Source organism: Elephas maximus, chromosome 23 (assembly GCF_024166365.1).
Source record: "Elephas maximus indicus isolate mEleMax1 chromosome 23, mEleMax1 primary haplotype, whole genome shotgun sequence".
Classification (NCBI taxonomy): domain Eukaryota; kingdom Metazoa; phylum Chordata; class Mammalia; order Proboscidea; family Elephantidae; genus Elephas; species Elephas maximus.
In genome coordinates this window covers 59478209-59549818 of record NC_064841.1, presented here as the reverse complement: position 1 = coordinate 59549818, position 71610 = coordinate 59478209, and the positions used below count along the sequence as shown (strand labels likewise).

Genomic DNA, 71610 nt, shown 5'->3' with positions numbered 1-71610 from the left:
TGGCTTAAGACACTATCTAATCTTATAGACCCCATCAGTATAACCATCCTATTACATCATAGTGATAGGATCTACACATAGGGAAATCACATCAGATGATAAAATGGTAGACAGTCATACAATACTGGGAATCATGACCTAGCCAAGTTGACAGATAGTTTGGGGGACACAATTTAATCCATTACAACTTGTATCTTTAGTTTTCTTTGTTCTCCCTTGCTCTTGAAGGGGTGAGACCTGTGGAGTATCTTAGATGGCTGCTTGCAGGGTTTTAAGACCCCAGACACTACTCATCAAAGTAGAATGTAGAACATTTTCTTTATAAAAGATGCTATTCCAGTTGAGTTAGGTGTTCCCTACAGCCCTCAGCCTAGCAATTTGGTCCCTCAATAAGTTTGGATGTGTCTATGGAGCTTCCATTACCTTGCCTTGTACAAGTTGTGCTGGCTTCCCCGATGTTATGTACTGTCTTACTCAGGGAATATTTTTGGTTTAAGTTTTAAAGATTACTCAGGGCAATAATTTCAGAGATTCATCCAGCCTCCCTGGAGCCCATGAGAGTTTGAAATTCTGTCCTGCGTTTTCCATCTTTTGATCAGAATTCTTCTATAGAATCTTTCACTAAAATGTTCAGTAATGTTAGCTGGGCACCATCCAGTCTCATAGCAAAGAAGGCAGTTGATCATGAGGCAATTAGCCACAAATTCCATTTCCTCCTCCTGTTCCTGATGCTCCATCTTCCTCTGTTGGTCCACGCAAATAAAGACAAATTATTGTGATTTGGATGGCCACTTTCAAGTTTTTAAGACCCCAGGAACTATGCAACAAACTAGGAGGGAGAACAAAAGCACCAAAGATGTTATTAGGCCAATTAACTGGGATATTCCACGAAACCATGAAACTAAACCTCCAAACCAAGGAATTGAATCCCATGAGGTGTGTGGTTGTACATAAGTAGCCTCAGTAGCTACTCTTTTTTTTTTTTGTAAATATATGCATGACAAAACTTTTGTCAACTCAACTTTTTACAGGTATACACGCTTGCAATAATTGACTGTGCAACCCTACCCTTAATCAATGTGATTTTTCTATCACTGTAAATTATTTGCCTACCTTTTGATGTAGAGCTTGAGCCTCCTCCCCTTTTTTTTCTGGTCTGTCTGCTGCCATGAGCTCCACATTGTCTCCTACATAACCACACCCATACTACGTTGTGGTGTGAGAAATTAAAGACATTTGGGAAGCAATATAAATCAATCACTTAGCGTCGCCCCCAAGGCTTTTATAGTTATCTCCCTGTGTCTATTTCAATAGCTTTTATTTTTAGTGACCCCTTCTTAGGGATTGAATTGTGTCCCCCAAAATATGTGTTGTAAATTCTAACCCCTGTACTTGTGGTTAAGGAACTCTGGTGGTGCAGTGGTTAAGATGCTTGGCTGCTAACCGAAAGGTTGGTGGTTCGAACCCACTAGCCACTCTGTGGGAGAAAGATGTGACAGTCTGTTTCAGTATAGATTACAGCCTTGAAAACCCTATGGGGCAGTTCTACTCTGTCCTATAGGGTCACTGTGAGTCGGAATCGACTCGACAGCAGTGGGTTTGGTTTGGGTTTATGCACGTTCCACGTTCCCTCCCTGTACCATCACAGTCCTGGGAATGAGCTTCAGGTGTTTTGCCATTGACCTTGTATTTAGAAGTCTTCACTCTGCTGTAGCCCATACCCTCAGTCCCTGCCCTAGAAGCATTATGTTTTAATATTAAGCAAAGAAATACAATATGACATGTATGTGATGGCAAAACTGAGTAAAAAATGCGATGGACAAAGACTGTGATGGTGTATCACAACACATCAATTCCAGAAAGTGACAAAATAAGAACCGTTGTGGATCCCAATGCAAATAAATGCTAAAACCTAAAATGTATTGGAGTCCTTGGGCAGTGCAAACAGTTAACGTGGTCAGCTGCTAACCCAAAAGCTGGAGATTTGAGTCCACCCAGAGGCACCTTGGAAGAAAGGCCTGGCAATCTACTTCTGAGAAATCAACCATGGAAAACCTTATGGAGCGCAGTTCTACTCTGACACACAAGGGATCCTCATGAGTCAGAGTCGACTCAAAAACAACTGGATTAAAGTGTATTACTCCTCTATGTTAAATTTAGTCCACGGTTAAGGACATCAAAGACTTCAGGGCGGAGTTAAAGAACTTTGTTCTCCAAGCCTGATAGAACAAATGTCGTGAAGGTCATGAAAATTATTTCCTTGTAGAATCTTTATTTTGTGAAGCATTAATGCTGCAGGATTTATTTATGTTACTGTCTGTATTCTAAGAGATGAGCTAAGTGGTTTTTGTTTGTTTCTCAATTGTCTGCATTTGTAAAATCGTATTGGTTCAGCATCCTTACACAAACCTTTACTGGACTGTGGGAGAATAAATTTCTCTTTGTTAAAGCCATCCACTTGTGGTATTTCTGTTACAGCAGTACTAGATGACTAAGACACAAAGGAAAGATTAGTCCAAAGAACTAATGGACCACAACTACCATGGCCTCCACCAGACTGAGTTCAGTACAACTAAATGGTACCTGTCTACCACCATTGGCGGCTCTGTCAGGGATCACAATAGACGGTCTCAGACAGAGCTGAAGATAAATGTAGACCAAAATTCTAACTCACAAAAAAAGACCAGACTTACTGGCCTGACAGAGACTGGAAAAACCCTGATAGTACGGCCCCAGACACCCTTTTAGCTCAGTAATGTAGTCGTTCCTGAGGCTCACGCTTCATTCAAAGATTATACAGACCCATAAAACAAAACAAGACTAAAGGGGCACACCAGCCCAGGGGCAAGGACTAGGGGACAGGAAAACTGGTAATAGGGAACACAAGGTCAAGAGCAGAGATTGTTAACATGTCGTGGGATTGTTAACTAATGACGTAACAGTATGTGTACTGTTTATAATGAGAAGTTAGTTTGTTCTGTAAAACTTCATCTAAAGTACAATAAAAAATAAAAATTCCCTGAAATCTTAAAACTAAAAAATAGTTCGCCTTAACTAGTAAAGAATGTCTGCCATGAGCACAATGCTCTTTTAAGGACTATGTATATGGGATCAAAGTGACAACAGCAACTTGAAAGATTATATAGGAACTTTAGGGGGCAGTGATTTCATGTTAATGGGGGGGAACAACTCAGAGAAGGAGAGCGAGAATGGTTGGTTGCACAACTCGAAGAATATAATCAATGTCACTGATTATACATGTAGAAACTGTTGAATTGGTGTACGTTTTTGCTGTGTATATTCTCAACAAGGAGCCCTGGTGGTGCAGTGGTTAAGCATTTGGCTGCTAACCAAAACGGCAGTTCGAATCCACCAGCTGCAACTTGGAAACCATATGAGGCAGTTCTATTCTGTCCTATGGGGTCACTATGAGTTTGAATCAACTTGACAGCAACGGGTTTGGTTTTATCTCAACAACAACAACAAAATAAATAAAATTTTTAAAAAGGTAAACAAATAAAAGTGAATGTATATGCTTTAAGTAAAAACATATATTTTAAATGTGTGCGTGTGAATATATGTATGTATATATATATATTTATATTTATCACCAGTCCCAATTGAGTTTCACAGGGGGATTATATTATATGGTCTTAAAAAACAAATTAACATTCCAATGTGTTGATGTCTCATAATTTAATAAATTTGTCATGAATTTTTGCTCTATTACATTATTTGTAGGTTTTTCTTAAAAAAGTAATGCTACACAGGATTAGTTTTCTTTGTTCGAAGGCTTAGGATCATGACTTTGTGGGTCTATCCTGTCAATTGGCCTAATGCTGTTTTTAGAGCTTTTGTTGCACCTCCTAGTTTGGTGAGTAGCACTGAGGATCTCAAAAACTTGTGAGTAGCCACCCAAGATGCAATAATTGGTCTCTATTTTTATTTGCCCAGAACAGCAGAAGCAGGAGACCCAGGAATTGGAGAAGGAACTGGACTGCAAGTCTAATTGCCTCTGTGAATTACTGCCTCTTTTTCCATGAGACCAAGAGAAATGGATGGTGCCCAGCTACCATTACTGAACCTTTGAACAATGACCCAGCAAATGGAGCCTGATCAAAAGGAGGAAAAGCAAGGAATGGAATTTAAAATTCATATGGAAACTAGACTTACTGGATCAATTGAGACTGGGGGAACTCTCAAATCTATTGCCTGGAAATAATCTTTGAACTGTGAACTGAAATTATCCTATGAAGCCATTGTTAAACAACAATTTCACCCAATTAAGAAAGAATGTTTGCCTTGAGCATTGCTGTCTTATAAAGAATTACCTATGTTAGTTTAAACTGACAACAGTTAATCTAAAGCACAAATGAGAACTTTAAGGGGCAGAGAAGTTAATGACGATGAAACAGTACGGGTAGAGATAGTGGGAATGGTAACACAATGTGAAGTACGTAACCAAGGTCATTGAACTTTTCAAGTAGAAATTGTGAATGGATGTATGTTTGATTATGTATATTGCCACCAAAAATAAATAAAATATTTTTAAAAACAATGCTTGCAATGAACACTTTCATACATATGGTTTTTGGCTTGTTAAAGCATTTTTTTTAGGAAAACATTCAAAGAGTAGGATTTCTTCTTCGAACAATGTAAATACCTTTGTAGATTTTGCTAAGTATTACCTTTTTGCTTTCCAAAAGAGTAATATTTCCATTTCCTTACCAGCCTAATGGCCTATGTTTTAGTTATCTATTGCTCCATAACAAATCACTCCACAACTTAAGTGGCTGAAAACAACCACCATTTCACTATTTCTTGTAGTTCTGAGGGCTGGGCTGGGCTCAGCTGGTAGGCTCTTCTGTTCCTTTCACTTGAAGTCTCTCAATCAGCTGCAGTCAGAGAGCAGCTGGGCACGTTCTGAGGATTTGGTATAAAATATCCAGACTTCTGGCACTGCACTGGGCAAATAGACTGCCGAGCCAGGAATGGGAAAAAGGCAGAGAGTTCAGGAGTGCGAGAAGGAAAGATTGCTTTTCCCATGCAGCATTTCAATCTACATCTTCTCCCTCCCTGACCACCCTAGTTATGAGTGAAGAATAATGGAGAAGAGCCTCACAATGTGAAAGTCAGACCATGGCCCTGGAAACTGAGGATGTGGATGGATTTCAAGGGCATGAAAACCCTTATTTTTTTCTAAAAAGATATTGTTTTAGCTAGAAATGAAGATGATTCCAAATTCCCTCTGAAGTAGTGGGAGTCGAGTGCTCATGAGCAAGCTTTTGTTCTGAATTAATCCTGACCCCCACTTCTGGGTGTGCTGTTAATAATTACTGCTTTCTTTTTTAAACACGACTTCAGCAAAGCTGGAGTGTCACCAGTATAGGACGCAACTCTGAAATGAAAACCAAAGTGTATAAATAGCCCCTCCGAAGGCACAGCCAAAGGCTGGGCTGTGGATTCTACAGGGAAATCAATATTTCAAATAAGCCTCAGTGCTTCAGGGAACATCATTCTGTCTAATTGCCCAGCCCCATCTCTGTCCTCCTCCTCACTCCTTCCTCCTTCCTGGCGTAGTTGTTAAGTGCTATGGCTGCTAACCTAAAGGTCGGCGGTTCAAATCTGCCAGGCGCTCCTTGGAAACTCTATGGGGCAGTTCTACTCTGTCCTATAGGGTCACTATGAGTCAGAATTGACCCGACAGCAATGGGTTTGGTTTTGGTTTGGGCTATGCAGTCTGCTTAAATACAATTTTATACAATAAACTACAATGATGGGAGTTTTTGGTATTCACTTTCATTTCTCTTCTCAGGGAGCTTTTGTTGAAACCCTTAGCTACGTGGACTCAGAGAACCACCCTTCTTTGGCTTGTTCTCCTTTTCCTTTGCCATCCAAGTGCTGCTGGCCCTCTTCTGGGCTTCCGCTCTCTTTGGCCCTGAAGGTCATTGCGCTCTGTTTCTTTGGGGTTTTACAACACCAGTTGTAGTAAGTTCATGTCTTTCTCTCTGCTAGATTAGGAATTGATTGAGGACAAGGAGGGAATCTTGTCACCATGGATTCTGACTCCACTGTAGAACTGTGCTCCATAGCGTTTTCAAGGGCTGATTTTTTTGGTATTAGATAGCCAGGACTTTCTTCCAAGGTGGACCTGAACCACCAACTTTTTGGTCAGCAGCCGAGTACGTTAGACATTTTCACCACCCAGGACTCCATATATATTTATATTTATATTTATATATATATATATATATAAACAGTGAAAAAAGACAAATAAACCAATTAAAAAATGGGCAAAAGATATGAATAGACACTTCACTAAAGAAGACTTTCAGGTAGCTAACAGATACATGAAGAAATGTTCATAATCATTAGCCATTAGAGAAATGCAGATCAAAACTACAATGAGATTTCATCTCACTCCAACAAAGCTGGCATTAATCCAAAAAAACACAAAATAATAAATGTTGAAGAAGCTGTGGAGAGATTGAAACACTTCTACACTGCCGGTGGGAATGTGAAATGTTACAACCACTTTGGAAATCGATTTGGTGCTTCCTTTAAAAGCTAGAAATAGAACTACCGTACGATCCAGCAATCCCACTGCTTGGAATATATCCTAGAGAAATAAGAGCCTTTACATGAACAGATATATGCACACCCATGTTTATTGCAGCAGTGTTTACAATAGCAAAAAGATGGAAGCAACCAAGGTGTCCATCAACGGATGAATGGATAAATAAATTATGGTATATTCACACAATGGAATACTACACATCAATAAAGAACAGTGAGGAATCTGTGAAACATTTCATAACATGGAGGAATCTGGAAGGCATTATGCTGAGGGAAATTAGACAGTTGCAAAAGGACAAATATTGTATAAGACCACTATTATAAGAACTTGAGAAATAGTTTAAACTGAGAAGAAAACATTCTTTTGTGGTTACAAAACGGGGGAGGGAGGGAGAGTGGGAGAGCAGTATTCACTAATTAGATAATAGTTAGGAACTACTTTAGGTGAAGGGAAAGACAGCACACAAGACGGGAGGTCAGCGCAACTGGACTAAACCAAAAGCAAAGAAGTTTCCTGAATAAACTGAATGCTTCAAAAGCCAGCGTAGCAGGTGCAGGGGTCTGGGGACCACGGTTTCAGGGGACATCTAAGTCAATTGGCATAATAAAATCCATTAAGAAAACATTCTGCATCCCACTTTGAAGAGTGGCGACTGGGGTCTTAAACACTAGCAAGCAGCCATCTAAGATACATCAATTAGTCACACCTGGATCAAAGGAGAATGAAGAATACCAAGGACACATGGTAATTACGAGCCCAAGAGACAGAAAGGGCCACATGAACCAGAGACTACATCATCCTGAGACCAGAAGAACTAGATGGTGCCTGGCTACAACTGATGACTGCCCTGACAGGGAACACAACAGAGAACCCCTGAGGGAGTGGGAGAGCAGTGGGATGCAGACCCCAAATTCTCATAAGACCAGACTTAATGGTCTGACTGAGACTAGAAGGACCCCTGTGGTCATGGCCCCTAGGCCTTCTGTTGGCCCAGGACAGGAACCATTCCTGAAGCCAACTCTTCAGACATAGATTGGACTGGACAATGGGTTGGAGAAGGATGCTGGTGAGGAGTGAGCTTCTTGGATCAGGTGGACACTTGAGACTATGTTGGCATCTCCTGCCTGGAGGGGAGATGAGAGGGTGGAGAGGGTTAGAAGCTGGCATAAAGGACACGAAAAGAGAGAGTGGAGGGAGAGAGTGGGGTGACTCATTAGGGGGAGAGTAATTGGGAGTGTGTAGCAAGGTGTATATGGGTTTTTGTGTGAGAAACTGACTTGATTTGTAAACTTTCAAAAACTGACTTGATTTGTAAACTTTCTTAAAGCACAAGAAAAATTATTAAAAAGTATCTCTCAATAGGTGAATATAGATGATGCCTCACAACGAAAAAAGGGCAAATGTTGGCATACCATAACTTTTTTTTTTTTTTACAAACACAAATTTTATTTCAGATGAATTAAGTTGTTCCATAGAAAGGCAAATTACTACAAAAGATTTTAGGAGAAATTAGAGAAAACATCTCAATGGTAAAGGCAAGAGAATGAATCTTTAGACCCAAGAAATCCAAACAGTACAGAAAAAGGTTGAGAAATTTAAATGCATTTGTGTTAAGAACTTGTCAAAGCCTTTGCAAAGAGAGTGAAACACCATAACATTTTATGAGACACATGCCTTCCACCAAAGGTATAGAAATACAAAACATAAGCCTCTAGTTTAGGAGGAAAATCAGACATCAAACATTTTACTGTACAACCAAGAGGTGCATAATAGAGGCACACACAGAGTGCTGAGGAAACCGGTAAGAAGTCACTTAGCAGATGGAGAGGAGGGGGAAGGCTCACAGGAAGAAAAACCAGTGGGCACAAAAGCATGAAGGCCAGAAAGAATGCAGAACGTTTGGGAAGAGCGATTTTGTGGGGCTGGATTATAAGTGCGAAGAACAGTTTGGGAGTACAGCTGGAAGTATCGGTTGGCACCAGGGTCGAGCTATTAGAAGCTTGGCCTGCATTCTGTAGGCAGTTGGGGGCGGGGAGGTAGAGGAGGCGTTTGAACAGCATCTTGAAGAATGAAAAGGAAGTTTTCATTCTTCCCTTTCTAAAGAATGAATGTTCATTGCAGCTATTTCCACAGTGGCCAAAAAAGGCAAACAACCTAATGCCCATTAGCAGATGAATGGATAAAACAAAATACAGTATATACATATGATGGAATATTACTCAGCCATGAAGAGAAATCCTGGGTGGCACAAAGAGCTAAGTGCTCAGGTACTAGCAGTTCCAATCTACCCAGAGGAGCCTCAGAAGACAGGCCTGGTGATCTGCTTCTGAAAGGCCCCAGCCTTGAAAACCCTATGGAGCAGATCTACTCCGCACATGTGGGGTCACCATGAGTCGGCATCGACTCGACAGCAGCTAACAACAACAATATATAGAGAAACGAAGTCCTGATACATGCGACAACGTGGACGAGCCTTGAAAACATTATGCTGAGTGAGCTAAGTCAGTCACAAACGGACAAATATTGTATGATCCCACTTATATGAAATAAGCAAACATATAGAAAACAAAGGTTATTCATGGTTACCTGGGGTGGGAGGAAGGGGGAAAGGAGAAGTTTTTGCTTGGAGAAATTGAGTTTATGTTAATGGTGGTGGAACTATTAGGAACAAAATAGTAGTAGGGGTGCCACCACATGAAGAGTGTAAGCAATGTCATTGAATTATACATGTAGAAACTGGTGAACTGGCGAATGTTTTGTTATGTACGCTTTCACCACAATTTAAAAAAAAAAAAGGAGTTCATATTAAGAAGCATATACTGTCCTTGAGGAGCCCTGGTGGCACAGTAGTTAAACGCTCAGCTGCTAACCAAAAGGTCCGGGGTTCAAACCACTGCAGGAGAAAAGACCTGGTGATCCTCTCCTATGAAGATGACTGCCTCAGAAACCCCATAAAAACCAAACCTGTTGCCGTTGAGCTGATTCCAACTCATAGCAACACTGTAGGACAGATTAGAACTGCCCCATAGAGTTCCCAAGGAGCGCCTGGTGGATTTGAACTGCCAACCTTTGGGTTAGCAGCCGGAACTCTTAACCATTGTTCCACCAGAGTTTCCAGGAAACCCTACAGGGCAGTTCTACTCTGTGCTACGGGGTCACTATGAGTCGGAATCGACTCAAGGGCGCACAGCAACATACTCACCTTGAGGATAGCAACTGTGTCTTGTCTTCCTGACACAGTGACAGGGCTTTTTTAGAGATATTCCCTAAATATGTATTAAATAAATAAATCAACAATCCACATCAGGGCACCTCACACTTTGTTGTTGTGTGCCACCAAGATGATTTCAACCCATAGCAGCCCCACATGACAGAATAGAGCTGCCTCATAGTGTTTCCTAGGCTGTCATCTTTATGGGAGCAGATTGCCATGTCTTTACTCCCATGGAGCAGTTGGTGGGTTCAAACCACCAAACTTTCAGTTAGCAGCTGAGCACTTAACTACTGCACCACCAGGGACCTGTAAAACCCATTGCTGTTGAGTCATTTCCAAGAGTGACCCTATAGGACAGAGTAACTCAGCCCAGGATGCCTGGGTGTTGAGGCTCCATTTTCTGACCCAGAATTCCCTTTCTAAAAAGCAGGATGGAATTCCACCATCAGAAACAGCAGAGCAGAAACGTCCTTGAAAAGGCATGTCAGGGAAGAATACCTGCAGCGTCCCTGGCCCAGCCCTTGTTTTGGAGACAGGAAAAGCCCCAGGCCACTTTGGGGAAACAGGTACAGGACAGACCAGACCCATGATGGGAAATGCCAGGCAGCTCTTGCTGGCCGAGTGCCACAGTTTGCTGCCACTTCTGGCCTCCCAACTTGTACCCATCACTAGGTCATCAGAGATTTGTGGCTGATTTACAGCATCGTTTCCAAGAGTGCACTGAAGCTGAAAACTAGCCAGCCTGCCAACTGGACAGAGTCCAATGCTACCACCTAGAGCCTGCAGGATTCAGGCTGAGCTGGACGGGGCACCAGCCAGAGGCAGCTCAGCCACAGTACATTCCGCCCCGAATTTATTTAACCCTGTTTAGAAAAAAAAATTTTTTTTTTTTTTTTTTTTTAGTCCCCAGGTGGTGCAAACTGTTAAGTGTCCACCTTGGAAACCCTGGTGGCGTAGTGGTTAAGAACTACGCCTGCTAACCAAAGGGTCAGCAGTTTGAATCTGCCAGGTGCTCTGTGGGAACTCTATGAGGCAGTTCTACTCTGTCTTATAGGGTGGCTACGAGTCGGAATCAATTCGACAGCACTGGGTTTGGTTTTTTGGTTTTCTGGTACCTCAAAGGTTAGAGCTTCAAGTCCACTGGAGGTATCTTGGAAGAAAGGCCTGGCAATCTAATTCCAAAAAAACAGCCATTGAAAATCCCATGGAGTGCTGTTCTGCTCGGACACACATCAGGTCATCAAGGGTTGGAATGAACTTCACAGCAATTGGTCTGGTTTTTTTGGTTTGGTACTCATTTTGTTCTGGAGACAAGACTTTTTTTTTTTCCTAGCTGTTTGGTCCCTGGCTGACAAGCAGGGATGGATTACCCCAATAAGCAAGGTACGCACAGGCTTAATTGTACTTACTTACTAATCTGTAGTGCATAATTTCAAAGGTGTGATGAAAACCATGCGAAATTGTGCACTACAGATTAGTAAACATAAGTAAGCCCGTGTGTACCTTGCTTACTGTAAGCCTGCGTATACTGTGCTGACTGGTTAATCCGCCCCTGCTGACAGAGCCTCAGCTGTCAACCCTGTCCTGGTACCAGCTTTCTTGTTTGTACCTTTTCTTATGGCTGTCTGTGCTGCCCCCCTCAGGAAACCCATGGGCCATTTGTCAGAACTGGGATCAAAATTCACCAAGCCATTTAGGTCTTTTCCTCAGAAGTCTCACTCCCGTTTAGTACAGTATTTTCAGGGCCTGTGAAAATGACTCAATAGTAACACTGCTGTGCAAACTCTCAAACTAATGAGACAAGGCTTTCACTAAGGAGCCTAATGAAGGAATAGAAATTACAGTGAAATCTGTAGGACTAATTTCGACATGAGTCAGAATCGACTCCACGGCAATGGGTTTGGGCTTTGTTTGTTTTTATTTTTTTTAATTTCCAGATCTAGCTTCTACAGAGCACTTTAAATTCACAAAGACTTTGTTCCGGAGGAACATGAACATCAAGTATCAGCTTTAGTCCCTGTCACGAGGATATTTTAGGCAATTGTGGTTAAACAAGAAATCTATGTTCTCTCAAAATAATATGCTGTAACTGTTTGTATGGGTTAATTTATAAAAGATATTCATGTACATACAGACTGAATTTCTAAACTATCTCTCACTGAGACTATTCATACAGAAGCCACTCCAGAATATAGCTGTTTTAATTTTGATCTTATATCATAGTCTATTAGCACTAACCAAAACGATACTTAAGCTTCTTATTTAGGACCACATAAATTGAAAGGAACACAAACTGCTTTTTTTTTTTTTGGAATGGCTGAGTTTTTTGGAAGTAAATTGCCAGGCTTTCTTCCAAGGTACCTCTGGTTGGACTCGAACCTCCACCCTTTTGGTTAGCAGCTGAGCACATTAACCATTTGTACTACCCAGGGAATCTCACAAATTGCATTTTGATAATAATAATAATTTTAGGAAAATAAAAGTGTTGCTCATATTTAACACCCTTGTGTGTACTTTTCTGTTCATTGAGATAAAATTGATACAATACTAAGAATAAAAAAATATCAAACTATAGGTCCTTATTACAGTAAAACATGAGAAAGCAGGAACCTGTGTAAGGCAGCAACCTGTCAGAGAAAACTCAAATATTTCCCACTAAAACGAGCAATAGGAAAGTGGTAAGACTGCACCCTGTCAAAGGCGGAAAACTTGTAAGACCCGAGAAAACAAGGCAGTCCCGTCAAGTTCCGGCTCTCACACATTTCACTGTGTATAACAAGATTTTTCTAGGTGTGCTTCTACTACTTTGCTATTAAAATAATGGTTCCTTTTTTTTTTTAAATACCTTTATATATAATTAAAAAAAAATTTACATACTATAAAATCAACCCACTTTAATTGTACAAGTCAATGATTTTTAGTAAATTTACCAAGTCGTGCAGCTGTGACTGTGAAGTCATTTTAGAACGTTTCATTCACCCTAAAAAGGAACCTCTTTTCTTTTTACAATCACTTCCTTTTCTGCCCCCAGACATAAGCAACCGCTAATCTACCTTCTGTCTCTGTAGACTGACCTTTTTTTGAACATTTCATACAAATGGAATCACAGTAAGTTTTCTTCTGTGTCTGACTTCTTTGACTGACCATAATGTTTTCGAGATTCATCTATGTTGCAGTGTGTGTTGGTACATCTTTTTTTTAATCGTTGAATAATATCCCATTGTTTCGGTATACTACACCTTGTTCATCCATTCGTTAGTTGATAGATATTTGGGTTATTTCCACTTTTGGTCATTATAAATAATACTGCTATAAACATCATGTGCAAATTTTTATGTGGACATGTGTTTTCATTTCTCTTGATTAGATACCTAGGGATGGAATTTCTTGGTCATATGGTAAGTCAATGTTAAACTTTTTAAGAAACTGTTAAAATATTTTCTGAAGTGGCTGCACTATTTTACATTCCCACCACCAGTATAGAAGGGTACCAATTTCTCCAAACAGCCTCGCCAACTCTTGCTATTATTTGTATTTTTGATTATAGCTATCCTAGCGGGTGTGATGGAATCCCTGAGTAATCCAAATGGTTTGTAGTTGGCTACTAACCTAAAGGCTGGTGGTTTCAATCCATCCAGAGGTGCCTCGGAAGAAAAGCCTGGTAATCAACTTCCATAAAGATTACAGCCATTGAAAACCCTATGGAGCATTGTTCTATTCTGACACGCCTGTGGTCACCATGAGTCAGAATCAACTCCATGGTTTTTAGTGGGTGTGACGTGGTATCTCACTGTGGTTTTGATTTGTATTTCCCTTTTAGTTTGTAAAACCCTTAAATTCATCCACTGTCAACATTTAAAATTTTTTATGAATGCTTTTTAAAATCAGCTTTTATGTGTTTAGTGCTTCTGTTCTACCTCCCAGTTCCTTGTGTAGTGCCTGGGGTCTTAAAAGCTTGTAAAGAACCATCCAAGACACAACAATTGGTCTCTATTTGCCTGAAATTGCTTGTATTTGCAATAGAGGAAGGAGAGTCAGAAATAGGAGGAGAAAAATGGAATGTGTGGCTAACTGCCTCCATGAACAACTGCCTCCTTTGCCATGAGACCAGAAAAACTGAATGGTGCCCAGCTACCATTAATGAACTTTTTGAGCGAAGATTCTATAGAAGAATCCTGATCAAAAGAAGGGAAATGCAGAGCAGAATTTCAAATTCTCATGGACTCCAGACTTTCTGGAGCCACAGAGGGCGAATGAACCCCTGAAACTATTATCCTGAGGTAATCTTTAAAATTCAAACCAAAAATATCCCCTTAAGTCTTCTTAAAACCAAATAATACTTTAACCTAACTAGTAAAAAATGTCTGCCTTGAGCATTATGCTTTCTTAAGAACTATTTATACAGGATCAAAGTGACAATAGCAACTCGAAAGATTAGGTAGGAACCTTAGGGGGCAGTGAGTTTATGTTAATGGGGGAAGAACAACTCAGAAAAGGAGAATGAGAATGGTTGCATGACTCAAAGAATGTAATCAATGTCACTGAATTGCACATGTAGAAACTGTTGAATTGGTATATATTTTGCTGTGTATATTCTCAATAGCAAAATAAAATTATTTTAAAAAATTTAAATCAGCTTTTAAATTTAGTTTTGGGATCACACATCCATTTTAAATATAACTACTCTGTTTTCTTGAAAAAATAGTAAGTAAATGTACACAAATTCATAAAAAAAAAAGCTGTGTATATTCTCAATAGCAAAATAAAATTATTTAAAAAAATTTAAATCAGCTTTTAAATTTAGTTTTGGGATCACACATCCATTTTAAATATAACTACTCTGTTTTCTTGAAAAAATAGTAAGTAAATGTACACAAATTCATAGGCTACTTGTAATTACAATGCTTACTTGACCAAAGAATCCTATAAAAATGAAGTCATGTTAAAAATATTAAGCAAAGTATTAAGAAAAAATAAATTAAAATGAAAGAATTAAATAAAAACGAAAATGAAAAAACATGAGAAAGATTATTTTTATAACCCAGTTTTAGATGGCTTCAGAAATAAAATAAAAAAAGAAAAGGTGATAGAAAAAGACTGGCCTGGGATCAGGGAAAACCTTGCCAAAAAAATAAAACCTATTTGTTGTTCCTAAGAGGTTTGTCCTAGTCTTTCTGTGAATGACACACTTTTACTTTTCATAGTCATGTTTTCCATCAATTTCTTTCTTTTGCTTGTTTACTTTATCTTTTTTTTTTTTTTTGTACTTTAGATGAAGGTTTACAGAGCAAATTAGTTTCTCATTAACAATTAATATACATATTATTTTGTGACATTGGTTGCCAATCCTTTGACATGTCAACACTCTCCCCTTCCCAACCTTGGGTTCCCTGTTACCAGCTTTCCTGTCCTCTCCTGTCTTCTTGTCCTTGACACAGGGTTGGTGTGCCCATTTAGTCTTTTTGTTTCATTGGGGCTGTCTAATCTTTGGCTGAAGAGTGAACCTCAGGAGTGACATCAGTACTGAGTTAAAAGGGATTCTGGAGGCCGTACTCTCAGGGTTTCTCCAGTCTCTGTCAGACCAGCAAGTCTGATCTTTTTTTGTTAGAACTTTGTTCTACATTTTTCCCCAGCTCTGTTGTTGATTTCTTTAATAGCTAACATTTGTTGAGCATTTCTGTATGCCAGGAACACTATGTGTGTTGGGTATGTGTGTATTTTTAAAAAATGTTCACAACACATCTATGTAAAAATACTTTTGCTATGGTGCTAACCAAAAAGGCTGGCAATTTGAACCTACCCAGTGGCTATCCAGGAGAATGACCTGGTGATCTGTTCCCGTAAAGATTACAGCCTAGAAAACCCTATATGGCAGTTCTGCTCTGTCATATGGGGTTGCTATGAGTTGGAATCGACTTGATGGCACCCAACAACAACAATCCTCGTGTAACAAATGAGAAAACAGAGGTTTACAGAGATTAAATAACTTCCCAAAGACGCACAGAGGGCAGACCAGCTGAAGCCTGAATCTAAGTCACTCGGGTTGTCTGTACTCCAGGTCATGGGCTGTATTGGCAATCAGCAGGCTACCATGTGACTCTTCACACCTCTGTACATGACATAGAATTCGTTGTCCTGTGTTTTCTTCTTTGAATTCGTTACATGAACAGTATTAGTGTGTTTCTCAGTCTTCATTTTGTCCTTTCATCTACACCATTCTCTTTGCCAGGAAAAGCAGTTCTTGCCTTTTAGGGACAGCACCACACACATGTGACAAAGCACACACGCAAGCTCTCCTTCCAAACGCTGGGTGTCCAGGAAGTAGGCTATGGCCTAGACTGAACGAGTTTAGGTAAGATGCAGCTCCTGTTACGCCAAATGTAACTGCTCAGCCTCCTCTTCCACTCAAGAAAGACTTGTGCCTGATCCAAACCATGGTCTTTTCAATCACTTCATATGCATGTAAAAACCAGACAATGAAAAAGGAAGACAGATGAAGAATTGATGCATTTGAACTGTGGTGTTGGTGAAGAATGTTGAATATACCATGAACTGCCAAAAGAATCAACAAACTAGTCTTAGAAGAAACACAACCAGAATGCTCCTTAGAAGCAAGGATGGCGAGACTTCGACCCACTTACTTTGGACACATCACCAGGTGTAAAAATGGCAGGGCGTCGGACCTCACCCAACTTCAGGAGTGGGGAGGAGAATCAAGATCAGCATCAGCCCAAAGCTGATTCCCATGAGGTGGAGGTCAAACATACCTCCATTCTTCAACCTTTTTCAATTGTGACATCAGCCATCCTCCCCACGGCACTCTCTACTTATCTGCCAGGTTCGATACATCATTGCAGTGGCTATACGGAACTCGCAGACAATACTCACAATTACGGGGTTTATTAGGGAAGTAACAGGTTACAACTCGGGATCAGGATTAACTTGGAAATAATGGGACCAACCCAGGATACAGTTCCTTAATCAGGGCAGCTTCTTCTTGGCTATGCCCGCAGGCAGGCCTCTTTCTCAGCTCAGCCTCTGCCCTGCTCAGATAAATGTTACAAAGCTCTTTAGCTCCACCAATAAGTGCCTGGAAGCACCCTACCCTGCCAGCAAGCCTCCTGTCCAAAGGCTCTCAGCTCTCTCACTCCGGTCAGCCCGCTGCAACGTCTTACACCAGTCTTCTGGTTCTGCTGCTGTCATTTCTCTGCTGCTGAACTCTGCCGTGCCTGCCTCCACTTCTCACTGTCTCCAGTGTTACAGTTCTTTCTCCTGGATCTTTGGAGGTTCTCAGTGCAGAGACCCTGGATAAAAGGACGTCCTGCACTCCTGGCTCTTCTTGATGATATAGTCCCATCCAATCATTTTTGTGAGAGTTAAAAGACCGTGCCGGAGGGGCCATATAATAACAATTCACTGCACTGCACCAGGAAAGACCAATTGCTAGAAAAGGACATTATGTGTCATGGATTGAATTATGCACCCCTCCCCACCCCTCAAATCTGTGTATCAACTTGGTTAGGCCATGTGTGGTTGTCCTCCATTTTGGGTGGAGGATTAGGGTGGAATTGTAACACCACCCTTACTCAGGCCACCTCCCTGAACCAATGTTAAGGAGAGTTTCCCTAGGGTGTGGTCTGCACCACCTTTTATCTCTCAAGAGATAAAAGGAAAGAGAAGCAAGCAGAGAGTTGGGGACCTCATACCACCAAGAAAGCAGCGCAAGGAGTACAGTGCATCCTTTGAACCCGGGTGCCTGTGCCTGAGAAGCTCCTCGAGCAGGGGAAGATTGAGGACAAGGACCTCCCTCTAGAGCCGACAGAGAGAGAAAGTCTTCCCCCTGCAGCTGAAGCCCTGTGAGAAAATTAATTTCTCTTTGTTAAAGCCACCCACTTGTGGTATTTCTGTTATGGCAGCACTAGATGACTAAGAGATTATGTTTGGTAAAGTAGAGGCTCAGCAAAAACAAAGGAAATGCTCAATGAGTTGAACTAACACCATAGCCAAAACATGGGCTCAAACGTACCAAATACCATGAAAATGTGGCACAGGACTGGGCAACGTTTCATTCTGTTACACATGAGGTCACCAGGAGTCAAAACCGACTCAACAACAACTACTTACAACCACATGAATAAGCAAGTGAGCTAGAGGACAGTTGAAAAAGGGGTAACTTCAAATCCATCCTAATTCATAAAAAAGAAAAAAAAAAAAAAACTAAATAACTAAAATCAGTTGCAACGTTTACAACTTAAACTATTACGAATTCAAATGACTTATGCACCCACCACCGTGGCAGACACTCTCGCTGGATGTGGAAAGGGGTACTATGAATTACAAACGGCTATCAGTTGTTGTCTATGTTGTTGTTAGGTGCAGTCGAGTCGATTCCAACTCATAGTGACCCTATGTACAACAGAACGAAACACGGCCAGGTCCTGCGCCATCCTCACAATCTTTGCTGTGTTTGAGCCCATTGTTGCAGTCACTGTGTCAGTCCATCTCATTAAAGGTCTTCCTCTTTTTCACTGACCCACTATTTTACCAAGCATGATGTCCTTCTTCAGGGACTGGTCCCTCCTGATAACATGTCCAAAGTATGGGAGACGAAGTCTTGCCATCCTTGCTTCTAATGAGCATTCTGGCTGCACTTTCCAAGACAGATTTGTTCGTTCTTCTGGCAGTCCATGGTGTATTCAATATTCTTCACCAACACCACAATTCAAAGGCATCAATTCTTCTTCAGTCTGCCTTATTCATTGTCCAGCTTTCATATATGCATACGAGGTGATTGAATATACCATGACTTGAGTGTATCTTAGTCCTCAAAGACACATCTTTGCTTTTCAACACTTCAAAAAGGTCTTTTGCAGCAGACTTGCCCAATATAATATGTCATTTGATTTCTTGACCGATGGTTCCATGGATGTTGATTGTGGATCCAAGCAAAATGAAATCCTTGACAACTTCAATCTTTTCTTCGGTTATCATGATGTTTCTTATTGGTCCAGTTGCGAGAATCAGTTGACAGCCAATGAATTGCCAATGGCTATCAATCATTGCTAGCCTATAAGTCACTCAAAATAAATGTGAGGGGAACATAATTTCTTTTTTATTAACCCACATTATTCTGGTGCATTCTCTCATAGTGACATCTTAAAGTTATTTTTAATGCCGTTATACTTACACATGACTGCAGTTTATGATGTCTAGTTTTGCCTGCCAGTGTTAACACCAAAACACTGGGCTAAGTCAGTCATAAAAATCCATCAACCATGTACAGAAAATTAAAGAAGTGGTTAGGATGGATTTTTCTACTGCATTGTGGACCAGTCCTTATCTTTTGGTCTTGAGTGTAGCAAGGACAAGCTAGTATCACACGTATGTGAGCATTTAAAAATCCTTTTGACAGCTATGATGATGATTGTTCTGAATGTGGGTTGCGGGTTATAGAGATGATAATGTAGTAATTAGTTCGGGGAAATCCAAGGTCCTAGTTTTTACTCCCCTATGAGCTACAGACCTTCTCTGTCTGTGCTTCTGAAGCAGTGATTGTAAATTCCTACACAAGTAAACATGATACTTAGTATAGAGATTCATTCTCACAGAAAATGCCTAGCTCATCAGAAGTTCCCAAGCTGATATAGAAAGTTTCCTCCTAAAACTGTAATAAAATATGTATTGTTGTTGTGGTGGTAGTGGTGGTTGTGTGCTGCCGAGTTGATTCTGACTCATAACGACCTGCTAGGACAGTGTAGAACTGCCCCATAGGGCTTTGTAGGCTGTTAATCTTTATGGGAGCAGATCACCAGGTCTTTCTCCCACGGAGCTGCCAGATGGGCTCAAACTGCTGACCTTTCGGTCAGTAGTGAAGAGCTTAACCATTGCAGCACGAGGGCTCCTGGTGGTCTCTTATTAAATACCCTATGCTATTTGGAACACAACTCAAAGTCAGAAGAAGAAGGGGATGACTGACGTTAGAAAACGCAAAGTACTGCACCAAACTAATATATTTTACTCAAAAGTGAATCCATTTGAAAAGGCTTAGTTGTGTATTTTACAACCCACAACTGTCTAAAAAATACTTGTTAGTTGCTGTGGAGTCAATTCCAACTCATGGCAACCCCATGTGCACGGATTAGAACTGCTCCGTAGGGTTTTCAAAGCTGTGACCTTTAGGAAGCGGATCACCAGGATTTTCTTCCAAGGCAACTCTGGGTAAGTCCAAACCGCCAACCTTTCGGTTAGTAGTTGAGTGCTTAACTGTTTGCACCACTCCAGGACTCCCTGATGAATATTTAACACACACTAATGAGATGCAGGTCAGTAGCAAGCTGCTCTAGGCAGCATGAAACCAGTGAGGGTGCAGTCTCTGCCTCTAAGGAGCTGACAGTGGAGAGGGGGGGATACACTAAGCATTCAAGTAACTATATTAAAAGTCAGGAAACACAAAACAAAGAAAACAAATGCCACAGAATAGGTATAAGTAAAATGGCAGAAGGTGTGGCATGAACACAGGCTCAGGGGTAGAGCAGTACAGGACATGGTTAGGGAACAGCACATCGTCCAGTTCAGCTGCTGGGCAGTGTTGGGTGAAAAAGAAGAGAGTTAAATATGTCTGGTTGCAATGAACAGAAAGCTACCCTAAAAAACATCCACCTAAGTGTCCCTGGGTGGTGCAAATGGTTAATATGCTCAGCTGCTAACTGAAAGGTTAGAGATTCAAGTCCAGTCAGAGGCACCTCAGAAGAAAGGCCTGGAGATCTACTTCCGAAAAACCAGCCATTGAAAACCCTATGGAGCACAGTTCTATTCTGGAACACATGGGGTTGCCATGAGTCGGAATCAACTCTGCAGCAACCGGTTTGGTATTTTGGTTCAAGAGTGATCTAAAGACAAGGAATGAAGACCAGCGGACCCCATGGAGACTGGAATTAGAAAGTCAGAAACGAGGCTACTTCCTCCATCTCTCAGAGGCTCTTGGGTGCTTGTCTTTCTTCATGGCTCCTTCTGCATGTCTACGTCAATCTCCTACTTCTCTCTGGAGATCCAATTTCATCGGCTCGAATAAATCCAGCATGCACGTGCCATTGGCTTGTATTGTGGAAGCAACAATTTTATAAGACTTTTTAGTTCAAGAACTGTGTTGGCTAGGCGTAGATTCTGCTCTAAGAGCTTATTTCTCTTGCACGTTCAAGACACCCAGGTGTGATGAGATTAGTGCTGGTATGGCACACCATGGCGTAAGGAACGAGTCTCCTCCATCTCATTCCATCACCCCTCATGTCCAGGACGCCATCGAGGCTTCAGCCGTCAGGGCAGCAGAAGGGGAGGGGGGGAGAGCACACCCTCCTTTAAAGAGAACTTTCCAGAATTTGCACGTACCTTACTTGCTTGTTTAGGGTGTCATCAAAACCGAAACACTTTTTTTTTTTTATTAACTTTTATTGAGCTTCAAGTAAACGTTTACAAATCAAGTCAGTCTGTCACATATAAGTTTACATACATCTTACTCCATACTCCCACTTGCTCTCCGCCTAATGAGTCAGCCCTTCCAGTCTCTCCTTTCGTGACAATTTTGCCAGCTTCCCACTCTCTCTATCCTCCCATCCCCCCTCCAGACAGGAGATGCCAACACAATCTCAAGTGTCCACCTGATATAATTAGCTCACTCTTCATCAGCATCTCTCTCCCACCCACTGTCCAGTCCCTTTCATGTCTGATGAGTTGTCTTCGGGGATGGTTCCTGTCCTGTGCCAACAGAAGGTCTGGGGACCATGGCCACCGGGATTCCTCTAGTCTCAGTCAGACCATTAAGTGTGGTCTTTTTATGAGAATTTGGGGTCTGTATCCCACTGATCTCCTGCTCCCTCAGGGGTTCTCTGCTGTGCTCCCTGTCAGGGGAGTCATCGATTGTGGCTGGGCACCAACTAGTTCTTCTGGTCTCAGGGTGATGTAGGTCTCTGGTTCATGTGGCCCTTTCTGTCTCTTGGGCTCTTAGTTGTCGTGTGACCTTGGTGTTCTTCATTGTCCTTTGCTCCAGGTGGGTTGAGACCAATTGATGCATCTTGGATGGCCGCTTGTTAGCATTTAAGATCCCAGACGCCACATTTCAAAGTGGGATGCAGAATGTTTTCATAATAGAATTATTTTGCCAATTGACTTAGAAGTCCCCTTAAACCATGGTCCCCAAACCCCCCCCCCCCTTGCTCCGCTGACCTTTGAAGCATTCATTTTATCCCGGAAACTTCTTTGCTTTTGGTCCAGTCCAGTTGAGCTGACCTTCTATGTATTGAGTGTTGTCCTTCCCTTCACCTAAAGCAGTTCTTATCTACTAATTAATCGATAAAAAACCCTCTCCCTCCCTCCCTCCCTCCCCCCCTCATAACCACAAAAGTATGTGTTCTTCTCAGTTTATACTACCGAAACACTTTTAAAAGAGGATGTTACTAATAATTATACCAGGCTACCAGGCATAAAGAGCCCTGGATGGCACAATGGTTAAGAGCTTGGCTGCTAACCCAAAGGTCGGCAGTTTGATTCTACCAGCCGCTTTTTGGAAACCCTACAGGGCAGTTGTACTCTGTCTTATAGGGTCGTAATGAGTCAGAATCCACAGCAATGGGTTTCATTCTGTTTGTTTTTTAACAGGCATATACTAGGACTCTCCAAACTTATGGTTATCTGGCTTCATGTATTCCACTGGCCAGAGCTTGGTCCTGTGTAAGGGAGGCTGAACTCACTGTCTTTATTCTGAGCCACCATGTGCCCAGCTACAACTCGGGAAAGAACAGAAAGGTGATCATTCAATCAGCATCTCTGCCACAAGTACCCACTGTCACCCAACTAGTCTCCCAGTTCAAATTCTGAAGTTGTCACAGACTATGGATCGGTTCCTTGTAGGCCAGGCTTCCACGCTGCTCCAGTCAGTTACAAACAAGAAAGGGGAGGGGACAGGACACTCAGACTGCTGTTGTTTGCCATTGTGTCAATTCTGACTCACAGCGACCCTATATGACAAAAGTAGAGCTGCCCCGTTAAGTGCTACGGCTGCTAACCAAGAGGTTGGCAGTTCAAACCCGCCAGGCGCTCCTTGGAAACTCTATGGGGCAGTTCTACTCTGTCCTATAGGGTCGCTATGAGTCGGAATCGAGTCGACAGCACGGGGTTTTTTGGGTTTAATCTCTATGGCAGCAGATCTCCAGAGCTTTTCTCCTGCGGAGCCACTAGTGGGTTCGAACTGCCAACCTTTCAGCTAGCACCCAAGCACTAAAGCATTGTGCCACCAGGGCTCCATGCTTGGACTGTAGGGCTGTCTTTTTAGGGGCTGTGTACAGGAGCGGCGACTATGAGAAAGCAGCCTGGGCACAGCAGGCAAACTAACTGTCTGCTTGACTACGGTAGGCACAGGTATGCTACAGAAGACCATAAACACTAGGGTGGAAACTCACAATCGCCAAAACTTTTCTGGCAAGGATATGGTGAGAATGAAACCTTCCTGCAACAAGGCTATCCTGGCAGTGAGGTTTGAGCTCATTTGGAGTAGGGGGAGACAGAGAGCTAGAAGACCCCTTAGGCAGCCCCTGCATTAGGCCTTCAGAAGCGGGAGGACCCTTACGGGCAGGCAGGCGTTCACAGAAGCAAGGAGTGGCTTACAGTGTACTGGCACAGGAGGACCCAGAAAACCTATGAAAGGAGAATTACAAATTCAAAAACCATGGCAGTGTAGTGGCATTTAATACAGGCGCCACTGTATTATACACCTCTATATAATAACGTATAGTCATGCACCCAGCGTTCCTAAAAAACAATCCGCTATGCCACGCTTCAGAAAGCAATGAAGTCTGTAATAAACTCCACTGCCTTGGAGTCAGTTCTGATTTCTAGTGAACCTGCAGGACAGAGCGGAATTACCCCATGAGGTTTCCTAGACTATAATCTGTATAGGAGCAGATTGCCACGTCTTTCTCTTAAGGAACTACTGGGTGAGTTTGAACAGCCAAACTCTCAGCCGCCAGGGCTCCTTATATTGTCTTTTTGTTGTTGCTGTTGTGTGCCCTTGAGTCAATTCTAACTCGTTATAATATAGATCCTAATTAACCTTATTTGTGCTGTTGGCTACTTGATCTTGATTGCAATGCTGTTGTTCGGTGCTGCTGAGTTGATTCTGACTCGTAGTGACTCCATGTGACAGGGGAGAACTGAAGAACTGCCTCACAGGATTTTCTTGGCTGTATGTAATCTTTATGGAAGCAGATCACCAGGTCTTTTCCCTCAGAGCCGTTGGGTGGGTTTGAACCACCAACCTTTCAGTTAGCAGCCGAGCGCTTTAACCACTGTGCAAGCAGGGCGCCTAAAGTCTGTGATACATTATAGAAAACATCTTCATTCAAAATGGTATGAATAAAGAAGTTTTATGTTTATTAGAGAGATAAGCCTATGGAGCACAGTGGTCGGATCTCATCGTACGTGGGGTTGCCATGCGTCGAGGCCGCTAGCAACAAGCTCAGGTATCTGGAAAATTCACTTACACAAAACATGGTATTTTCCAGATGATAATTAAATGAGTCATCACCATCCTAAGAGAAACCTCTTTTCTAATGCATAGAGAGCACAGCTCTTCGAAGTGTTGATGGAGTTTACCTCGCTGATCACAGAAAACATGGCATCCTATAACCTCAGCTAAAAGAACGGATTGTTGCTGTCGTAGTGTGCTGTGGAGTCGATTCTGATCCCTAGCGATCCCCTGTGACAAAGCAGAACTGCCAAAGTGGGTTTCCTAGGCTGTAAATTCTCCGGGAGCAGATCACCAGGTCTTCTCCTGTGGAGCCACTGAGTTTGAACTGCCAACCTTCCAGTGAGCAGGCAAGTGCTTAATGGGTAGTCACCAGGGCTCCTAAAAGAATGGATACAGCTCGTTTAAGAAAAAAAAAAAAAAAAGTCAAGCCTCTTCATAAGATATGACACCTTGGTAAGATGCTAGGCACTCCACATAGGTCCTCCACAGTCACACATTGCCAACCAAAGGGTTAGAGTCCACGTGAGTCTTCTGAAAGGTCAATTTCCATACAGCTCGGTCCTTGAACAGAAACCACGGAGCCACCGAACATTAAGAGCATAAAGGACATAAGCAGAAGTCTGTGGCCATCTTTTTTGCTTGCATAGAAATACAATAAGCACCCAGTTCTGCCTTGTATTATCCTTTAACTCAAAGAAACGTACCTATGGGTATTTAAGAGACAGCCTTCTGGGTCATTCTGAATGGCTGCTGGAAAAATTCTACTAGAATGGCTTAATGTAAAAACACACAAAGAGGCTTCTAGAAGTCAGAGCCTCTGCATCTTCCTGCTGACTGCTCCCCCTCCTTTCTAATGTGGATTTTTTTAAACATCCCTCGCTGATTATTTTTGACTTGGCCAAGCAGGGAGCCTATTTTAAGCTACCAATTTGAAAATCATGGACGCTTTATAAAGTCTTCCACCTGCATCTCTTTTTAGGACCACAGTTCTTTATTCTCTAAAGGATGAAAACCTCTAGCATATAAAAACTTTGTTAGGCTGTCACTATCAATAGAGAAAAAAAAAAAAAGAAAAAAATAATGGTCGACAAAGAAGAAACAAATCCCATCTTCAAATAAGTTTTCTTGAAGCTCTTGTTAAAAGCTACAACCTCTGATGTTAACTAAATTTAACCCATTCTGACCCTCGTGGTGGCCCTTAACCTCTTCTTTCTTCTGCTTCCTGTGGCTGCCAGAGAAAACTGGCCCGGGCATTGGCAAAGCCTCCTCTGTAACACACAAAGGCGCTGGCCCGTCAGGAGGCCCAGAAGAGACCGTGGGGTCAGCACCTGTGCCGAGAAGCAGGTGACAGTGGACGGCCCGCATCCTTCCAGAGCGCGCCTTCAGGGTGCCTACCCTTCAACTACCACGCTGCAGTTTCAGGCATTCAAGCCACTGACGTTCAGGTCTTCTTTGTGAATGCAGACTTTAGACAAATTCATCTATTGCTGCTCAACTGACTGTAAAATTAGTAGATTTACTGTTGCAAAAAAGAAAGAAAGAAAAACAGAGCTCTCACTTCCACTTGTGGAAGGTCGCGGATGCATCCCGGGCTTCCTATAAAGTAGCCTTAGAAATCTTTGCAGCGGAACCTGGCAACTTTCAGGGAGGAAAGCAGCAAAACAATGACTCATCTATACAGTGGGAAGCCCTCCCTGTACAGTAAACATGTGAAACTCCACATCTGTAGAACTTTCCAAAACAGAGTAAATAAAATTAAATCTAATTTCCAAAAGAGTACTTTGCCTTTAATTCCATTTCTCTCAAAAAATATAGTGAGGGCACAAATTTATCACTAACGTTATATTTGCTGTCACTCTTGCCTTCCTTAAAGAGCCTAAATTTTGTTACTAGTAGATCTCATGTGTTCAAACATATTACTGGGTCTTGTTTAAAATGTATAACTTAGTCCTGTTTTGCTTTGATTTACATAGGAATTTACATTTTGTAAGGTTTCATGTGCTCCCAGAAAAAATTCACGTGCTAGGTCTTTATTTTTCTGCATGACGCCCTGTGATGGTAAGGGAAATTATTTTTCACTAAAAGTGTTTCAAAATGGCCAGTATACTGATTCATCCCCAAATTCAATGCCTTTGAATTGGAAACATGTGGCTGTGTTGCTTTTCTAAAGGAGATTTTTGAACCTATTTTCTGCTTCATTCACAGAAGATAAATGGAACTTCCGTATACAAATACTCCTTTATTTGGCAGACACGAAGGCTTAAAAAAAAAAAAAAAAGCATTACAATATGTTGTTCATTTTAGACAAATTCATTTTTGCTCATTCCCAGGCACCACGAGGTGTAATAATTGGTGCCATCATTTTTTGACATGAGGGATGATTAAGCTGGAGTCGAATGTTATGGGAAGTCTTAGACGTGATAAAGAAATTTCTTCTGAATCTAGTAACAGTTTGAGACCACATAAAGGGTTCTAACACAGATGTGTTAAGGGTTCGTTCAAGTAGTCAAGGATTTCATTTTACTTGGATCCACAATCAACACCCATGGAAGCGGCAGTCAAGAAATCAAAAGAAGTACTGCATTGGGCAAATCTGCTGCAAAAGACCTCTTTAAAGTGTTTAAAAGCAAAGATGTTGCTTTGAGAACTAAGGTGTGCCCGACCCAAACCATATTTTCAATTGCCTCATATGCATGCGAAAGCAGGACAACGAATAAGGAAGCCCGAAGAGGAAATGACACATCTGAATTACATTGTTGGCGAAGAATTCTTAATATACCATGGACTGCCAGAAGAAGGTACAAATCCATCTTTGACGAAGTATAGCCAGAATGCTCCTTAGAAGCGAGGATGGCAAGACTTCTCACTTGCTTTCGACATGTTATCAGAAGGAATCAATCCCTGGAGAAGGACATCACGGTTGGTAAAGTAGAGGGTCATTGAAAAAGAGGAAGACCCTCAATGAGAGGGATTGACACAGTGGCTGCAACAATGGGCTCAAGCATAACAAAGATTGCGAGGATGGTGCAGGACCTGGCAGTGTTTCTTTCTGTTTTATACCGGGTCGCTATGTGTTGGAACAGACTTGATGCCATCTAACAACAACACAGATGTGCTAATCAGATGTTCTCCAGCTCTACTGGGGAAACTGGCTTAAGCAGCAACATGATGGATTTGGGTTTCTGTCACAAATTGAATTATGTCCCCCCAAAATATATGTATCAATTTTGCTGGGCCATGATTCCCGGTATTGTGTGATTCTTCTGTATGTTGTAAATCCTGCCTCTATGATGTTAATGAGGGAGGATGGGTGGCAGTTGTGTTAGTGAGGCAGGACTCAATCTACGAGACTGGATTGTGTCTTGAGGCAATCTCTTGAGATATAAAGAAGAGATGTGAGCAGAGAGACGGTAGGACTTCACATCATCAAGAAAGCAGTGTCGGGGGCAGAGCACATTCTTTGGACCTGGGGTTCCTCTGTGGAGAAGCTCCTTGACCAGGAGAAGATTGAGGACACGGACCTTCCGCCACAGCCTACAGAGAGAGAAAGCCTTCCCCTGGAGCTGACGCCCTGAACTTGGACTTTTAGCCTACTTTACTGTAAGGAAATCAATTTCTCTTTGTTAAAGCCGTCCACTTGTGGTATTTCTGTTAAGGCAGCACTCAATGACCAAGACAGTTACTTAAAGGAAAAGATTCCCCAAGTCCTTTAAGACTTTGATGGGGACCTAAATCTCCTTTCCTGGAGTTTTTTACTTCTTTAACTGTATCTTTGGGTTTTTCATGAGTTACCTAACACTCAGCCAAAGCCCCTTGCACACCCTGCTTTCCTCTAACACATCTGTGAACACTAAGGATTTAAAACAGAACTGTAATGAGAAAGGGGCTGCCACTAGAGACAGCTGCTCCCAGCCAGATTTAGTTGGTACTACACAGGGTCTCAAACGGTCCCTGGGTGGTGCACACGGTTTGTGTTCGGCTACTAACTGAATGATTGGAGGTCTGAACCCACCCAGTGGTGCCACAGAAGAAAGGCCTGGCAATGTGCTGCTAGAAAGATCACAGCCAAGAAAACCGTAAGGCGCACTTCTACTCTGTCACCCATGGGATCATCACGAGTTGGAACCGACTTGACAGCAACAGGCTTTTTAACATAGGGCCTCACACACCGTAGATTCATTTCTCCTATTTTAACAAAACTGCCCTTATAAGAGGAACCCTGGTGGCGCAAACATTAAGTGCTCAGCTGCTAACTGAAAGGTTGGCAATTTGAATCCACTCAGTGGCTCTGTGGAAGAAAGATCTGGCAATCTGCTTTCACAGATTACAGCCAGAAAACCCATATGGGACAGTTTGACTCTGTAACACATGGGGTCGCTATGAGTCAAAAATGACTCGATGGCACCCAGGGGCCTATCTACGGACACAGTGCCTAAGTTAGTTTTAAATTGAATGATCTCTCACAGCTGGCGATGGAAGCTCGGATGGCCAAGAGAAACTGCTCATTAGTGGCCCTCCTCAAGCGGTGTCCGGAGCATGCGCCCTACCAGCCACACCTTAGTTACACCTCTGACGGTACCCAACAACAGCAGCCTTTATGAGAGTTTATAATCCAATGGAGGAAACCAAGAAACCAAATTTGTTGCCGTCGAGTCAATTCCAACTCATGGCGATACTGGAGGACAGAGAACTGCCCCACGGGGTTTCCAAGGAGCAGCTGGTGGATTCAAACCGCCAACCTTTTTGTTATTAGCCTAAGCTCTTAACCACTGCTCCACCAGCATCTGTGTAACTTCAAAATAAACGCACCATTCAGGTTAGTATGTTTTAAAATTAATTGCTCCAGCCATTTGTGGCACCATGAAGACAAAATCAAATGTTGCTAACTTTTTTAAAAAATCACCCATAGAATATATTGTACCTCAATTACCAAACGTGTCTCACCTGTAAACCAAAACCTGTTGTTGATTCCAATTCATGGCAACCCCATGTAACAGAGTAAAATTGCCCCACAGGGTTTCCAGGGCTATAAATCTTTAAAGAAGCAGATCACCAAGCTGGTGGGTTGGAACTGTCAGCCTTTTTGTTACCAACTGAGCGTTTAACCATTGCGCCACGAGGGCTCCTATCCTGTCTCACACCATTTTCTATTTCTGAAGACTCCCTCTGCTCCAGTGGAAAAGGTCTGAGAAAGGAGAGCTTTCCAGCTAGCATGCAAGGATTATTTCCACTAATCCTTAAATACGGCAAAGCGCTGACCTGTGTATCGTGAGAAAATACATTGTTCATGGACCAACCACGGAACATGGAAATTACTCCACGGTGGCAAATGCAGAAGTTTTAGAGTTACTAGGATTTCAGTCTTACTGGGTTACATCTGTGTGTGTGTAAATCATGGGTAGAAAAAATAACAGTGGACAAAGTTCTGTACATTTCTGAGAGTCCTCTTCGGTGCACACACTGAACTGGTTTACACAGGATTTGTGTCATAATAACATTACTTCCCAAAACTAAAAAGTGTGCCTTAGAAGTAGAGGCCACAATCCCCAAGTGTAGGAAGGTGTCCTTGAAGAGCCAGTTGCCTATGTAGCACCTTTACTCAAGGGTCTTTGGAACCCACCATCACAAGCTGAGCTCCAGGCTCTCAGTGACTCTTCAAAAGCCGCATGCCCCATTTCGGCTGGAGGCCAAGACAGAGTTCAAGGGAAGAGATGAAGAACAGCAGCTCTCTGAGGGCATGTCTACAACGCTCACCCTCTTCCAGCAACACTACAGCGCCCTCTTATCACTGCTGAGGTGTCTGACAATGGCAGGCAAGCATGAGTGCCACATCAGCTACTCTGGAAATCCGTGCCTGCAGAAAGGGACTATGAAATGGATGCTGGCAGACAGCTTCACTGACCAGTGGTTATTGTTGTTAGCTGCTGTTGAGTTAGCCCCCAACTCACGGCGACCCCACACATAACAGAACGAAAACACTGCTCAGTCCTCTGCAGTCCCCATGATGGTTGTGGGTTGGACTGTTGTGATCCATGGGGTTTTTACTGGCTGATTTTCAGAAGTAGATAGCCAGGCCTTTCTTCCTAGTGCATCTTAGTCTGGACACTCTGCTGAAACCTGTTCAGCACCATAGCAACAGGCACACCTCCACTGACAGGCCATGGTGGTGGCTGTGCAGGAGGAGCACTGGCTAGAAATCAAACCTGGGGCTCCCACATGAAAGGCAAGAATTTTACCATCAAAACTCCTGAAAGAATACAGTTTCTGAGAAGCCACAGCTCCAAGTACGCGTTATGAAAGGCTGAGCTACACAGTTCCCTCATCTGTGAGGAGAGAGGCAATGCCTGAGTCAAGGAGTTATTTCTTGAGGATTAAGTGAAGCAGTGGGTTCCAGTGGACAAGTATTCAATAAACGGTAGTTTCCCTTCGTATGCTGAATGAAGCTATTCCCTAATTAGGTGGCTTCACCAAGTCAAGATAGCAGGTTTTCACCTTGGCAATGAAGAATTTCCGACTGAAGGAAAGATGAGGTGGGCAGGTGGTTGAGGAGCATAGCTCTCACTAGCCTGGCGGCCCCAGCGTGAACTCCACAGACAAGCAAAGCTTTCTCAAGTGCAGTTACAAACTAGGAGCACCGGCTGGATCCTAGGTTTAGACCTGGCTCTCTGACTCTAGGGAAGCTACTTAAGCAATACAGGTCCGCTTTTCCCTTGTAAAATTTTTGACCGTTAGAATCTCCCCCAATTACAAATGGCTTGAATCTAACATGCCCTGCCTCCGCCGCTGCTGTCTCCAGCACCCATCAAGAGCGCTGAAGTGGGGAGTCCAGCGGTATGCCTGCCACATATTACTTCTGTGAACCAAAGAAGGCTGTTACTTTCCAAGTCTCAGTCTGCTCACCTGTATAACGGGGTCAACGCTCCCTAACTCAGTAATTATTGCGGGGACACTAGATAAGCTGATGCAAGCTCTCTACAAGCCCTAGTGGAAGAGACGTAATGGACGCTCCGAATGCTGCAGAAACTCAACACATCACTCTTCATCTCATCTCTGGAGGGGCGGGAACCAGGTGAGCAGCAATTACGCCGCAGGAACCTCCCCTCGCCTTCTGCACTTTTTGTCGGAGGTATAGATTCCAGCAGCCGCCAAAGCGCAGCTCCCCACGTCACTTTTCCTTTAAGAAAACAGAGCCAAAGCCCCGCCCGCTACGGCAAGCGAAGGGGACTGGCGCCGGAGCCCGTCGGCGGCTGCCGTTAGTCTTTACCAGTCACTGGTCAGACACAGGTAACGCTCAAGACGAGGGGCGAGGGTAGGTGGGGGACCAGCGGCGGGAGGACGTGGTCTTAGGGAACGAGCGCGCGGAGGAAGCGGCACTGTCCTCGGCCACGTCTCTAGAAGGTGGGTGCTGCGCCCTCCCGCCGGGCGGAACGCGGACAGGCCACGCCGCGGGGGACTCGGCCGAGCGGTAAGCCTGTTTTCGGACCCAGGCCGCTGCCCGGGCTTTCCCAGAGCCGCCCGAGCTAGGCCCGGCGCCGGTCCCGTAGCAGCTTCCGGTTTCCGCCCCGCCATTCCTGCCCGCCGGCGGGCACGCACGCACGCACGCCGACGTCCCTCCCCGGCGGCAGAGCGCAGCGGCTCGTGCTGCCCCTCCCGGAGGTGGGCGTGGCCGCTGCCGACCACGTGATCGGGCCTGCTGCGGGAGACGGGCACCTGCCCGCACGTGAGCGAGAGGACGGGGCTCCCACCTGCGTCTGAGCGGGAGGCCCGGGCAGACGCCTGGTTCCTGCTGCGCCGGGAGAGGCCTGAGTGTGCTGAGTGTGGAGGTCGCCAAGTGATTGTGCGCTTTCCTTTTTCCCATTTATCATTTCGTAGGCCTCCTGAGAGAAGTAAGATATATTTTCTCGCTGAGAAGCCACAGGGACGAGTACGTGTTAGGAGAGAGCTCAGCCTGAGAAAATTACCTAGGTTGGAGAGGGATCAGGAAAGTCAGTGATTACTTATTGTGCTATTCACATTACAGATTTCTTCCTCCTAGCTTCTAGAGCTTACGGCCAAGTGAGGGAGAGAAATAGTAGTAAGATATTCACAAATTATGATTGTGATAAGGGCTGTAAGGTAAAGATAAACAATGGAAGTATTTCATATTGAGCATGAATGGGGGAAAATCACTTGCGTCCTCAACTTCAAATAACCAGGGTTTTTATAAATTTCATCTTTTTCCTATGCCTAGTTTTTGTTGTTTACTTATGTTTGAAAAATCCTGTATTTTGAAATAATATTTTCTATCGTAATGTATTCATACTTTTCTAAACAGGGTGTATTAGCTTTCATCACTAACTGCTGGGGGCAAAAGGTACATTATATTTAAATAATGACACGTATTTAGTCATAGAATTTTGCATAGGCCAACTGTATCATTGTTGACACAGTTTGGGAAAAAACGACACTGATTTTAGACATGGAGCTTACAAAGAGGAACTTCTAGTCCAGGTAGCATTTAGCACTTTGACACTCAGAGAATACCTAGTGAAACGTGGGGCTTGATGGTGCTGGTATTTTTCTGAGGATAAGTGGGAAAAATCTTTTCTGGTTTCTTAAAAATTTTCTGCTTTTTTGGTTTGGGGGTTTCCTCCACTGCCAAGTATCTATTTTTGTTAAACAGTATCTCAGCTATTTAAATTTCAGTTCTTTCCTACATTAGAGCCTTTACATCTATAACTGAGTCTCCAACCAGTTAAACCCTGCCCCGGCAAAGAAAAAAAAAAAAAAAACCATTGCTGTCATGTCGATTCCAACTCATGGTGACTCTCTAGGACAGAGTAGAGCTGCCCCATAGAGTTGCCAAAGCTGTAATCCTTAGGGGAGCAGACTGCCACATCTTTCTCCCACAGAGTGGCTGTTGGGTTCATACTGCCAACTTTTTGTTTAGCAGCTGAGCACTTAACCACTGCAGCAACAGGGCCCCAATCAGTTAATGACTATAAAATTCATTCATTCATTGTAGGTAGAAACATCTGGCCATAGATCCTTCACTGAAGCCAGTGGACATTTTAAATGCCGGCTAGAAACATGAGGAGTGTAGCTTGCCAGCATTTCTGGTATTGGTCCGGAATGCTGCAGCTGATCTAGAGGTTAGGTGCCAGCAGGAACGCCGTACCTCCTGTGCTGTTTCTTTTGGCTTCTGCGTTCATTCAGCCTGTATGTATTGCCAGGAGCTAGACTCCAGCCATGGGAACACAGCAGTGAACACAATGGGCAAATTCCACTTTCTCATGAAGCTTACATTCTAGTGAGGCGAGAATATGAACATAAATGCAAGTAAATATAGAACGTGTCAGGCAGTGATAAATGCAATGCTGTTTTTTAAAAAGGCAAGGTGAATAGGGCTGAAAGTGATGGGGTGTGCTGTTTTATAAGAAGTCAGGGAAGGCCTCTCTGAGTAGGTAACATTTGATTCAAGACCTGAAGTAAGTGAGTCAGTGCAGGTATCTGAGGGAAGAGTGGTGCAAGGAGAGGGATATCTGGGTGCAGAGACCCAAAGGGGTGCATCTTTAGCATTTGCAAGAACAGCAAGGAGGCCAGTGAGGTTGGAGCAGAGTGAGCCAGAGGAAGCGTGATGGGAGATGTGGGCAGATGGGTCAGTGGGGGCCACAGCATGTACGACATTATGGGCCATCCCATGGGCTTTGCTTTTACTCTCGTGAGGTAGGAGCCGGAGGAGGAACTCGTGTTGACTTAATTGCTGTGTAAGGCTTGCTCTGTGTGCTCTGTGGTTGATAATTTATAGGGAGGCAAGGGTGGAAGCGGGGGACCAGAGCCTGTGACCGTAATCCAAGTAAGAGTGATGGCGTTTTTGGAACAGGGTGATAGCAATGGAGAAGGTGAGAGAGGTTGGATCCTGGATATATTTTGGAGGTTGAACGATAGGATTTACTGATGGGTTGCTTTTTTTTTGCTGAGGGAAGAAGAGTCAAGGATAACTTTGATACGTTTGGTCTGAGCAACTGGAAGGATGTGTTGTCCTTAATGAGCCAGGGAAGACTGGGGGAGGAACAAGTTTGAGATGGAACATCAAGAATTCTGTTTTGGACATGCTAACTTTAGGATGGCAATTAGATAACTAAGTGGAACTGTTGGGTAGGCAATGAACTCTACAAGTTTGGAAATCACTGGAGATGTTGGAGCCGGAAAGAAATCTGGGTGTTATCAAGTGAGGTAAGGAGTGACGTGAGAATTTTGCACATCCCTTCACTTTATAATCAATTTATCATCCTCTTTCCCCAAATCAGCAAGCCTGGTCGTTCAGTGGTTAAGTGGCTGCTAACTGAGAAGTCAGCAGTTGGAACCCACCAGGTCTTCCAAGGGAGAAAGATGCGGTAGTCTGCTTCTGTAAAGACGTACATCCTTGGAAACCCTATGGAACAGTTCTCCTGTGTCCAGTAGGGTCAGTGTAAGTCAGAATCAGTTTGGTTTCCCTGTATCACTTATCAACATGGGGGGTTGAGGGGTTGTGAAAGTGGTAAGATCAGGGGGTTGTAGATGCCAGTGGGATCAAACTTAGGGACTAGAGGAAGTGAGCTGGAACGATAGGTGTGAGTGGGAGATGGGAATGCTCGAAGCTGTCATTACGTAGGGGCATAGTTTTTGATAGGTCCCTGGGTGGCACAAATGATTTGTGCTCGACTGCTAGCCTAAAAGTTGGTGGTTTGAACCCACCCAGCAGCACCATGGATTATGTGTCTGTAAAGATCACAGCCAAGGAAACCATATAGAGTAGTTCTACTCTGTAGCACATGGTGTCACTACGAGTTGTAGTCAACTCAACTGCAGTGGTAGTTACTGTTAATGACAAGGTCTTGGTAGGGTGTGACCAGCAGTGGGTGGCTGAGGAGGGGTGGAGGATAAGCTCATAGGAGGGAGGAGGTCAAGGAACTTCAAGACGAGGGTGATTTAGAAGGGATGTTAAAGTCACCAGGAGCCTGGGTGGTGCACATGGTTTGTAGTCATCTACTAAGCGAAAGGTTGGCAGTTGGGACCCACCTAGCAGCTCCGTGGAAGAAAAGCCTGGTGATCTGCTTCCAGAAAGATTATAGCCAAGAATACCCTGTGGAGCAGTTCTGCTCTGCACACATGGGGTCACCATGAGTTAGAGGCCAACTCAACGGCAGCTAACAACAACAGCGTTGAAGTCACCAGGAGTTTTGATGGAAGAAGCATTGGAGAGACGGTGAGTCAGGTGCTAAATTGCACAAGGCATGAGGAGAGTGGCCTGGAGGTCTCCAGATGTCTGTAACAAGGATTGACAGGATTGTTTAGCCAGACATCCTTGCTGGTCGTCCCTCTTTCCAGCCCATGGCTTCCCCATGATTGTGCAGCCTCTCACGTGAAACAGAAGAACTGCCTGACGTAAGGACCGTTTCTTGAGTGTCTGCTAAATATGAGGCACGTGTGAGGCATTTTTCATTCTTTAAGCCTCGTAACAACACTATTAGCGGAAGTATTATTATTGCCGAGGAAGCAGGATCGGAGAGTTTGAGTGACTTACCCAAAACCATGTCATTGTGTGCTGTTGAGTGGATTCCATAGAGCTGAGTTTTTACTCAGGGGTCTCTGACTCCAAATCTTTATACAGTGAAACCAGTGAGAGTCAGAACTCAACAGGACTGCCTTGTGTTTCCTGGTCTTGCAAGTTTTCTGCCTTTGACAGGGTGCAGTCTTACCACTTTGCTCTCGCTTGTTTTAGTGGAAATGTTTACATTTTCCTTCTCTGACAGGTTGCAACGTGACACAGGTTCCAGCTTTCGCAGGTTTTACCACATACATCCCTAACTTGAGAACCCTTCGATCAATCAATTCCAAGTTGCCTTTATAGTTTTTACCTGTTGACTGTGCATTGGTGCTCAAATTTGAAATTCTGACTCATTTTAAGTCTGGGACTAGTCCGGGAATCTCATTTTTAACTAACGCCCCAGGTGATACCCATGCAGGTAGCCCAGGGACCATTCTTGGAAAAGTACTACTTCAGGCACCTCCTCCTTTCCTCTTTGGTCTTTGACAAACCCCACCTCTCTCTGTACTTGATTCTCTCAGGTTTCTCAGCAAACCACTAGATGAGTGGGCCCTCTCGTCACTCCATCAGCCTGTGCTTCTGAGATGGACCGAGCACGTGGATGGAAGGAGAGAGACCCTCACTGTGGTGGAGAAGGAATTAAGAAATCAGAACACCACTTGTAACCCTGAAGTAAAACCAGTGTTGCCATAGGTGCCCAGTGCTTGGACCAGGTTCGGCGCCAGCGCCGTACCGCCCTCACGAGTGGTCTTCATGGCTGATGAGTCCGCACGTGGTTCTCTGCCAGGGTGTCTCCTTCCTGATGGTCTGCATTCGTTCTGCCAGTGGGCCCGCTGCCTTCACTGCGAGCTCCTTTTCCCATAATATGCTCTTTTTTGTATGCCATCAGATATATTGATAAATTGATAGCAGGTAAATACATTAAAAGTTTATAAATTGATGTTTATGAGTCACCAAGGATTTTATATATTGCACAATCATAAATAAACCCTTCAGATGATATTTGTTCTTGTAGCTGGCACCACAAGATCCACGGAAAATAGTCACGTGAGATAGTGTGTGGGGAAGAAGAACCGAAAAGCACCGTGCAGAATGGTTGACTGCCTGAATGATAACTTGTGTTGGGGCAGCCCCACCATGACTTAGTATGGCCAGGGCCAGGTGCACTTACCTTGTGATGGTGGAGTCCAGAGACCAACATTCCTGCACATTCACAGGTGACAGTCTCTGAGGCCACACACACCCTGCCGTGCACCACAGGTTCAGGCCACGGGAGTAAATGATTGAATTGTAATGGGCTTTTTCCTGCTTCCTTAGAATGGCTGCTTGGTTTCTGCAGAGGTTAACACTGCAAGCTATGAAAACTGAAAATAACTGCATTGCAAGGTGTTTGGGGAAGCACCTTGTGCAAAAGACGGCACCTGCCCAGTTGTCCGTTACCGTTTCAGTCCTGAGACTGCCCTCCCTCATTCATGCAAAAGCGTTCAGTGTGGCTGAAGAGGCCCAGAAGAAGAAGAAGAAGAAGAAAGAGACTGAAGCAGCTTTTATTAGCGTCGGGAGAAAAATTGGTGATGGAATTGTTCAGGTATTTGATGAGAAGGGCAATGACTTGGGACACATGCAGCGGGCAGATGTGATTAAGCTCATGAACACGCGAGAGCTGAGGCTTGTTAAAAGGATCACCCGCGCAGAGCCTCCCGTGTACCAGCTCATGACGGGACTCCAAATTCACGAAGAGCGCATGAGACTCCGTGAGAGGGAAAAGGCCGAGCCTAAGACAGGTAGATACTCCACTGATGACTCCCTAAACTCTTAAGGACTGCCCATCAGCAGTCTGAATTCTGGCAGTTGCCAAGGTTCCCTGTGACCTGGGGAAGTGAGAAACGGGAAAATTGGCAGGATCCATGGTTCCACCACCACTTCCAGGGCCTTTTTTAAATTTTCTCGTCTCACTTATTTCCATTTCTCCTTTTTTCCTTCATACTCTGTGCCTACCATCTCTTCCTTTAAATCTGTGTAAAATAAGGGGAAAACACAGCCAAGATGATATCAATACTTTCCCCCTTTTGTTTCCTAACCTCTTGGGGGACAGAGTAGCTGACCCCATCCATTGCCATTGAGTCTGTTCCGACTCTTAGCAACCCTATAGGTTTGAGTAGAACTGCCCCATAGGGTTTCCTAGGCTGTAATCTTTCCGGAGGAGCCCTGGTGGCAGAGTGGTTAAGTGCTCAGATGCTAACTGGAAGGTTGGCAGTTCAAACCCACCAGCCGCTCCATAAGAGAAAGATGTGGCAGTCTGCTTCTGTAAAAATTACAGCCTTGGAAACCCTTCAGGACAGTTGTACACTGACCTGTGGGGTCATTATGAGCTGGAATCTACTCGATGGCAGTGGGTTTGGGTTTTTGGCTTAATCTTCACAGAATAAGACTGCCACTTCTTTCTCCCACAGAGCAGCTCATGGGTTCCAATAGCCAACCTTCTGGTTAGCAGCCAAGTGCTTAACCACTACGCCACCAGGGCTCCTAAGAGTAGCTGACAGGTGTAGTCAAATGATGCCACAGCCTTGAGACTTGTCTTACCTCGGGCCACTCATTTAACGGCCCTCCTTTGGTTTCCCCCCATCTCTAAAGTGGGGATGTTTGGCTCATTATATGGAAGTATTTTCTAAACTTGAAGTGATTCTTAGAGCATCTCTAATGCCCCAGCATTTTTACAGCATTGGTAGTGACACATGTTTTGCCAGTCACCTGACAAAAAACTTGTCCTTTAACCTCTACTGAAGCCATGAGCTATCAGGTGAAGGTTTTTTTTTTTTTGTAGTTATTAGTAAGTGCTGACCATCATGAGAGATTGCTCAGGGGCAAGCATACCAGAGCACGAGTCAGTGCTGCTGTGGTGAGGTGCGCACCTTGAGAAAACCACCCATCGCTGTGGCGCAGCTTTGGAACGCCACATTTAATGAGGATGTTGGCTGAAAAAATTATTCAGAAGAGACCTACAAGGGTGTTAAGGACATCAAACTATGTCATATTAAAAAAATAAAAATAAAAACAGTTAGCTGGAGAAGCTTGGAAGAAACACCTGACATGACCTAACATGAAGGGCTGCTGTGGTGAAGGTATAAATTTGTTCTGATGTAAAACTAGGACCACCTGGCAGGAGCTCTAAGAAAATGTGAAAGTCATAATAAAAGAACTCTTATGTAAAAAAAAAAAAACTGCGTTTATTTCAAAAAAATTTTAAGGCATACAGAAAAATACAACACACACCCATTACCCACCACCCAAAATGAACGAATGTTAACATTGTACTTGGGATTTTTAAAACAAAATATTACGGAAGAATTGATTGACCACTTAGCTGTTAACCAAAAGGTCAGTAGCTCCGTGGGACAAAAGACCTGACGATCTGCTCCCATAAAGATTAAAAAAAAAATCCTCTGGGGCAGATCCACTCTGTCACATTGGGTCACTATGAGTCCGAATCCACTGGACGGCACACAAAAACAGGCTGTCTTCTCCGCTGCTATTCTCCCTCCTCAGAAGTGTTCTGCTCACCTCGTGAATGTAGTGTAAATATCCAGTCTATGTTTTAAACCCCAGTTACATACAGGTGTATTCAAACAGTATATGGTATTTTGTACATGTAAAAAATGCTATGCTAATTGTTTTCAACATACTTTTTAATATAATTTATAACAATGTTTATATAATACTCTGCCACTGAATCGATTCCAACTCACAGTGACCCTGTAGGACAGGGTAGAACTGCCCCATAGGGCTTCCTGGGCTGTAATTTGTGTGTGTTCCAGTTATCACATATTTAGTGCCCACTTCATTATTATAATTTTTTTAATTTTTATTGCGCTTTAAGTGAAAGTTTACAAATCAAGTCAGTCTCTCACACAAAAACCCATATAACCTTGCTACACACTCCCAATTACTCTCCCCGTAATGAGACAGCCTGCTCTCTCCCTCCACTTTCTCTTTTCGTGTCCTTTTCGCCAGCTTCTAATCCCCTCCGCCCTCTCATCTCCCCTCCAGGCAGGAGAGGCCAACATAGTCTCGTGTCCACCTGATCCAAGAAGCTCATTCCTCACCAACCCATTGTCCAGTCCAATCCATGCCTGAAGAGTTAGCTTCGGGAATGGTTCCTGTCCTGAGGCAACAGAAGGTCTGGGGGCCATGACCACGGGGGTCCTTCCACTCTCAGTCAGATCATTAAGTCTGGTCTTATGAGAATTTGGGGTCTGCATCCCACTGCTCTCCTGCTCCTTCAGGGGTTCTCTGTTGTGTTCCCTGTCAGGGCAGTCATTGGTTATAGCCGGGCACCATCTAGTTCTTCTGGTCTCAGGATGGTATAGTCGCTGGTTCATGTGGCCCTTTCTGTCTCTTGGGCTCGTAATCACCTTGTGTCCTTGGTGTTCCTCATTCTCCTTTGATCCAGGTGGGTTAGACCAACTGATGCATCTTAGATGGCTGCTTGCTAGCGTTTAAGACCCCAGATGTCCTGGGCTGTAATTTTGTGGAAGCCAATAGCCAGGTCTTTTTCCCTCTGAGCTGCTGGTGGGTTAGAACTACTGACCTTTCAGTTAGCAGCTGAGCACCTAACCGTTGTGCCACCAGAGATCCTTTCTGTTATAAACCAAAAACCAAACCCAGTGCTGTCGATTCCGACTCATAGCCACCCTATAGGACAGAGTAGAACTGCCCCATAGCGTTTCCAAGGAGCGCCTGGCGGATTCAAACTGCCGACCCTTTGGTTAGCAGCCGTAGCACTTAACCACTATGCCACCAGGGTCTCCCTTTCTATTATAGCTGTATTATAATTACCGCATGACATTTCATCATATGAGTATTTGTTAACCCATTTCCCTGGACACTGGGGTGGCCCCCAGCTTTTCATTATCATGAACAAGAGACTATCTGTGTCTCCTTGTGGGACTCTAGGATCTGAGAACATAGACTTGGAATTGCTGGGACACAGTGCTCTTCAGCTCCCTTCCCCGGTGTGTGAAGTGGCCCTCCCTACAGCCTCACCACCCTGGGTGCTGATTTCTGTCATGTTAATGAGTGAGAAACCCTGTCTTAGTGACTTAACATTCCTTTCATCATTTGAGCTGCGAGTCGTCAGTCCTTTGTTTTTCTATTTAGATGGTTTGTTTTTCTTCCTAATTTTTAGGATTCTCAGCTCTATGTGATGCAAAAACCTTCTCTGAGTTAGATTTTTCACTTTGTTCCCTTTTTTTAATTACCCAGTCCCATTGCCATCAATTCTGACTCATAGCGATCCTATAGGACGGAGTAGTACTACTCTATAGGGTTTTCTAGGCTGTCATCTTTACAGGAGTAAATCATCAGGTTTTTCTCCCAGGAGGCGGCTGGTGAGCTCGAACCACCAACCATTTGGTTAGCAGCCAAGCACTTAGCTGTGGTGCCAGCAGGACTCCTTGAGTACATAGTTATTGTGGTTGAGTCGATTCCAGCTGATAATGACCCTATAGGACAGAGCAGAACTGCCCCAGAGGGTTTCCAAGGCTGTAAATCTTTATGGAAGCAGACTGCCACATCTGTCTCCCGTGGAGTGGCCGGGGGGCTGGAACCACCAACCTTTCAGGTAGCCATCAAGCACCTAACCTTCGCACCACTTAAGCCCCTGTTACCCAGTGGTGTTTGGAGTTTGGTGGAGAATTATCAGTCTACTTCTTAATGAGATCCTTTCCCTCTCCTGAGGTCACAAACATACTGTTTCATCTATTTGTTTAAAATTCTGTTTTTTCACATTAAGCCTGTCTGAGGAGATGTGAGTATGGGTCAAGAGCCAACGCTGTTCCCCATCTGAAAACTCTCAGTTGTCCCAACACCTTTGAGTAATCTTTCTGGTGAAACGATTTTCTGACAGGATCTCCACAGACGGCGCACACACACACGGAGGGGAGGGGACCCCCCGCTTTGGACAGCTGGGATGAGCCCTTAGTTGCTGGAACACCAGAGAAGGCGTTGGGCTCGAACAGGCACTCCCAGCCGCCGACCTGTAGCAGAAACAAAGAAGGGGTAATCAGGTTTACCACAGAGGTAAACGTGTTCCTTTTAAAGTGCCATTCTTTTGGTTCTCTTTCATTAAATGGTAACAATAAAAGTATTTCAGATTTTTAAATCTTGGCAGGTAAAAAATAGTACCTTTATATCCCCTGTCTTAAAAAATGTCTGCTGGTCTGTAACACTAAAAGTCAGATGAGGGGACGGTCAGGCCCCTGTTGCAACCTAAGATTTCATGAAGTGTATGTAATAAGGTCAGGAGCTCTGGTGGCCCAGTGGTTAAGCTCTTGGCAGCTACCCAAAAGGTCAGTGGTTGGAACCCACCAGCCACTCTGCAGGAGGAAGACGTGGCAGTCTGCTTCCATAAAGATGACGGCCTTGGAAACCCTCTGGGTCAGTCCTACTCCGTCAGACGGGTTCGCTGTGAGTCAGAATCGATTCGACGGCAGTGGGTTTGGTTTGACGTAGCAAGGTTTAGGTTTTACACAGATGAGTAAATAGTCCTAGCACCAAGTCTCACTGTTTTCAAACTAGGACCGACTCTGACAAAGAAACTAACTTTTTCTTCAAATATTGAACAACATGACTTGGACACAAAGAGTAAACAGATTCAACAGTGGATTCAGAAAAAACACCAAGTTCAAATTATTATAAAGAAAGGGAAAAATGCAGAAGACCCAGAAGATAAAACGGTAAGTTAAGAGCAGACGTAAGTAACTGCTTGGTTGGTTAGTTTTTCTATCTACAGATACAATTGGAGAGAATCTGTGGAAAACTTAAAAGTGGTAATTCTGTTACCCAAAGATGTTAGCTTTCCGATTTGTTTTTCAGAATGCAAGCATGCTGCAGATACATTACTTTTTCCATTATAGCATATATATTTTTCCATGTGAAAACATTCTACTTCGTAATTTAAAGGCTATAGGGTCGCTATGAGTCGGAATCAACTCGACAACACTGGGTTTGGTTTTGGGTTTATTCTGTTTTACAAATTATGCATATCTAAAACTTAAATAGGGAAACCAGAAATTGTAATTTCTATTTTAAGTTTCCTTTTTATACATGCCTGTGAGAGTTACCTAGAAAGTGTCTGTCAGCTTACAATCCAGGATAAGTTTATGGAATATCCATTTTGCTTTTACAGTTAGCTAAATTTTATTGCCAAAAGGTAGCATTAGGATGGTGGTTTTCAACCCTGGCTGTGTTAGAATTACCTAGGCCAAACCAGGTATCTGTGTTTTTTTAAAGCACCCCAAGTGATTCTAACTCACAGGGTTGGGGACCACTGCACTGGGCTGACAGTTTCAGGGATAAGTGCTTTGCCATCAGACACACTGCTTTTTGTTTTTCCAAGAGTGTAGTCTAGCGTAAAACCTAGTCCCCCTCAGTGATAGGACACTGGATTTAAGACTATCAGGCCTTTAGTGCATTAGTTTAGTTACATGGAATTTGTGTAACTGCTTGGTTATTGTATAGGTTTCAATCAACCAGATATGTATAAATTGATTAGATAATCCTTTAAATAGCAATTCAGAGTGTTTGAGCATTAATGTTAGAAAGCATAGAAGACATTGATTTTATTAATCTTTCAGCTGTTTCCTTTTTTTTAGGAGGCAGTATTTAACCAGATACTCCAGACTATGCCTGCAATAGCTACCTTCTCATCCAAGCCCCACGCCATTAGAGGAGGAAGAGCTGTCGTGTGTGTTCTTCGCCATTTGAGCACAGAGGAAGAGAACGCGTACAGAGAATCCCAAAAGACCCAGAAAGGGGACATTTTGGACAAAGAAAACAGAAATGATAGACAACCAGATGTTCTGCACCAGTGATTTTAATAAAGATAAATGTGCTTCTGAGACAAAAAACAAAACTAAGCTCACTGGTCTGTCCCTTATGTAGGGCAACCTGACGGTTAGCTGAGGGTGAGGACCGCAACTGTTGAGAGCACTTTTCTTTCAATACAGTTCAACGACTCTCCATTTTTACGCAAAGATACACCTTGTTCTTGTTTCTTTTTAGGAGGGATATATCCACTGAGGTGAGAGGCCAAACTCCGTTTTTCACGAGATGGTTTTACCTTTGGGAAATAAGGAAAATAGTAGACAATTAGAATTCAAAATCTGAGTTATGTGAAGTAACTTTATAGTAGTGGTATGCCCTGACAGATAGAACTACTTTATAGAAAAGTGAAGTCCATCTGATCAATTTGTAGATTCACATCACGAGAAGGGGTTGAGAACATGCTAAACAGACCGCGTTTGGCTTAAGCAGTTTACGTTTCAGTGAAAATTACCAGCTTTGCCTGAACAGTTTCAACTTACTTTGATCTTCATTTTCTTCCTGTCAGGATCATGTACAATGGCATGCCTAGTGAGACTTTGCTACAATAAAGAAGAAAAAAATTGTATTTTTAAAACCTCTACATTTGGTGCCTATTATTATGAAGACTCCACGAGTTACTTAAACGGTCAATCTTCTGTCTATTATATGCTGTTGAGGAGGAATCCCACCTCATCCCAAATCCTGGACTGAAATCACTGTCCCTCAAGATTCCCAAGGACCCAGGTTAGGAATGCTTACAACCCAACCACCTATGGCTTCTTACATCTTTCATAAGTAATGAGGGGAAACATCAGCTCTGAACAAACCACTCCAAGCTTGAGAAGATTGTTTTAACTGAATCTGTCTAAAAAGTGTTCCTAAACACCAGTGAAAACCTGACCATCATCTTGCTGTCTTGATAACATGCTGGCCCACTGTCAGCTCCAACTTGCCTTCCAGTAGTTTGGACCCGTGCTGAGCCAGCCTTTCTCCCTTCAGTCTTTATAACTCACGGCAGGTATTTGCAAGCCCACCAGCCAATGAGTGAGTCTGTGAAACGGCACAGGCCCCTCCATTAGTTCTTACCTGACTATGAACCAAGCTAAGACCTGGACTAGATTCCCAGCGTTCTACAGTCCCTCACCTTGTTGCCCACTTCCGTGCTCAATCCCTACGGGACACCATTCTAAAAAGAAACCCAAAGTAGCAGCACACTTATGAATAATATTGATACCATAACCAAACCAGTTGCCACTGGGTTGATTCCGACTTACAGCAACCCTATAGACAGGGTAGAAAGGCCACATAGGGTTTCTGAGGAATGGCGGTGGATTCGAACTACTGACCTTGTAGCAGCCGAGCTCTTTGCCACTATGCCACCAGCACTTGTCAAATTCAACAAGCATAAGAATCACCTTGAGGGCTTGTTAACCATTACTGGGCCCTATCCCAGGGTTTCTGATTCGCTACATCACCGGCCCAAGGCCACATTCTGAGAACCACTGCCATAGGCCAGTCTGGGGGTTTTCTAGCCTTTAGTTAAGACCCGCTTGGTTCTATCCCCACTGGCAGTCACTGGGACGCCATCTTGGAATCCAGGGTCCCAGGTGGAAACCACAGACGGCCAGGACAGCACAGGTGAAGATAATCACTTACTTTCATTGCAAATGCTTTGCCACAGCCAGCATGTTCACATAGAAATGGGCGCTTTTCCTCGTGAAAAGAGAGAATGTGGCTCTGGAGGTTAAACACGGTGGTGTACGTTCTTCCACAGCCTTCCCGTGGACACCGACACACGTGCCTTTCTGGGGCATGTGTTTTCCTATGTTGCTTAAGATAATCTTTGCGTTTGAATGTTTTCTGGCATACTTCACACCTGATTTCCTCTGGTGGTAAACAAACAAATTCAACCAGTTTCCCCAGATATTACCACGTAGAAAAAATTAATACGTAACAGTCACTTCAGCATTGACTGACTCAATTCCCCGAAGTTCTTATGTTTCATGAAGTCACTGCTCAGTTGCCAGCAAGCAGGGGCTTCCAGCTGCCGAATGGGCAAGTGGAGAGAAGGAAATAAACCAGGTACTTCCTGGTCTTCCAGCTGCCCCACAGAAACACTAGCACCTCCCAAGCTTCGTTATGAAGACTTGCCAGGGCCTTTAGAAATGCAGCCTGATACAGCTCTTCCCTAACTTGGGGCCACAGAGCCCTCCTGCTCATCTGTCAAAGACAGCAGATACCTCAGACTGGCACACCTGCCTTGGGGCCTGGGGTTTCAGCACCCAAAACCAAACCCACTGCCATCGAGTCAACTCTAACTCAGTGACCCTACAGGACAGAGTAGAACTGCCCCATATGGTTTCCAAGGAGCACCTGGTGGATTCAAACTGCCACCCTCTTTGTTAGCAGCCGTAGCTCTTAACCACTGTGCCACCAGGGTTTCCCTTCAACACCTAGTACCTTATAGAACATCACAAAAACAAAACATATTAGAAACCCTTTTCTTACAAAGTACCTATTATTTTGGTGAAAATATACACAGCAAAAGAACAATTTCTGCATGTACAATTCAGTGACACTGGTTACATTCGTAAGGTTGTTAAGGCACATATTTCACATTTTCCTTTTTACTACATCAGTTCTGCAGGGGCAAATGCTTCTGTCGTACCAGTCATTATCTGCCTTACCTGTATGGGTTTCTCTCACGTGTTTCAGAAGCTCCGTCCATGTTTTTGCCACAAAGGAACATCCCTTCTGACACATGTAGCCTATTTTTTAAAAAAACACAAGATACTTAAAAAAAAAATAAATTGGTGTGTTGCCTGTTATGAATACTCAGTGTAAACACTGACGTATGATTAGAAAGGAAACTTACATGGCTATATAATGTTTCTCCTATCTCCCAAAAGTATTCTATTTTGTCAATGTCAAGAAAACTTGTAACCTGTTGCCGCTGAGCCAATTCTGACTCATAGCGACCCTGTAGGACAGAGTGGAACTGGCCCATAGGGTTTCCAAGGCTGTAATCTTTAAGGAAGCAGACTGCTGCATCTTTCTCCTGCAGAGCAATTTAGTGGGTTCGAACCATCGGCCTTTCAGTTAGCAGTGGAGCACTTAACCACTGTGCCACTAGGGCTCCCTTCTCAGTCTCTAAAGGTGGAAATAAAAACAAAGGTTTGCATTATAGCAGAATAAGCAATGGCATGGCAAGGTGCCAGCAGGATTCCACCTCAGCCAGCCACCAGGAGAACATGTCCCCCCCTCAGTTCTCAGTAAGTTGGGTACACTATGAACGGACTCCCCAGCTGCCCCATGTCTCACGGTTCCTGTTCTCTGCCTGCTTTCTACGTGCCTCTATATGTCTTTTGTCCTTGGCCAACAAGACACAGTGCATGCCAGCTTGTTTCCTCTAGCCTTTTTCTCTTGTAAGTTACATACTACAAAACGGAATAGGGCATAGCTAAGGAGGAAAAACTAGAGGAATCCAGAAAAAACACTGAACCAAAATGGCTTTGAAAAGGCACCCTACGCTAGTTAAGCAAAGCACTAGAATTGGATTAATCAGTCACTGCACTAGCCAGGGGAAACCCTGGTGGCATAGTGGTTAAGTGCGATGGCTGCTAACCAAGAGGTCAGCAGTTCGAATCTGCCAGGCGCTCCTTGGAAACTCTACGGGGCAGTTCTACTCTGTTCTGTAGGGTCACTATGAGTCAGAATCAACTCGATGGCAGTGGGTTTGGGTTTGGTTTTGGTTTTGGTACTGGCCAGGCAGGAGCCCTGGTGGAGCAGGAGACTCAGCTGCTAACCGAAGGTTGGCGGTTTGAACCCACCAACCACTTCATGGGAGAAAGATGTAGCAGTCTGCTTCCATAAAGATGACAGCCTAGGAAACCCTATGGGGCAGTTCTACTCTGTCCTACAGAGTTGGTATGAGTCGAAATCGGCTCGATAGCAACAGGTTTGGTGTTCTGGGTTTATAACAACCAGGCTGTGTTTCACCCAACTAAATGCTAGGTAGAAACTAAAAAGAATGTTACCTCACTCTCAGCTACCAGTCTCTTGTAAAAATATCCCATAAATTCTAGGTCTCAGGAAACTGGAATACAACCAAGCCGCAGGTATTTTCGTCAGCAACATGTAAAAAATATTTGGCATAATGTCATGTATAAAGATACCTTAGGGGTGGGGGATGTGGTTGGCAAATGTAGAAGGCATGCGTTATTTGTGTAAAAATACAGTATAACCTCTGAATAAGCAGAACAGTATCCCCTCTGTGCCTAATTTTAACCTTCTTTCTCCTATATAATTTAGAGTTTCTCAGTATGACCAAATAGAACAGAAAGCACCATAATCAAAGAATTAAATATCCTCCACTGCAGGTGTTTTACTCAAAATGAGCATCACAAAAGACATACCCTCATGGACCTTCTCGTGTCGTTTCAACCTGCTGGGGGACGTGAAGTGTTTTCCGCATCCTTCGTGGTTACACCTGGGTGACAGACACACTAAGGATTAGCCAGGCCATTGTAACACAGAACTCCATTGAAGGTAAACGTTACTGTATCCTGTTGTTCCCACCAGGGCCACCTCCTCATCCTACAACCAAACCAGTGATGGAAAAATCAGATTTAAAATTGAGAGCTAGAGACTGCTGACATGTTGTGTGGTTGGTTACCAATGTCACAGAACAGTATGTGTACTAATTGTTTAATGAGAAGCTAGTTTGATCTGTAAACCTTCATCTAAAATGCGGTAAAAAAGATAAATAGAAATAAAACTGAGACCTAATCATAGGCGAAATTCAGGTCACGTGACCAGCTTTGGGTCAAACCTGTTTGAGAGAAAAAAATTCATGTGACTTCTATTTTTTCTTATGTGACCAAATTAAAATTTTCATCTTTCTAACTCTGAAAATATACTGGTTTCATGGCTACTGGGTCAAGAGGTTACCTAGCTTGGTTTAGGTACACTCCTAAGCCATCCTGAACAGTTGGTGCTGTGTAGGTACCGAGGGATAAGGACACCCAGGAGCAGAGGCATCAGCCTCCAATGCAGCAATAAACAGCCCGTGGACTCCTGTGCGAACGCCAGCGACAGCACCAGAGTCAGATGCAGCCTGGCAAGCAAGGGCAGGCACTCCAACAGCAGCAACTCTGAGCCCAGGGACAACCCTGGGGGAGCCAAGTCGAAGGCTAGATCGGCCACACCTGCGCACAGGTCACCACCAGCCGGGGCTCTTCAAGCACAACACGTCCCAAGCGCCCAGCCAAGATCTCTCAACGCCCTCTGCAAGTCTACTGCAGTGTGTACCGTCATCCTCTCCTGTTGCTAGCTAAACCCTCTCAACTGCAGTGTGAGCTCAATTACTTTTGTTCTACAGAAAAACAGTGTCTTCATAAAAGTGCTTCATACAATTGAACAGGGTTCTATTTAAATACTAAGTCATTTCTTAGCCTTCTCTTCAAGCTTAACCACAATTCCGCTGAAATCACAAGTTCTGAAGTGCATTAAAAATACTTGTTTTAGAGAAACAAAAGCCAAATTAAACTTATAAAAGCTGTCCCAATATATAACTGAGCATGCCCTATGCAAGTAAACAGAAAGGTGTTAAGAAATTGTTTCAGACCACTTTTACACCCAACCTTTGCATTTCAATCTTATTCACACGTGAGATAGGTTTTCAACCATTTAAAACACCTACTTGAATAGTGGTTCATTGGCATGCTGGCACTGATGGACTTTAAGCTGTCGATGTTTCTTAAAGGTCTTCTCACAGCCCTCAAAATCACACTGTGTAGGAAATGTCTGTTAGTCTTGAGGAAAATCAAACAATCGACAGTACCTAACAGAATCCTATCAAGATAAAACTGTGGAGATTATATATACTCACTACTTTCACTCATTTGAAAAAAAAAAAACCCACTGCCGTCGAGTCGATTCCGACTCACTGTGACTCTATAGGACAGACTAGAACTGCCCTATAGGGTTTCCAAGGAGCAGTTGGTGGATCTGAACTGCCAACATTTTGGTTAGCAGCCAAGCTCTTAACCACTATGCCACCAGGGCCCCTTCACCCACTTAGTAACTATAAAATTCTACAGTATGTGAAGAAGCTTTATGAAATCATAAAATTTGAAAAAGCAAAAATGTTTTGGTTAGAATAGCCCACCAATAAAGCAAGTCAGTTGCCAATGAGTCAATAGGACTCATGGTGACCCCATGAGTATCAGAGTAGAACTATGCTCTGTCGGGTTTTCAATGGCTGATTTTTGGGAAGTAAACTGCCAGGCCTTCCTTCCAAGAGACCTCTGGGTGGACTCAAACACCCAATCTTTTGGTTAGCAAGCCAAGCATGTTAACTGCGTGCATCACCCAGGGGCTCCAGTCCACAATAAGACACTTTGACTGGCACAAAGTTTGTTTTCAAAAGGAAACCACTGCTGTGATGGCTAATATCATTAGACTAAATTCAGATATTTGACAGACAAAATTTGGTTGATGGAAATTTTAGAAATACAGGCAAACGCATCAAACTCTTCAGAAAACTTAAGTATATAAAATCATTCATACTTACCACATATTGCCTTTGCTGATTTTCATGTCTGCGCTCAAAATGTTTCTTCAAGTTTGATTTTGTGTTGAATTTCTGATCACAGCCACTAGCTTCACAACTGTAAAAAAAGTTTAAAAACCAAAATCTGAACAAGGCAATTATCCTCCTACTTTATAAAAGCCAATTATTCCAAACTACAGGTGGTCCACGACTCACAATGAATTCGAGTTAGGACGAACCGCATTTACGACCATCCGTTTTTGGATTTTTTTTGTACGTCTTATTCTTAGTAATATGTACCACGTACTATGTTGCACAGTGTAATTTGCTGATGTCATCATTCTCAGATGTTCACTGGCACATGTTCAATGTTATGATTTACTGATCAAAACACTTCAGTATAACAGACTATGGTCTGTGTTGATGTCAGAAGTTGTAATGGATAGAAAGTTGGGCAATGTTCAACTCTAACCACATTCGACAACTGAACTGCACACGCACCCAACAGCTGTTAGGACCACGACTTCACTGACACCAACAAATTAAGATCAGATTTATAAATATAATAATAATAAAAGGCAATAATAATGAAAACTTTAAAAAAGAGGTATTCAACTTACGTCAGAACCAACTTACGACGGAGTCGTTGGAACAGAACTCCGTCATAAGTCAGGGACTACCTGTTAGCACAAAACAGTCTTTAACAAACTGTAATGCGTTAAACCATACAGCATAAGCCTCTTAACTTTGATGTGACTGTCCTGTAATGAGATGTATTTCCATGTTAATCCAACTCACAAGGAGCCCTGGTGGCACACTGGTTAAGTGCTCGGCTGCTAACAGAAAGGTCAGCAGTTTGAGCCCACCAGACGTTCCGTGGGAGAAAGATGTGGCAGTCTGTTCCCATAAAGATTATGGCCCTGGAAACCCTATGGGACAGTTCTATTCTGTCCTATAGAGTTGCTATGGATTGGAATTTTCATGCCAGAAACCAAAAAATCAATCCCATCACCGTCAAGTTGGTTTTGACTCATAGCGTCTCTATAGTACAGGACAGAGCTGCCCCATAAGGTTTCCAAGGCTGTAATCTTTACAGAAGCAGACTGCCACATATTTCTCCCTCGGAAGGTGTGGTAGGTTTGAACCGCTGACCTTTTGGTTAGCAGCAGAGCGCTTAACTGCTGCGCTACCAGGGCTCCTCCCCTTGCAATCTGGGGTGGCTATGTGGCAAAGTTCTGACCAATATGAAAAGCAGATTGATCCCGTTCAAACTCCCACAAAATCCTTAAAAAGAGGGGGCAGTTTGTGTTAGTTTGGGTAGGTAGCGTATTTCTAGAAAGGTATCCATTTTCTCTAGGCTTTCAAATTTCTCGGAGTATAGTTTTTCATACTCCTCTGTTATGATTCTTTGTATTTCAGTTGGGTCTGCTGTAATGTCCCCCATTTCATTTCTTATTTGGGTTATTTGCATCCTCTCCTGTTTTTCTTTTGTCAGTTTGGCCGATGGTTTGTCAATTTTGTTGATTCTTTCAAAGAACCTTCTGATTTTGTTGATTTCTATTGTTTTTCTATTCTCTATTCCATGTATTTCTGCTCTGATATTTGTATTTCCTTTCTTCTGGTGGCTGTGAGCTTCTTTTGCTGTTCACTTTCTATTTGAGTTGTATAGCTAATGTTTTGATTTTGTCCCTTCTTTTTTGATGTCTGCATTTATTGCTATAAATTGATCTCTGAGTAGTGCCTTTGCTGTGTCCCAAAGGTTTTGGTATGTATTTTCATTCTTGTTTGATTCTCGGAATTTTCTGGCTTCATCTCTGATTTCTTCTATTACCCAGTGGTTTTTAAGCAGAGTGTTACTAGATTTCCATGTATTTAATTTTTTTCCCTTGCTTTCTTATTAATTTCTACTTTGATGGTGTTCTGATCAGAGAAGATAGTTTGTATTAACTCAATGTTCTGAATTTTGTTGAGGGCTGCTTTGTGGCCTAAGATGTGGTCTATTCTGGAGAATGTTCCATGTGCATTGGAAAAGAATGTATACTTTGCTGCTGTTGGGTGGTATGTTCTATGTATGTCTATGAGGTCAAGTTGGTTGGTTGTGGCCTTTAGATCTTCTGTTATCTTTGCTGAGTTTCTTTCTAGATGTTCTGTCCTTTACCAAAAGTGGTGTGTTGAAGTCTCCTACTATTATTGTGGAACTGTCAATTTCTCTTTTCAGTGCTGTTAGAGTTTACGTATTTTGGAGCCCTGTCATTGAGTGCATAGATATTTATTATGGTTATATCTTCATGGCGATTGTCCCTTTAATCATTATATAGTGCCCTTCTTTGTCTTTTATGTTGGATTCTGTTTTAAAGCCTACTTTATCTGAGATTAGTACTGCCACTCCTGTTCTTTTTTGGTTGCTGTTTGCTTGCTACATTTTTTTTCTATCCTTTGATTTTTAATATATTTATGTTTTTGTTTCTAAGGTATGTCTCTGGTGGACAGCATATCGATAAGTCCTGTTTCTTAATCCATTTTGTCGCTCTGTCCCTTTATGGGTGCATTTAAGCCATTGCATTCAATACGGTTATTGATAGGTGTGAGTTTATTGCTGTCATTTTGTAGTGCTTTTTTTGTGGTGCTGACGTTTTCCTTGTTCCTCTTACTCTTCTGTGCTGAATTCCCTTTGCTTGTGGGGTTTTTTCTAATTCGCTTTTGCAGATTTTGTGTTTACTGAGACTTTATGTTTTTCTTCTTTATTTTGATGAGTAGGTTTAACTTTCTTTGTGGCTACCTTGAAATTTACCCCTATCTTCCTAAGTTTTAAAGCTGCCTATTATTACCTGATAACGCCTTGACTTCTCCATTTGAAAGGCTGGTGGCTTGGAACCACTGACCTTTCAGATAGCAGCAGAGCGCTTAACCACTGCACCACCAGGGCTCCTTCCTTTGCAATTACGGGTGGCCATATGACGAAGTTCTGCCTAATCTGAAAAGTAGATTCATCTTGTTCGATTCCCACAGCATCCTTAAAAGGAAGGGGCATGCCTCTTTTGCCCCTTCCTCCTTCCTGCTGGCTGGAATGCTTCTGCAACAGCTGGAGCACAAACAAGCATCTTAGCCTATGATGTTGAAGCTCCATGTGAGAACAACAGAGAAACGAGTCAGAGGCACCTTGGTCCCTGAGGAATGGAAAGGGGCCCTAGACCACCTGCCTCTGCATTTCTGCACTTCACCTATATAAAAGGCTGTCTTGTTTGAGCCTCTCTCATGCTGGGGTTTCCCTCACTCTTGACTCGGATCCTGACGCAGGCATCTAACCCAGCACAAGCACAGGGCAGGAGGACAGGCCAAGAAAAGTCCTAATGGGAGCCAAACAGCAGAAGCAGGCGCAGTCAAGACTCTGGCGAAATGGATAACGTGGCGGGGGCGGGGGGTGGGGGGATCTCCTATTTAGTTAAGCATAGACAGACCACCGTTTCATGTCTGAGGTCACATAAGACAAGCAGGAAAAGGCCAAATCACAAAGGTCATATGCACGACACACTAAGTCCCTGGACTTCACTGTGTAAGCAATGCTCAATGCCACTGCATGATTTTAAGAAAGGAAGCAACCTGGAGGATAAGGTGGAAGAGGGCCAGAGACAGACAACTTCTGTAACTCCAGTGAGGAACCAAGCTGAACTCACTGCATCAAGTCAATTCTGATTCATAGAGACCTTATAGGGTTTTCAAGGCTGTAGACCGTTACAGAAGCAGCCAGCCACATCTTTCTCCTGAGGAGTGGCTGGTGGGTTCAAACTGCTGACCTTCTGGTTAGCAGCCAACTGCTTTAACCACTGGTACCACCACGGTTCCTTCCAGTGCGGAAGGAGGGCCTGAAATAACAGAAGCAGCTGGAGTCCCTGGATGGTGCAAACAGTGAACGCCCTTGGCTGTTATTTGAAAGGTTCTACTCTGACACACGTTGGGTCGCCATGAGTCAGATTCAACCCTGTGACAACTGGTTTTAGCTGGAGTAGAGCAGGGATCTGAGGTTTAAGTGACAGAACTTGATCTGTTTGTTTTACGGGGGTGGGAAAGAAGACCAGTGAGTTCAGGAGAATGGCCTTATCTTTAGTGTAGGCCACTGGTGGACGGTGAGGCTGCTCACCCAGACAGGAACAGAGGAGGAATAAGACCAAACAGAAGGATGAGCTCGGTTTGGGCCATGAGGAACTGTGGCCACGTGGAACCTAAGCAGCCACAGGGACAGTGAGTAACACTGCCAAGCAAGCAGCTGCGTGTGGGATCCAGAGCTAAAGAAGGATGTCTACGCCAGAGAGAGCTGGAAGACGTCTCCACGTAGTTGTCTCACTGCAGCAGCAATGACCCTGACCTTTGTTTAGTCCTGTGCATCTGTGTTATTGTTGTTGGGTGCTGTCAAGCTGATTCCGACTCATAGTGACCCCATGTGACACAGTAAAACTGCCCCATCGGGTTTTCTAGGCTGTAATCTTTATTGGGGCAGATCGCGAAGTCTTTCTCCCACAGAACTGCTGGGCGGGTTCAAAGCACCAACCTTTTGGTTAGCAGTCGAGCACTTAACCATTCCACCACTAGGGCTCCTGACCCAGGCCCAATTGTTTCAACAGCATACAATCACATAGTTCAGAAACCAGGAAGTCACACATGATTAAGCCAGAGTTGCAGAGGTCCCTCCCATCCCTGCCCCCTACCAACCAGTACTCCCCCACCATTCCCCGTACAAGTAACAACTGTTTTTAGTTCCTTCTGTAACTTTTGGGGTTCCTTTATGCAGATTTAAGCAAACAAGGACTCTTCTTTTTCCACCCCTCCCCCCCTTATACCAAACAGGTAGCCCACTCTGCATGCTCTCCCGCACCTTGGCTACTCATTTAACATACCCTGGGGTTTGTTCATAGTTCAGAGACCACCCACATTCGGTTTTCTAGTGTACAGTTATCCACATGTTGTTACACTCTGAAGTTATATAGGGATGACCATTTGAGCCGTTTCTGGTATTTTGCTACTATTAATGCTCCAAATAACCTTGCACATGACCTTTAATACAGGCACAGGAATATCTATAAACTCCCCAAAGTGAAACTTCAGCTCAAAGACAATACCCCAGCCCTATTTCCCAGGGCACTTTAGTTACCCTTTGCTGGTAACTAAATAAATTCTGCTTAAGCACTTGGCTGCTAACAGAAAGGCTGGTGGTTCTAAGCTGCCCAGTGGCTCCACGGAAGACAGACCTGGCGATGCGCTCCCATGAAGATTACAGCCTAGGACACCCTATAGGATAGTCCTACTCTGTCACGTGGGGTCACAATGAGTTGGAATAGGCTTGACGGCACCCAACATTTAGATGACACACTTTAACAGGGACTGGAATGATGACATCTGCTGTCCTCAGGACTTTGCTGCCATTCCCGCTGGCTTCGTGCAGCTCAGACAGGACCTGGACGATGAAGGTGGTGGCTCGCCACAGGTAAAACGATGCTGAAGGTTATTCTCTGTCAAATATTCACCTACCTCTGACTGTCTGTGTGGACCTTAGCCAGACCTGTGATACTGCACACTCATTATAATCTTAGAAGGAAAAGAAATCAGCTCAGGTCATTAGAAAACCTTATTGCTCTGTGGATAATCATATGGAACAAAATTGTGATATTAAATCCTAGCATCTGAAAGAACTGCTATACAGCTATTTCCTGATGTCCAGAGCTATATGTAGGAGACAATCTATTAAGTTTATTTTGTTTTCTCTAATGAAAATTGTTTTTGGAAATGGAATGTGGCTAACTGCCTCCTTTGCCATGAGACCAGAAGAACTGGATGGTGCCTGGCTACCATTACTGAACATTGTGATCAAAGATTCTTTAGAGAAATCCTAACCAAAATGGGGGAAAATATAGAACAGATTTCAAATTCTCATGGAATCCAGTCTTGCTGGAGTCACTGAGGCTGGATTAACACCCAAAACTATTGCTCTGAGAAAATCTTTAAACCGTATACCAAAAACATCCCCCAAAGTCTTCTTTAAACCGAATAGTTCGGCTTAATTGATAAAGAGTGTCTGCCTTGAGCATTGTGTTCTTTTAAGATCTATTTATATAGGTCAAATTGACAACAACTAGTTGAAAGATTAGATAGGAAACTTAGGGGGCAGCGAGTTTATGTTAATGGTGGAAGAACAATAGGAAATGGAGGGTGAGAATGGTTATACAACTCAAAGAATGTAATCCATGTCACTGAATTGTACATGCAGAAACTGTTGAACTGGTGTTATGTTTTGCTGTATATATTCTTAACAACAACAACAAATAAGATAAATTAAAATCAAAACAAAAAAACCCTAAGTACTTCCACCGGAACATTCTGGGTAGTGGTTCTCAAGGTGTTGGAAGCCAGATCGACAGCATCGGTTATCACCTGGGTACTTGCTAGAAATGCCACTTCTCAGGCCTTACCCACACCAGTACTGAATGGGGAACTCTGGGTGTGAGGCCCAGCAACCTGTGGCTTAACAAGCCTCCTGGTGATTCTGGTGCACCCTAAATTTGAAATCCACTGCTTTAGCCACGTAGCTGAGTTAAAAGAAAAGCAGTATCTCCACCCTTTCAGAAATGCTCAGCAGCTTCTAGAAGAATAAAACGAAAGCTTGTATGTTATTGGGGGAAAGGCTTAATTCAAAAAATGCAAGCTGAACTCTTAAAAGCTCTCCTTCTTCATACTTGTATCTATTAGCCCAGCAGCTGATCAGTTCATAAACACCTGACAATGCCGAGCCAAGAATCTGCTGCCAGCCATTTTCCATCTTTTCTGAACTCTGCACTTCTGGAAGCTGTTTTGCCATTTAGGATATCTGGGGCTGGGGGAGGGTGGTTGGTGGTGAGAGGATGCTAACTCCAGAGACCTTCAGATGAACTCCTTCTTGATGTTATTACGTACAAATGACCCACAAGACTCCACACACATGCAGAAAAACTATTCTCATCTTACACTGGGAAAGAAAAATAAAGAAAGCTTTATGTTATTGATCTAGTAAGCTAACGTATCTTCTTCACCATACCTATATGCCAACACAACTCAATTCACCGGTCCCCAACACAGTTTCTCTACTTACACAAATGGCTTTTCTCCGGTGTGCGTCAGGGCGTGGCGGCTCAGATGGTAGTCCCTGATGAAGGCTTTGCTGCAGCCCTCATAGTCACAAACAAATGGTCTCTAGCAGGAAGAAGAGAAAATACACGTAAGCCCTGCCCTAGTGAGAGTGCAAACACTGGTCTTACTTAATAGCCTTAACTGTTTCATAGGCAAGTCATAAGGACCCCTGGTGGTGCAGTGGTTAAGCACTTGGCTGCTAACCAAAAGGTCAGTGGCTCAAACCCACCAGCTCCTCTGGTAGCTTTCAGCCTAGAAAAAAAACCCTATGAGGCAATTCTACTCTGTCATATAGGGTCGCTATGAGTCAGAAGGAAACCCTGGTGGTATAGTGGTTAAGAACTATGGCTGTTAACCAAAATGTCGGCAGTTCAAATCCACGAGGCACTCCCTGGAAACCCTACGGGGCAGTTCTACTCTGTCCCGTGGGGTTGCTATGAGTTGGAATTGACTCAATGGCAAGAGTTTTTTTGTTTTTTTTTTAATGAGTCAGAATCGGCTCCATGGCACACAACAAAAACAGGCAAAGCCGTGGACTACCATCGCCAGAGAGTGTTGTTGGTTACCTACTACACATGCCAAGGCAACATTTTTCTGCATAGAGTTTCACAATAACACAAATATCGTAACTTCTCACAGAGTCACTCTAGGCAAATCCTGCTCTAAATACGATTTGAAATAAGCAGGCAGCCTTCAGAGTAGTAGTGCAGCATGTTTACCTGTCCTAGCCTGGCACCGGGCTTCAACAGCCAACCCCCTCTTAGAGATCGCCTGTATGCACTTACGCTGCCCATCGCCACAATCTCCACCCACAGCACGATCTAACCTGTCCAAAGCCAAGGCCGGAAGAACCCACAGGTTGTCTCAGCCTGGACAAGCACTGGGCATGTGCTTAGAGAATGCCAGGCACAGCTACAGGAAAAGGACTCTCACCTGCAACTCAGTCAACTAACATAATATAGTTCATAAAGTTTATGTTCTATATCCTGGTGAGTAGTATCTGGGCTCTTAAAAGCTTGCAAGTAGCTATCTAAGATACAACTACTAGTCTCTACTCAACTGCAGCAAAAGAGAAAGAAGGAAACCAAGGACTCAAAGAAGAAACTAGTCTACAGGACAAAGAGTCTACACAAACCGCAGTCTCGGCTACCCTGAGACCAGAAGAACTAGATGGTGCCCACCTACCACTACCGACCATTCTGATCAGGGACACAAAAGATGGACGCTGACAGGATGGGAGAAAAATGTGAAAGAGAAGCTCAAATTCTTTAAAAAAGTCAAACTACTGGGCCAGTTGAGACTAGAGGAATCCCCAAGACTACTGCCCTGAGATGCTCTTTCAACCCTGAACCAAAACTAGCCCCTGGGATCACTTTTTAGCTAAATAATTGATTGGGCCACAAAATAAAGAATATCACCTCTGAGTACTGTGCTTCTTTAAAAAATCTACATGAAACCAAATGGTCAACAATTACTTTAAAACAAAGATGAGAATGTAAGGGGGCAGGGAAACTAGATTAATGGAAATGGAACAAGTAGATGGGAAATAAAGAGAATGTTCACACCTTGTGAGGAATGTAAGCAATGTCACTGAACAACTTGTGTAGAAATTACTGAATGGGAACCCAAACTGCTTTGTAAACCTTCACTGAAAATACAGTAAAATACTATTTAAAACAAAGGTGTCATGCCTGATAGACCTCACAGGTGCCTCTGGCCAAGCAAAGCAAACAGCTCACAGTCCTAACTGCAACCACCTGGGACCCAGAAATTGGGAAGGGTGCTCCAATCTGAACCTACAGGGAAAACCAAAACACTTCCCCAGATAACCAGTTTTGCTTCTCTCACCACAGAAAGCATACTGACTGCAGATAAGGTAGTGACACTGAGACCACAGCAGTCCAGGAGGGAGATAGCGACGCCTGGAATGGCTGTACTAGTAGCCAATGCTCTGGAAAGGTGTGGTGGTGGAGGGACTGAAACCATGCACATATTTACAGATTACGGGCATGCTGGCTGGCCCAGATTCAAGATAAAAGAAAGGGAAAGGGCTGTTTATTAAGGCCCAAGCCCATGTGAAGGGTGTGTGGTCCTAAAATATGGGCTCTTGTCCACTTCCTCAGTTCTGCTTCAATGGTCAGGAGTCAAAACTGAACACATACGGAAAATGAATCCTGATGGCGCAGCCCTTAAGGGCTCAGTTGCTAACCAAAAGGTAAGCAGTTCGAATCCACCAGCTGCTCCTTGGAAACCACAGTCTCAGCTACCCTGAGACCACAAAAACTAGACGGTGCCCGGCTACCACTGCTGACCATTCTGATCAGGGACCCTAAAGATGAACCCTGATAGAATGGGCCAAAAAAAACTTTGTTTTTTAGTTCTACTCTGTCCTATACGGTCGCTGTGAGTCGGAATGGACTCAACTGCAAGGGGTCGAGTCCAAAAGTTGGAGGTTCAGTCCACCCAGCGGCACCTCAGAAGAAAAGCCCGGCAATCTACTTCCAAAAAATTAGCCACCGAAAACCCTATGGAACAGTTCAAGAGTAGGAATCGACTGCACGTAACTGGTGGTTCGGGATCCACGCACAAAGCAGGGCTTGAAAGCCGCCTGCCACGCCACCAGCTCTCACTAGTCCCCGGAACTGGCCGCCACGCCCACGTGGCCTGCGCACTCCCAGGGTAGGGGTGGGCGCCCTGGCCGGCCGCCCGGCCTGCCGGGGCTCATTACCTCCCCCGTGTGCTTGCACAGGTGCGCGTCTAGCTTCCAGGCCTTGTTGTAATTGGCGCTGCAATCCGGGAAGGAGCAGATGAACCTCCTGGGGACCACGCGGGGCGGCGGGGCGAGCGCTGGGCTCTCGCCGGCCGCCGTGAACGCGTCTGCGATGGTCAGGGACGACACTACCTCGGCGACAGAGGCCGGCGGCTCCAGGGCGCCACGGCCTCCGCGCCCCGGCCAGGCGCGCAGCCACGTACAGTGCAGAGGTGCCCGCGGCGAGCCCTGAGGCCGACCCACGCGCGGCGCGGCGCACTTCCGGGTCCGCGGCGGGCGGCGGCGATGACGGAGCGCGCGGGGAGCAGGTCCCGCCCCGCCCCGCCCGGCGCCTCGCGCTGCGCATGCTCGGGGAGGCCCCGCCCCGGCGCCCGCCCCATCTGAGTGAGTTCGGGGCACAGGGGCGCCACGAGGTCGGTGCTCGGCGTGGCGAGGAGAAGGCAGCGGGCAGGTTGGGGTTCCTCCTAAAAGGAGCGCTTCCCTGGCACAGTGTAGATCCCGAGGCATTGCTTAATGTGACTGCTTCGCATTTCCTCTACCCTCTTCAAAGTAGTAACCTTGCGTTTAAACTGGTTGTTCCTAGCACGGAAACCCTGGTGGCGTAATGGTTAAGTGCAACGGCCGCTAACCAAAGGGTCCGCAGTTCGAATCCTCCAGGCGCTCCTTGGAAACTCTGTGGGGTAGTTCTACCCTGTCATATAGGGTCGCTGTGAGTCGGAGTTGACTGGACGGCACTGGGTTTGGTTTGGTTTGGGTTCTTAGCACGTTTCTCAGTCTCTCAACTCTGTTGTTGGGTGCTTTTGAGTCGATTGCGACTCACAGCGACCGTGTAGAACAGAGTAGAGCTGCGCCGTTGGGTGTCTAAGGCTGTTACCTTTACTGAAGCAGACTGCCACATCTTTCTGCTGCGCTCCTGGTGGGCTCGAACCCTTTGGTTAGCTGCTGAGGGCTTCGCCACGGAGCCACCGGGGCTCCTTCTTGTCTACTTTAGGAATTCATTTTCTTCTATGCTTTCTACTTCCTCTTAGAACCCAAGACAAAACCAAAACCAAACCCGCTGGCGTGGAGTAGTGTCGACTCACCGGCTCCACGGAAGAAAAGACCAGGTGTCAGCTCTCAGTAAAAATTATAGCCTTGGAAACCCTGTGAGGCAGTTCTACTCTGTCATATAGGGCCACTATGAGTTGCAGCCGACTTGATGGCAACAGTTTTGGAATCTTTAAGGAAGGTCCCTGTGTGGCGAAAGGCCTGGTGATTTCCCATAAAGATCGCACCCAAGAAAACCCTGTGGCGTAGTTCTATTCTGTAATACATAGGGTTGTCATGAACTGGAACTGACTCGATGGCAATTTTTTTTTTTTTTTTTAATATCTTTAAGGAAGCAGATCTCCAGGCCCTTCCTCCATGGCACTGACAGATGAGTCTGAACCGCCAGCCTTTATGTTAGTAGTCAAAGACAAATCCAGCCACAGGGCAGTGGTTCCTAAATTTAGCTGCACTTTAGAATTACCTGGAAGTATTTAAAAAATTCCAAAGCCCGGGGGCGTACTCCAGAGCACTGAAATCTGCAATTGCTAGAGGTGGGGCCCAAGTATTTTTAGAAACTGCTCAGGTGATTCCAACAGGCAGAAAAGATTGCAAGCACTGCCCTAAGGCTTGGCTACTCAAAGTAGCACCAGCAACACCTGGGAGCTTGCTAGGACTCAGAATCTCAGGCCCACCTCAGACCCCCATGAAGCAGGGAGCTGGCTCTCCACGTATTTGATGCATATTCAAATCTGAGAAGCACTGTTAGTTAGAAGTGTGACTGAGTATGGGCAGCCTACTTTATCCCACCCTGCTTTATAGGGACCACATATTTAAAGGGTGAGGGCACCAGTGACAGAATGGGTTCTCTGATGTTCTACCAGGGAAGTATTTTTCACATTCCAAGTCATTCCAAATCATTAAACAAGCCCCTGCCTGAATATGATTAACAAGTCCCTGGTGGTGCAGTGGTGAAACGCTGAGCTGGTAGCCGAAAGGTCAGTGGTTGGAACCCACCAGCCGTTCCGTGGGAGAAATACGTGGCAGTCTGCTTCCATAAAGATAACAGCCTTGGAAACCCTACAGAACAGTTCTACTCTTTCCTGTAGGAAAAATGTGTTGGAATCGACTGGACAGCAATGTGTTTTTTTGTTTTTTTTTGGCAGAGGAGTGCAGTTTTGAAAACAAGCCAGAGCTAACTTCATGCTCACTCCTGAGACTCATCTGTAAGGTGGGAGCAGTGATAACATCAACTGTCTCATAGGGTGTCAGGAGGATGGTGAGAGGCTGTGCTCACCTGTTGCTCTCCTTCTTTGCCTTCCAGCCCCTCCCCGGGGAAGAAGTCTGCACACGTCGCTTCTCCAACTCTGGAAGTCCCTCCCTTGTGTTAGTTTTAGCTTCTCCTGCCCATGTCCACTGGCCGCTAGGCCCCATACAGTGAGCCTGTGGCCCTCCTTCTGCCTCCGTGACATCTCCTGTCTCCCTGGCCAATTGTTTTCGCTTTCAGAGCATGGTACCCACATTTTCTTGTCCCGCTCTGTGCCCCTATGTTTCATAGTGGGGAAAGCAGGGTTCTGAGCCTCAGTCACCTGACTTTGTATTCTAACTCTAAGTTTATTAACTGTAGGGCCTTGGATAGGAGCCCGGGTGGTGCAGTGGTTAAGCGCTCAGCTGCTAACCGAGAGGTCGGCAGTTTGAACTCATCTAGTGGCTCCGCAGGAGAAAGACGTGGCGACCTGCTCCCATTAAGAGTCCCATTAAAAAAAACAAACCCGTTGACATCAAGTCGATTCCGACTCATAGTGACCCATAAAGATTACAACCTAGAAAATCCTACAGGACAATTCTACTGTATCACACAAGGCCGCTATGAGTCGGAATCGACTAGTCAACACACAACAACAACAACAAGGACCTTGGATAAGGTCCTTTGAGTCTCTTTTCACGCCTTTAAATGGGGGCTGATAGTACCCACCCTTTTGGGTTGATGTTAGAATTAAATGACATTAACAATGGTTCTTTTTATAATGTGCCACCCACAGTGCTAGACACGTGTCCACTAGCCTTCAGTTCTCTCAGCAACTCTCCTGTAAAGCAGCTAATCAGGATCCAGGCCATGCCACATGCTCAATGAATCAGGCTCCAGGCCGTGCCACATGCTCAATGAATCAGGCTCCAGGCTGTGCAGCAGATACACATGGATCCATGGCTCCAACTCTTTCCTCTCTGCAGTTTACTCCAGTCCCCATTGGGTTTCCCCAACATCCCACATTTCTAAATGCCAAATGGATGTTTTTTAACTTAAAGATCAAGCATTCACCTCAAACTCAACATTATTTGTACGTCAAACGCTGTCACTGTCCCAGTCCAACTACACCTCCTCCTTTCCTCTCTCCTTGTCAACGGTGACACAATCCTGTCTACCAGCCATGAAAACTTAAACAGTTGTTCTCAACTCACTACATATTAGAATCACCCAGGAGCTTTTGACAATAAGGATGCCTGGGTCCCACCCAAGGAGTCCTGGTGGCACCGTGCTTAAGTACTCGGTTGCTAACTGAAAGGTTGGCAGTTCAAACCTGCCAGTGGCTTTGTGGAAGAAAAGACCTGGTGATCTTCTCCTGTAAAGATTACAGCCTAAGAAACCCTATGTCACATACGGTTGCTAGTATTTGCAATTGACTTGACGGCAACGGGTGTGGTGTGGTTTTGGGTCTCACCCAAACCAGGTAAATCATTGTCTCTGAGTCCAGGTGGAGAACCACAGACAAAACCCCTTGCTCTTCCCTCTGCCCTGCCTAGGCCAGGCCAGCTTTGGCACCTGCCGTTCCCATTCCCCTCTCACCTTCTGCTCAGGGTTTCTGTGCCCTTCACCTAGACACTGAAACAGCCTCTCAACAGGCTTCCCTTTTGCCGTCTCCTGCCCATGGCTGCCAGTATCATCTCCTAAAACGGCTGAGACTTGGTAAGTTTAAGTTTGCAAGGCTAGTATTTGCAAAGCATTTTTATTCCTCTTAGCTAGGGCATTGTTAGCTGGCGTCAAGTTGGCCCCCAACTCATGGTGACCTCATGCACAACAGAACAAAACATTACCTGGTCCTGTGATGCTCGTGATCAGTTGTGGATCAGACTATTGTGATCCAAGTGATTTTCATTGGCTGATTTTTGGAAGTAGATCACCAGGACTTCCTAGTTGGTCTTAGCCTGGAAGCTCTGCTGAAACCTGCTCAGCATTGTAGGAATATGTAAACCTCCACTGACAGATGGGTGGTGGCTGCACTCGAAGTGCACTGGCCAGGAATCAAACCCAGGCCACCTGCATGAAAGGCAAGAATTCTACCATTGACTGCCACTGCCTCCACTCTGAGCTATAGTTCTTGCAATTCAGGTAACAGCACTCACATGGGAAATGGGGTCCCTGAGCTCAGGCCTCCTGCAGGACGCTCCTACCCTAGGCACAATTCCAGGCTCAGATCAAGTCCTGCTACCTCCAGATAAGCCTTACCTGACTACTGCAGACCCTGCCCATTTTTTCCCTTTGACCTTTTGTAACCCTTTCTTTAAGGAGCTCTGGTGGTGCAATGGTTGTTTGGCTGCTAGTCCAAAGGTTTGAATTACCCAGCTGCTCCTTGGGAGAAAAGACCTGGCAATCTACCCCCGCAAATAGTATAGCCTAACCAAAAGCTAAGAAGTTTCCTAAACACAACCAAACACTTTGAGGGACAAAGTAGCAGGGACTTCGGTCTGGGGATCATGGTTTCAGGCAACATCTAGGGCAATTGGCTTAACAAAGTCTATGAAGAAAATGTTCTGCATCCTGCTTTGGTGAGTGGCGTCTGGGATCTTAAAAGCTAGCAAGCAGCTATCTAAGATGCATCAATTGGTCCCAACCCACCTGGAGCAAAGGAGAATGAAGAACACCAAAGACACAAGGAAAATATTAGCACAAGACACAAAAGGGCCACATAAACCAGAGACTCCATCAGCCTGAGACCAGAAAAATGAGACGGTGCCCAGCTACCACCAATGACAGCCCGGACAGGGAACACAACAGAGGTTCCCTGACAGAGCGGGAGAAAAGTGTGGTGCAGAACTCAAATTCATGTAAAAAGACCAGACTTAATGGTCTGACTGAGACTGGAGGAACCCTTGAAGCCGTGGCCCCCCAGGTGCTCTTTTAACCCAGAACTAAAACCCTTCCCGAAGCCCACTCTTCAGACAAAGATTAGACTCAACTATAAAACATAAAATAATACTCGTGAAGGGTGTGTTTCTTAGTTCAGGCAGATACACGAGACCAAATGGACGGCTCCTGTCCTGAGGCAGGATGAGAAGGCAGAAAGGGACAGGAGCTGGTTGGATGGACACGGGAAACCTGGGATGGAAAGGGGGAGTGTGCTGTCACATTATAGGGATTGCAACTAGTGTCACATAACAATACGCATATAAATTTTTGTATGTGAAATTAACTTGAGCTGTAAGCTTTCATCTAAAGCACCATTAAAAAAAAAAATTACAGCGTAAAAACCCTATGGGGCAGTTCTACTCTGCACATGGGGTCACTGTGAATTGGAATCGACTTGACGGCGCACAACCACAACAAGCCCTGAGTAGCGCAAACAGTTAATCACTCAACTACTAGCCAAAAGGTTGGCCATTGAACTTACCCAGAGGCGCCTCAGAAGAGAGGCCTGGCAATATGCTTCCAGAAGGTCACAGTCTTGAAAATCCTATGGAGCAGTTCTACTCTGTTGCATGGGGTTGCCATGAGTTGGAATCCACTCAACAGCAACAAACAATAACAACTTTCCGTAGCTCTGAGTAGACAGTCCTGGAATGTGTTGGGTCATTTTTAGCTACTCAGGCATATAGTTTCCTATTTCCCCAATCTTGATTTAATGTCTGTAAGGGCAGGGACTGGATCACATTATCTTTGAATCATCAGTAACAAAGTGACTTGCATACAGTCGGGGCTAACCTTATTATTTGTTAGCCAAATGACAATAACCACAAACCCATTGTGCGAAATTTAAAGGTTTTATGTAAATATCTTCATCGAGGAATCTTTAGTGTTCGAGGAACATAATCTCACTCAAACTAACCCAAGTAAAACGGATTTATTGTAAGGTTTCAAGGGAATCTCACTGAATCACTTGTAGAAAGACCTTATAGGAACAGAGACTTGTCCACAGGAGGGTCCATTTCTCACTCCGCAGGTAGTCTCCAGGTTACCAACATCCGATTTACAACCTGTGGTTACGAACCAACCTCCCATAAAGCCTATTACATTAAAAATTCAAAGTTGGTTTGAACCAAAAATGGTTCATAACAAAGGGTTGCTACTTTGCAACAGGCATCAAAACATTATTATTATTATTGCACTATTATGTTAAAGATGTTTGTATAGGGAAGTATTTCTTTGATGTCTTTTATGCATAGAAATGTACTCTGTATACGAAGACAAACATTGGACTAACTGACTTTAGGTAGGGACTGTACCCAACTCTTCCGACTAAAGTACAAAATTGACTTAAGGACAGATTTAGGAACAGAACTAGTTCGTAATCTGGGAACTGCCTGTATTACTATTTGGATCGGCTATGCTCCTTAGCCTCACTCTTCCTTTGCTTTCCACGCATCTCTTGGTCTACTTCATTCATTTTTCTATGCATGCGTGCGTATGCCTGTGTGTGTCTTGCTATCTCTCTCTCGCTTCGGCTTCAGGTCCTCACAGTCTCAGGTCTCTGATCATCTCTGCCTGGCTCTCCACTCTTTTCTCTCGTTCTTCTAGAAGGCTCTGCATTTCTGCCCTTGTGATTGTGGCTTCCTGGCCTGGCTCCTTAACTCTCCATAGCTAATGACTCCTGAAAGAGAATCTTTGGTCCACCTGGGGTTCAAGCTTTTCCCTCAGGCCCAGCCAGCTTCAGTCTGGAGGGGATAAGACTGTGGCTCCCACAGATCAAGCCAAAACGTTGACATATACAGAACTACAGCATTACTGGCCTCAGTTGTTCAGCCACCTTTTGCCGTGTGACTTTGATCCTCCCGTAAAGGAGGGTGAAGTGATGGCCTCACCATAGACTCTGAGCTCACCACGTGACTTGCTTTGGCCACTAGGACTGTTGGAAGGGAGGGTGTGCCGGTTTCAAGCCTTAGGCCTCAAGCAGGAGAGCCTGCGTGTTGCTCTGTTGTGCCGCTCCTATTGCTTCGAGGAGGACATCTCTGAATCAGCCTGTCCCGGGAAGAGGAAGGAGACCGAGGGTGCCCAGCATAGGCTAGCCTTCCATCAGCTGACACTCAGCCAATCCACAGATCCCTGACAATAAATGGTCTTAAGCCAATGAGGGTTTTTTTGTTTATTTTTCTCCAATTACTTTAAAAAATACATACATAGCAAATTGTTTGCCTTTAAGCCATTTTTAACTTGGTATGGTATGCAGTGATTTTTGTGGCAATAGCTAACTGACATACCATCTTAACCCTCAGCCAATAAATGTGCTCAAGCATCTTTTTTTTTTAACTTTTATTGAGCTTCAAGTGAACGTTTACAAATCAAGTCAGACTGTCACATGTAAGTTTATATACATCTTACTCCTTACTCCCACTTGCTGTCCCCCTAATGAGTCAGCCCTTCCAGTCTCTCCTTTCGTGACAATTTTGCCAGCTTCCAACTCTCTCTATCCTCCCATCCCCCCTCCAGACAGGAGATGCCAACACAGTCTCAAGTGACCACCTGATATAATTAGCTCACTCTTCATCAGCATCTCTCACCTACCCACTGTCCAGTCCCTTTCATGTCTGATGAGTTGTCTTCGGGGATGGTTCCTGTCTTGTGCCAACAGAAGGTTTGGGGACCATGACCGCCGGGATTCCTCTAGTCTCAGTCAGACCATTAAGTATGGTCTTTTTATGAGAATTTGGGGTCTGTATCCCACTGATCTCCTGCTCCCTCAGGGGTCCTCTGCTGTGCTCCCTGTCAGGACAGTCATCGATTGTGGCTGGGCACCAGCTAGTTCTTCTGGTCTCAGGATGATGTAGGTCTCTGGTTCATGTGGCCCTTTCTGTCTCTTGGGCTCTTAGTTGTCGTGTGACCTTGGTGTTCTTCATTCTCCTTTGCTCCAGGTGGGTTGAGACCAATTGATGCATCTTAGATGGCCGCTTGTTAGCATTTAAGACCCCAGACGCCACATTTCAAAGTGGGATCAAGCATCTTTTTAAAAAAGCCAACACAAAACTGCCTTTCCCGTCCCTGTGATTCCCGTCTATCCATTACGTGCTCTCCCGCCTTCCCTTCACAGCCCCCATCACCTCCCATTCCCTTACTGAAAAGAATAGTCTGTGCTGTTTCTTCTTCTTCTCTGCCTAGTCATACTTTTATCATCAGCATCCAAAAAAAAAAAAGGGACAAAACCAAACCTGTTGCCCTCAAGTCCATTCTGATTTGTAGTGACCCTATTGGACAGAGTAGAACTGCCCTATAACTCAGCTGCTAAGCAAAATGTTGGCAGCTTGAATCCACCAGCCGCTCCTTGGAAAACTGATGGGGCAGTTCTACTCTGTCTTATAGGGTCGCTATCAGTCGGAATACTCGATGGCTACGGGTTTGGTTGGGGTTTTCGGTTTAATCTTTATGGGAGCAAACTGCCACATCTTTCTCCTGTGAAGCTGCTGGTGGATTCAAACCACCGACCTTTTGGTTAGCAGCTGAGCACTTAACCATTGTGCTACCAGGGCTCCTATGATCATCAACATTATTATTAAAGAAAAATTTAAGCAAACTCAAAAATAGAGCAAATAGTACAATAAACCCCTATGGACCCATCGCCCAGCTTCATTAACCATCTTTTTTTTTTTTTTTCATTCTTGTTTCATCTGACTGCCTCTATTCCCTACCTCCACTGCCTTTTGTTTTTTTTGCTGGAATATTTTAAATCAGTCCAATATCATCGCATTTTACTGTACATACTTTGGTAAGTATTTCTAACAAAAAATGTGTGCATGTATGTGTGTGTGTGTACATCTCCAATTATCATACCCCAAAATGAACAATAGTTCCTGAAAATTATCTAATGCCCACAAACCCTCCAACTCAGCATATTCAAAACTGCTCTCCTCTTTCCCCGCCCCTCCTCCAGGGTCTTCCTGTCTTGGTTAGTGACACCACCATTCACCCAGCTGCCACAAACCTGACTGAACCCATGGCTTCTCCCTTTCCCTCACTCCCCATGTTTATTGAATGGTCCATTGCCATTGCTTTTACCTCCCCATCTTTAATCACACCCAAGTGAGGCCCTGGTCCTTCTAGTTCCCATGGTGTGTTGTGAGTGGTCAGGGCTCAGATCAGTCTATTCTCCAGCCGTGTAGAGAGAATTCTGGTCAGGAGCTCTTCTCCCCCAAAACCTCAGCAGATCTCTCCAGCTCTCCCCAATTATCCCATTAAAAAACTTAGTCTTTCTAAGACCAACTGAGCCGCTCCGATTTTTCTTAGGAGTAGAGCATAAAAACCCAAACCCATTGCTGTGGAATCTATTCCAACTCGTGGGTACCCTATAGGACAGAGTAAAGCTGACCCATAGGGTTTCCAAGGCTGTAATCTTTACGGAAGCAGACTGTCGCATCTTTCTCCTGTGGAGCAGCTGATGGGTCTGAACCTCTGACATTTTGGTTAGCAGCCGAGAACTTTAACCACTACACCATCAGGGTTCCTTACGAGTAGAGCAAATACAAGACCAAATTAGCTTCCCCTCTCACCACATTCCACCCAACAAGTGCAGGAGAATTAACTTCAGAAAGAAGTTCCATAAAATGGAAAGCTAAAGTTCCCTCCAGGTCTAACATTCTGTGACTCTAGGACAGGAGAATCATAGAATGTTATCTTTATGTCATCTGCACAATGAGGAACTAGTGAGAGATGTTTTGAGCCAGAGCCTGGCAGGATAAATGTGATACTTCTGGTTCAAACATTCTATGATAAGAAAGAGGGAGATAGTGATACATTTTAGAGCTAAAGTCTGAGAGGACAACTATGGTGCTAAAGAAAAAGAGTGTGTATAGGAGAATTAGAAGGAAGAGCCCTGGAGTCAGGGAATCCAGCTAAGAGACCACTAGAATCAGCAGAGTGGAAGGTCTGGACTCAAGATGGTGACCATGGACCAGAAAAAAGGGGGCATATGGGCAAAAAGGCATTTCAGTGAGGGTGCTTAGAAGTATGGATGGGCTTTGGAGTTTGGCAGACCTAACCTTTTTTCTTTTTAATAATTTATTTTATTTTTGTTATTGTTGTTGAAAATATATACAACAGAACATACATCAATTCAACAGTCTCTACATGTACAATTCAGTGACATTGATTACATTCTTCAAGTTGTGCAATCATCCTCACCCTCCTTTCCCAAATTATTCCTTCCCCGTTAACATAAACTCATTGCCCCTCAGCTTCCTATCTAATCTTTTCAGTTGCTGTTGTCAATTAGATCCCATATAGATAGTTCTTGGCAATGCTCAAGGCAGACATTCTTTACTAGTTAAGCTAAAATGTTGTTTGGTTTTAAGAAAACTTCAGGGGATATTATTGGTTTAAGCTTTAAAGATTCTCTCAGGGCAACAGTTTCAGGGGTTCACCTCAGTGGCTCCAGAAAGTCCAGATTCCATGAGAATTTGAAGTTCTTTTCTCATTTTCCTCCTTTTGATCGAGATTGGAAGATCTGACTTTGAATTCTGGCTCTACCATTGACTATTTGACCTTACTCCAATTATTAATCTCTCTGAACTTCATGTTATCTGCACAATGGGGATAATTATATCTGAGCCACAGGTTGTTGTGAGAATGAAATGAAATTATTACTTCACGTGAGATGCTTAGCACAGGGCTTGGCCTGGAGTCAGTACTCAAAAAATAGTAGCCTTTATTTTTTCCCCACCTGCTACTGATTTATGCCTTCCATCCTTAAAGTAGACTTGTAGTTGACAGACTTCGAAGATGGCCTCTAGTGATCTCCACTTCCTGGTGTTCATGTGTTGCACAAGTACCCTGCCCTGTCAGTGTGGACTGGACCTAGGGACTTGCTTCTAACTGATAGAAGACAGCAAAGGTGATTGGATGTGATTAGGTTACAAAAGATTTTGACTTCCTCCTTGCTAGTAGAATCTCTTTTATTACCTTCCTGGCTCACACACTTTGATGAAGCAAGCTGCCATGTTGGAGAGGCCCATGTGGCAAGAGGCCCGTATGGCTGACAGCCAGCAAGGAACTGAGACTCTCAATGCAACAGTCCAGGAAGAAGTGCATTCTGCCAACAACCATGTGAGCATGGAAGCAGATCCTCCCAAATGAGACTCTTGAAGTGGGTGACACCTTGAGTGCACCTG

General features: G+C 44.1%; 2 protein-coding genes across 8 annotated transcripts; one reads left to right on the top strand and one right to left on the bottom strand.

The window, feature by feature from the left end:
* The first annotated feature begins 31504 nt into the window (after window positions 1–31504).
* Window positions 31505–43746, top strand: MTIF3 (mitochondrial translational initiation factor 3). 7 transcript variants are annotated; one of them, XM_049867293.1, is made up of 4 exons: window positions 31505–31593; window positions 37196–37659; window positions 42452–42609; window positions 43528–43746. In XM_049867293.1, exons 2-4 carry the CDS (start codon window positions 37197–37199, stop codon window positions 43744–43746), a joined length of 840 nt encoding a protein of 279 aa, XP_049723250.1. In that variant the 5' UTR covers window positions 31505–31593; window position 37196. The 7 variants fall into 7 exon arrangements, with proteins under 7 accessions (XP_049723250.1, XP_049723247.1, XP_049723244.1 ...); XM_049867290.1 differs by having other exon boundaries at window positions 36400–37659; XM_049867287.1 differs by having other exon boundaries at window positions 31523–31593; window positions 34599–37659.
* Window positions 43731–60723, bottom strand: GTF3A (general transcription factor IIIA). The gene is made up of 9 exons (XM_049867412.1): window positions 60175–60723; window positions 57409–57509; window positions 50313–50409; window positions 49440–49528; window positions 48154–48227; window positions 46426–46506; window positions 45395–45624; window positions 44239–44298; window positions 43731–43994 (listed from the first exon to the last, which is right to left on the bottom strand). Exons 1-9 carry the CDS (start codon window positions 60721–60723, stop codon window positions 43830–43832), a joined length of 1446 nt encoding a protein of 481 aa, XP_049723369.1. The 3' UTR covers window positions 43731–43829.
* Between the last annotated feature and the right edge of the window lie 10887 nt (window positions 60724–71610).

Bases quoted from the DNA above. Each gene is read 5' to 3' on its own strand.
- MTIF3 (XM_049867293.1), top strand. From the start codon at position 37,197: ATGGCTGCTTGGTTTCTGCAGAGGTTAACACTGCAAGCTATGAAAACT. The intron at 37,660-42,451 runs GTAGATACTCCA...TTTTCAAACTAG, and splicing joins AAAGGCCGAGCCTAAGACAG to GACCGACTCTGACAAAGAAA. The intron at 42,610-43,527 runs GTAAGTTAAGAG...CCTTTTTTTTAG, and splicing joins AAGACCCAGAAGATAAAACG to GAGGCAGTATTTAACCAGAT.
- GTF3A (XM_049867412.1), bottom strand. From the start codon at position 60,723: ATGCCTCGGGATCTACACTGTGCCAGGGAAGCGCTCCTTTTAGGAGGA. The intron at 48,228-49,439 runs GTAGGTGTTTTA...TCTGTCACCCAG, and splicing joins GCCAATGAACCACTATTCAA to GTGTAACCACGAAGGATGCG. The intron at 45,625-46,425 runs GTAAGGCAGATA...GTTTACCACCAG, and splicing joins CGTGAGAGAAACCCATACAG to AGGAAATCAGGTGTGAAGTA.